The following is a 72,089-nucleotide window of genomic DNA, read 5'->3' on the forward strand; positions in this document are numbered from 1 at the left end:
GCTCAGCCAGTGAGCATGTGCTCAGAATGTCTGGGTACTTCAATCGCTTGAATCAAGTGGGAGTTAATCTTCCAGATAAGAGATTGATTGACAAAGTTCTCCAGTCGCTATCACCAAGCTACTAGAACTTCGTGATGAACTATAACATGCAGGGGATGGAGATGATCCCGGAGCAGTTCGCGGTAGGCCGTAGAAGTAGAAATGAAGAAGGAGCATCAAGTGTTGATGGTTAACAAGACCACTAGTTTCAAAGAAGGGAAAGGGCAAGTAGGGAAACTTCATGAATGGCAAGCCAGTTGCCGCTCCAATGAAGAAACCCAAGAACCCAAACCCGAGACGAAGTGCTTCTATTAGGGGAACTGTCACTGGTAGCGGAACTGCCTCAAATACTTGGTAGATAAGAAGGCTGGCAACTTCAACAAAAGTATATTTGATATATGTGTTATTGATGTGTACCTTACTAGTACTCCTAGTAGCACATGGGTATTAGATACCGGTTCAGTTGCTAAGATTGGTAACTCGAAACAAAAGCTATGGAATAAACGGAGACTAGCTAGGGGCAAGGTGACGATGCGTGTTGGAAGTGTTTCCAAGGTTGATGTGATCACCATCGCACGCTCCATCTACCTTCGAGATTAGTGTTGAACCTAGATAAATGTTGTTTGCATTGGTGTCTGCGTTGAGCATGAACATGATTAGATCATGTTTATTGCAATGCGGTTATCCATTTAAGTCAGAGAATAATGGTTATTCTGTTTACATGAATAACACCTTCTATGGTCATGCACCCCATGTGAATGGTTTATTGAATCTCGATCGTGGTGATACACATGTTCATAACATTGATGCCAAAAGATGTAGAGTTGATAATGATAGTACCACTTTTGTGGCACTGCCGCTTAAGGTCATATTGGTGTAAAGCGCATGAAGAACCTCCATGCCGATGGAGTTTTGGAGTCACTTGATTTTGAATCACTTGACACATGCAAGCCATGCCTCATTGGCAAGATGACTAAAACCCCGTTTTCTGGAACAATGGAACGGGCAAGTGACTTGTTGGAAATCATACATGCTGATGTGTGCGATCCAATGAGTGTTGACGCGTGCGGTGGATATCGTTATTTTCTCACCTTCACCAATGAATTGAGTAGATATGGGTATATTTACTTAATGAAGCATAAGTCTGAAACGTTTGAAAAGTTCAAGCAATTTCAGAGTGAAGTTGAGAATCATCATAACAAGAAGATCAAGTTCCTGCGATCTGATCAAGGGAAAAGTATCTGAGTTGTGAGTTTGGCAATCACTAAAGACAAGGTGGAATCGTTTCACAGTTGACGCCACCTGGAACACCATAGTGTAATGGTGTGTCCGAGCGTCGTAGTCGCACCCTATTGGTTATGGTGCGATCTATGATATCTCGTACCGATCTACCGCTATCGTTTTGGGGTTATGCATTAGAGACAGCTACATTCACATTAAATAGGGCACCATCTAAGTCCGTGGAGACGACACCGTATGAACTATGGTTTGGCAAGAACCCTAAGTTGTTGTTTCTTAAGGTTTGGGGCTACGATGCTTATGTCGATAGGCTTCGGCCAGAAAAGCTCGAACCCAAAGCGGAAAATTGTGTCTTCATAGAATACCCAAACAAGACGATTGGGTATACCTTCTATCTCAGATCTGAGGGCAAATTGTTTGTCGCTATGAACAGGTCCTTTGTCAAGAAAGAGTTTCTCTCGAAAGAATTGAGTGGGAGGAAGATAGAACTTGATGAGGTTGTTGAACCTTCACTTCAATCAGAGAGTAGCGCAGCACAGAAAGATGTTTCTGTGGCACTTGCCTCAGTTGAAGAGAAAGCTAATGATGATGATCATGGAGCTTCAGATCAAGTTACTATCAAACCTCGTAGGTCGACAAGGGTGTATACAACTTCTGAGTGGTCACCCTGTCTTAAAGGTCATGTTGTTGGACAATGATGAACCTATGAGCTATGGAGAAGCGATGGTGGGCCCAAATTCCAACAAATGGCTAGGAGCCATGAAATCCGAGATAGGATCCATGTATGAGAACAAAGTATGGACTTTGGTGGACTTGCCCAATGATCGGCAAGCCATTAAGAATAAATGGATCTTTAAGAAGAAGACAGACGCTGATGGTAATGTCACCATTTATGAAGCTTGACTTGTCTCAAAGAAGTTTCCGACAAGTTCAAGGAGTTGACTATGATGAGACTCTCTCAATCATAGCGATGCTAAAGTCTGTTAGAATTATGTTAGCAGTTGCTGAATTTTCATTTACGAAATCTGGCAGATGGATGTCAAAACAAAAGTTTCCTTGACGGTTTCCGTGAGGAAAGGCTGTATGTGATACAACCAGAAAGTTTTTGTCGATCCTAAGGATGCTAAAAGGTATGCAAGCTCCAGCTATCCCTCTATCGACTGGAGCAAGCATCTCGGAGTTGGAACATACGCTTTGATGAGGTGATCAAAGTTTTTGGGTTTATACAAAGTTTGCAAGAAACTTGTATTTACAAGAAAGTGAGTGGGAGCACTACAGCATTTCTGATAAGTATATGTGGATGACATATTGTTGATCGGAAATGATGTAGAATTTCTGAAAAACAAAAAGGGTTGTTTGAATGGAGTTTTTCAAAGGAAGACCTTGGTAAAACTGCTTACATATTGGGTATCAAGATCTATAGAGATAGATCAAGACGCCTGATAAGACTTTCACAGAACACATACCTTGACATGATCTTGAAGGAGTTCAAGATGGATCAGTCAAAGAAGGAGTTCTTGCCTGAGTTGTAAGGTGTGAAGTTAAGACTTAAAGCTCGACCACGGCAGAAGAAAGAGAAAGGACGAAGGTCGTCCCCTATGCCTTAGCCATAGGCTTTATACGATATGCCATGTTGTGTACCGCGATGTGCCTTGCCACGTGTCTGGCAAGGGGGTATAAGAATGATCCAGGAGTGGATCATTGGACAGCGGTCAAAATTGTCCTTGGGAATAAGGAAATGTTTTCTCGATTGTGGAGGTGATGAAGAATTCGGCGTAAAGGGTTACGTCGATGCAAGCTTTAACACCAAGCCGGATGACTCTGAGTAGCAAACCGGATAGGTATAATGGAGCAACCATTTGGAATAGCTCCAAGTGGAGCATAGTAGCAACATCTACAATATGAAATAGAGATTTGCGAAGTACACACGGATCTGAATGTTGCAGACCCGTTGACTAAAACCTCTCTCACAAGCAGAACATGATCAAACCCTAGAACTCATTGAGTCTTAATCACATGATGATGTGAACTAGATTATTGACTCTAGTAAACTCTTTGGGTGTAGTCACATGGCGATGTGGACTATGAGTGTTAATCACATGGCGATGTGAACTAGATTATTGACTCTAGTGCAAGTGGGAGACTGTTGGAAATATGCCCTAGAGGCAATAATAAAATGGTTATTATTATATTTCCTTGTTCATGATAATTGTCTGTTGTTCATGCTATAATTGTGTTATCCGGAAACCGTAATACATGTGTGAATACATAGACCACAACATGTCCCTAGTGAGCCTCTAGTTGACTAGCTCGTTGATCAATAGATGGTTACGGTTTCCTGACTATGGACATTGGATGTCATTGATAACGGGATCACATCATTAGGAGAATGATGTGATGGACAAGACCCAATCCTAAGCATAGCACAAGATCGTGTAGTTCGTCTGCTAGAGCTTTTCCAAATGTCAAGTATCATTTCCTTAGACCATGAGATTGTGCAACTCCCGGATACCATAGGAGTGCTTTGGGTGTGCCAAACGTCACAACGTAACTGGGTGGCTATAAAGGTGCACTACGGGTATCTCCGAAAGTGTCTGTTGGGTTGGCACGAATCGAGACTGGGATTTGTCACTCCGTATGACGGAGAGGTATCTCTGGGCCCACTCGGTAATGCATCATCATAATGAGCTCAATGTGACCAAGTGTTAGGTCACGGGATCATGCATTACGGTACGAGTAAAGTGACTTGCCGGTAACGAGATTAAACAAGGTATTGGGATACCGACGATCGAATCTCGGGCAAGTAACGTACCCATTGACAAAGGGAATTGTATACGGGATTGATTGAATCCTCGACATCGTGGTTCATCCGATGAGATCATCGTGGAACATGTGGAAGCCAACATGGGTATCCAGATCCCGCTGTTGGTTATTGACCGGAGAGTCGTCTCGGTCATGTCTGCATGTCTCCCGAACCCGTAGGGTCTACACACTTAAGGTTCGGTGACGCTAGAGTTGTAGAGATATTAGTATGCGGTTAACCGAAAGTTGTTCGGAGTCCCGGATGAGATCCCGGACGTCACGAGGAGTTCCGGAATGGTCCGGAGGTAAAGATTTATATATGGGAAGTCCTATTTTGGCCACCGGAAAATGTTCGGGATTTTTCGGTATTGTACCGGGAAGGTTCTAGAAGGTTCCGAAGTGGGGCCCACCTGCATGGGGGGACCCATATGAACATGGGTAGTGGGGGCAAGGCCCCACACCCCTGGTCAAGGCGCACCAAGATCCCACCTTAGAAGGAATAAGATCATATCCCGAAGGGATAAGATCAAGATCCCAAAAAAAGGGGGATAACAATCGGTGGGGAAGGGAAATGATGGGATTTCTTTCCCCCACCTTTGCCAACGCCCCAATGGACTTGGAGGGCAAGAAACCAGCCCCCTCCACCCCTATATATAGTGGGGAGGCGCATGGGAGCAGCACCCCAAGCCCTGGCGCCTCCCTCCCTCCCGTGACACCTCTTCCTCCCCGCTTGCGCTTGGCGAAGCCCTGCCGGGATCCCGCTACTTCCACCACCACGCCGTCATGCTGCTGGATCTCCATCAACTTATCCTCCCCCCTTGCTGGATCAAGAAGGAGGAGACGTCCCCGCTCCGTACGTGTGTTGAACGCGGAGGTGCCGTCCGTTCGGCGCTAGGATCATCGGTGATTTGGATCACAACGAGTACAACTCCATCAACCCCGTTCTCTTGAACGCTTCCGCGCGCGATCTACAAGGGTATGTAGATGCACTCCCCTCTCTCTCGTTGCTAGATGACTCCATAGATTGATCTTGGTGATACGTAGAAAATTTTAAATTTCTGCAACGATCTCCAACACCAACCACATGAAGAATTTGCATCGAGGCTTGGCCTTGGACTTCCAAATCATGGCGGCACAGGCGAACGGGTGGTTGGAGGCAAAGAACACGGCGTAGGCGCTCCTGACGGGGAATGTCATGTCTCCCTCGTGTATCCTGGAAGTTATTTGAGAGATTGATCTCAGAGACCATATCCCACAGCTTGACATATTGTGCAATCGCCAGCTGTGAAGACCACCCCAGATGTCACGAACCCAATTACTAGAAGCAGATACGCTCTTTACCGCATCGTTTTCTCTCTAGTGGTCGTCATCTCAATAATAGGTTCATTGGATTTGGATGCTTCACTACGTTGGTGTGGTTACTATGACATGTTTCACCGAATTTCTAATGTGGTGAACAGACATTGCACATGGTGCAAAATGACCTGAATAGAAGAAAACAAAGTTCGCTCACAGCATAAAACACAAGCTATCTCAAAGAGATCGATCATCAAAAACGCAAACTTTATATTAATTTTGTAGGAACAACACTATTTTAGAACATGTTAGACTGAAATAGTAAAGAATCCGTGCATTCCTATCCTTCCAAAATCTTCAATGCACCAGAATAGCCATCGTGTCAAAGTGCTTCCTCGATGCTTTAGGTTTCGTGCTTCATGTCGCGATCCACCGGTCCTCTGTGCTAGCAAAGCCATCATTGGGCAGGGGGAAGTCAGCAACCGCCCATTTGCACACCTTCGTCCAAACCTAAATGGAGAAATGGCAGTGGACAAACAGGTGCGTGTGCAACTCTCATGTTGCAAAATACAAAGCTGACAAGTGGCAATGCATGTCCATCCTTGACGCTCCAGGTTGTCTACAGTCGGGCGTCGTTTGTGTACTGCCAACTACATGAAGAATTTGTGTCGAGGCGGGGCCTTAGAGTTCCAAATCGTGTCGGCACAAGCGCAGCGGTGGTTGGAGGCAAAGAACACATTGTAGGTGCTCCTGACGGAGAATGTCTTGTCTCCCTTGTGTACCATACTGTTGTGCCCCGAAAGTTATTTGAGAAATTGATCTCGGAGACCATATCCCACAGCTTGAGAAATTCTGCAATCGCCAGCTGCAAAAGACTACCCGGATGTCAAGAACCCAACTACTAGAAGCAGATACGCTCTTTGCCGCATTGTATTCTCTCTAGTGGTCATCATGTAAATAATAGATTCTTTGGATTCGCATGCTTCACTACGCCGGTGTGGTTCCTATCACATGTTTCACTGAATTTCCAATGCGGTGAATAGACATAGCACATGGTGCAAAATGACATGAATAAAAGAAAAATAAGTTCGCGCACAGCATAAAATGCAAGCTATCTCAAAGAGATCGACCATCAAAAATGCAAAACTTTATATTAATTTTATAGCAAGAACACTATTGTAGCACAAGTTGACCATTTGACGTGAAAGCCCCGATCTCGATTTTATATTCTTCACCATTGTTGCTGAATGATGGACATGAAAAAGGGCACTTCAACCCTCCCCCCAGGAAGAGCTTATGGAATGTCACACTTGTTGTTCATAGATGATTGTTGTTCTTTAGGGCGAACACAACCTAGCTAGGTAGATGAGGTTGGAAACATAATTGGTACATATGAGAGTGCAACCGGCCTACTTATTACTCCGCCCAAGTGTAGCATCATGTTTGTGAATGTCTATTTGGAGCACAACCAGGAGAGTGTACATGTTGCCTTGCAGGTCCAGATGGCAAATTTTGAGGAGAAATACATATTAGGCCTGCCAACTCTGGAACAATGAGTGTCGAGAGGGAAATTCCAAAATCTCTAGGTTCGGCAAACCAAACGCGTCATTGCTTCGGGTGACACTCTTTCGCTTGCATGAAAATAAAAATGATGATTAAAGCAGTTGCACAAGCCATTCCAACCTATATTATGGGGGTCTTCAAACTTCCCATGTCAGTGTGTTGTAATCTCAATAGAACGCTTCAGAATTTTTGGTAGGGTGCATCGAAACGGAAGAGGATAACTCACTGGAAGTTGTGGTCTAGCATCATGGCGCACAAGATGAAAGGCGGTTGGGGTTCAGAGATCTCATAGTGTTTTTCAAGAAAACGTTGGTTGCTCGGCAGGCATGAATACTTTTAACCAAGCCTAATAGCCTTTGTGTGCAGGTGTTGAAAACATGATAGGACACCTTGAGGCACTGTTTACAGGCAATGCTTCAGCAACTTGGCACAACATTCAACATGACTCGAGCTACTAAAAAGGGCCTTGTTTGGCATGTTGGAAACAGCGAAAATATTCATATCTGGAGGGATAGATGGCTGCCACATGAGTCTTCTGGCAAGCCCATCACGCTGCAGGGCACTTGCAGACTTCGTCGTTGTCGGAACTCTTGATGGCCAAGAGGCATGGCGGATGGATATCCTCCACACGCACTTTCTCCCGGCAAACGTTGATCTTATTAATAGCATCTGGACATCACCTAGAGCCCCCAATGACGTCCTCGAATGGGCTCTGGAGAAGAACGACATCTTAATTGTATGTTCAGTAATCGCTTCGCCATGGACGATCACGAGCGTCCATCGGCATGCACCACGAGCACGGCAACGAATGGTCGTTGCGACATCTGGAAGACCATATGGGGGTGCCTTGCTCCCCCAAAGGTACGCATCTTCCCATGGTGGCTTGTGGTTGTCTCTCTAGCGACCTGGTAAAATAATTTTTCTCATCACTTGAAGGCCACTGACGTTTGTTCATTGTTTGGTTTGGAATGCTCGAGGATGGCTTCCGTGCAATGTGTAGGTGCACCCGTGCGGTGGAGATGGACTAGGTGCTCCCAATGATTAGCTCGTTTCGCAATAGTTGGCCTATGTGGTTGTTTGATGTGTTAGAGCCACTCTTAGATACCTCCCGTGTGGTGCTCTTGATGACGTTGTAGAGATCATGGCACGTTCGCAATGAAATTACGCATGATAAGGATCCACCCCCAACTGAAACCTCCCGCCGTTTTTCCATAGATATGTTACTTCTCTTTTGTGTATCCAGCAACATCAAAAGGACGATTTCTCGAAAGAAAAAATGGTGATTCAAGGTCCTGCTTGCCATGCTGCTGCTCCCATCTCTTCTAGGCAGGGAAAAAGGCATGAGATGGTACGCCCGCGGGAGCACTGGGGAGGCGCAACCCGAGGGATGGCTTAAGCTAAATGTTGATGGAGCTTATTTGGATAGTGCAACATACGGGGCGCCCACATTGCTCAGAGATAGTATCGGCTCCAATGTGTTCGCGTCATTCCGGCACTTGTTCACATGCAATAATGCCCCTATGGGAATTGGAAATTGCCTTTGGTCTATGAATGCTTCGTGACCGGCCAAATTGAATAAGCTAAGGCTATTTTCTCTTGCAAGGGGGGGGGGGGCTATTCTTTGAGCTCTTCACTATTGCAGCCTTGAATTTTATGGAAGCAGAGTAACAATTATATCCTCAAGGGTATTAGACCTTCTTCAACGACCTTGAAAGAGTGGACACATGAATATTTGATGTTACATTCCTATATGATATCTTAGAAGTTTTGCTCTCTCTCTCTCTATGTGTGTGTGTGTGTGTGTGTGTTGCATATGTTGTAAACACACTTTAGTTGCCTTACACCGCAAACCCGAGGGGGGGGTCACCTTCCTCTTTGTAAGTGTAAATATTATTACTTTTAATATAGCACAATAGGAGTCTCTCCAGCTATTTATAGTGCTAAAAAGTGTTCAATGGTTATGTCTATCTTTTTTCAAAGCATGTGTCATGAACAGAGACACTAAATCTTAAAGGCACCAAGTGGAAAGCAATAATCGCGAAAAATCTTATAGATAACAAAAAGATAAGGAAAGTGGGTGATCTTTCACTTTAACTAGCGTGTTAATTGCATACCGACAAATTTGGATACGCAAGACCATACTTTCATAACGGTCAATCACATATAGGGTTAGGGCAAACTAGGGCTCATCTAGCTAAGGCGAGTAAGAATTAATGAGAGTGGAGACACGGGTTTTTCTTCGCAATAGATGGAGATGGTGGGTGACTGCATAGGTAAAGATGTGCCATATTTGGACACGCGGCAAGGATGGATAAGAGGTGGGTGCATGTCATCAGCTACATGGCGATAATTGAAGCTCAGATGGCGCCGACAGGCGGTGGTTCACCAAGCAAGGGTGTTGGGATAGGGACACGATCATCGGAGAGCTAGTCATGTGTGGTCGCTTGGCTTTCGGTGTTAATTGAGAAGTAGAAGAACATAATGGTGATATTCCCCTTTTTTTTTGGGGGGGGGGGGGGGGGGGGGGGGGGATACCATATTTCCTTTAATAGGTAGCATCTTCGGTTGCTCTTCCCTTAGAGGAAATCAAGATATCACAATGGATAATTTCCAACATTTATAAATGATGTGTTTTGTACTACTGGTGAATTTTTATAATAGATCCAGATCATTTTTGTAAAAGAAAAACAGTTATTACAACAGATAAACTGTAAGAATGATACTACCATTCCAAAACTTGGCGAAAAAAGAAACGCTCAAACATCACGGACGGGCCGGCTCAAACCGCTCTGCATGCCCCCAGATTTCGTGCATGCATGCATGGGTCGAGAGTCCAGACGTGCCTCGGCAGCCTAGCCTCGCACATCTCTCCGAACACACCGCGACGATTCTTCCTGCAGTTGTGCCCCCACGGCCTTTTCGGCCCCGCATGTCAGTGAGCGTGTAACCATACCCTTGTACGTGACAAAACATTATCCGGAAAGTGGAAACTGACGTCAGGGAAGCTGCCGTGGAACGCGCGGCGCTGTCCCTTCTGCAGCGAGTCTACGGTTGACTTCTGCCCTCGATCCTTAGGATCACGCGGCGCAGGAGCGTACTGCATAAATACAAGCCGGAGATAGCACTCCAGTCCAGTTCCAGTGCTAGCTCTACCGTTTCTCTTCGGCTCGAGCATCCATGGACGCGGTGCGAGGAAGCGGTGCGACGCCGGCGGACCAGACAGTCCAGACGACAGTCTCGGCGGCCGCCGCGCTGCTCAACGCGCTTGCCAGGGAGTTCGTGCCCATGGGCGCCGCCGCCGACGTGCTGAACCCACTCGCCAAGGAGTCTTTGCCCGTGGGCGCTGCCGCCGCGCTTAACCCGCTCGCCAGGGAGTTCGTGCCGTGGTGGCGCGTTGGGGGCCGATCAAGGAGGGGGCTCTCCGCAGACGCGCCGGAGTTCGTCGTGACGCAGGGGCTCTACTTGCAGGATCCCACGGTGGTCGACTACCCTGCGCGCGGCACCGGCGTCTACATCGGCAATGCCGTCCCAACGAGGACCTGGAGAAGATCAGTAAGCTAAAGCGACAAAGTGCTAGCTACATATCTGATATCTATATCCTACAGGCGTTTTCAATTTTACTTTTGTCCCTTCCTGCGGCACTTCTTCTTCTTTCGTCCTCGATTTCCATTCTTGCTTTCATTCTGGAGCTTTCTTGTTGGGGTTTTAAGCTTTCCTTTTTGAATCAAGTGATTTATTGGATCTTAGCTTCTTCTGATTGGAAAGATCATAGTTGATGCGTTCAAGACCTTGATGATAGTTTTCTTAATTTTCCATTATTAATTGTGCTCGAGTCTGACCTATAGCTTGTTTCTTCCATGTTCTAGCCCCTGTCATGTTTACCTTTTTTCTGGCAGATCCAAAGCAGATCAATTCTTTTTCTCTTTGAGACATATTGTGTATGTATTAGCCACTTCAAACATCTCTCTCTTTTGGATTTATGAAACGTTTCGGGTCATCTCAATTATGCGCATAGTTCAGCATTGGCTACAATTTTATTTTCTTAGCCATCCTATTTATATTGTTGTTCAAATTTGACGGTGTTATCATTACTTGTTTGGAAATTTGATGGACTACACGTTTTTACAGAGGGTTAGCAACTACTCGCAACAGGGAAGGTCCAGGTATTCTTACCGGGTTCAAAGGATCCACGACAAAGAATTTGTGAGAAGAACAATTTATGTTGCCGATATTGATCACTCTGTAAGAAATAATGTTTTTTCCGTGTGCAATAAAAGCGATATTTTTGTGTAACTTGCAAATCTGAAGTAATGTGTCACTTTTGGATGTGACATTTGTTTATTTCAGGTCACCGAAGAAATGTTGGCTGGGCTCTTTGGGATATGCGGAGTCGTATGTCTAATTCCCACCCTTCTAAACATGATAAAAATATGCAATGTAGATTACTTTTTTCGCGAGAATGTAGATTACTATATTTATAATGTAGTTTTTCTTTTTGAGAATACAAGATCATGTGGATTATGCTCTCCATCGCTCAGTTCACATGCTTGACTTCCTCAGCAAAAAGTTCGCATGCTTGACAGATTGTTGGCTAATATATTGCAGTTATTTGCATCTTTATGTATTATATATCTTAGAAAAAAAACAGTGAGCAAGCCTTAGTTCAGTTTAGCAATTTAATTGTTGTAGCATATTTCTCTATGTCAATATTGTTGTAAATCATATATGGAACTCATAGCCTGTAGCTAGCTAGCTATATCTAGGCTTATATTGTGGACGAATTTGTGTGAAGGTGCACGGGAAGGATGCTTTGATTTTGTAGTGTATGCATGTGCTAGCTGAAATAGATGGGTGAACTCAACATGGCTAATTATGATTCATAGAAGAATTTTACATTCGATGTTTGGATTGCTTTTGGGGGTATGAGAATGTACTCCTGCATGGGACGTAGCTATTTAGCATAATAGTTTTTCACGCTATCGACATTTCATCTAATTAGCATGTTTAACGCCATCATCTAATTGTTTTCATCAAACTAATGGACTTTTTCATTTGATCAATTGGTTGTGGTGAGGTAACGTGTTAAGCATATTTGGGTGATGTTCTTCCTATTTTCATGCAGTTATGTGATTAACATAAATAGTTGAATAATTTGTAGTTCCCTTCTCCACCACACATGAAAATATATGTAAGTGCTATGTACCATTACATAAACAATGTGACTAAAACATTGTTTACTCTTCTCAATAGGTTGTAGATTGTCGTCTTAGTGGAGACCCCACTTCTGGATTTCGCTTTGCATTCATAGAGTTTCAGCATCAGGGTTAGTCACCATATCACATGCTCAAATATTGATGTTCCTCAAAAATCACTACAGAATGCAGTTCGTAAATAAGACCTAAAGCCAACCTTTACACATTTTCAGAGAACGCAGCTATTGCGCTACATCTTGATGGGATCATTATAGGACTTCACCCTCTGAAAGTAGCACCTTCTAGGAATGCAATCGCGCCTATCAAGCATTCATTTCTTCCTCGGGTATCTACAACATAAACATCATTTACTGTTAAGTGATTCTTAGATGGCAATACCTCATGCAAAAAAAATTGTTCAATATTATTGCAGTCTGAAGATGAAAAGGAGAGGTCTTCAAGGACAGTATATTGCACTAATATTGAACATATGGTATGTATAGCCTAAGGATTCGTTTGCACATGTTGTGTATTAGTGTTAATATTTCACTTTTAAATTTTACATATAGGTCACTGCCGCCGAGCTAAAGGACTTCTTCGAGAGATATTTTGGCTTGGTTAGCAAACTCAACAAAAAACACCATATATAATTATGTTCATTTTTTAAAAAAATCAAAAGAAAAACAAGTATAATTCATTTGTATCCTTGTTTCAATGGATTATAGGTTTCTCATGTAAGGCTTTTGGGTCATAACAACCATGCCACTCAGATAGCTTTTATTGAGTTTGTGGAGGTGATAATCTCAATCCATCATATCTTCTATTGTGTTATATATTTTACTTTGCTATAATTATATGTGTATCCATCCTCGTACTTATCATGTGGACATCGCACTTGTATGTGTGTGACCCACTCTATTTTCGTGTACATATACCTTATGTTGATAAATCTACGAGCTACCTAATGTTCACACTCTTGTATTATTTTTCTAATGTTGATAATCACAAAAATATACTGAAAACAATTTGTGATCTCAAATCTCTAGCTATTATGTCATTCTTTACAAGATATCTAATAACTGTAATGTGTTTCTCAAGAGATTTTTTTTTCCATTTTATGTTGACCACCAGAATGTTTATTTTTCATGCCGGGATTTTACTCATGATATGAAGACTAAATGTCTAAAAACATACTTTTATCTATGTGCATTACAGGTTAGTGGCGCCATTATTGCTTTGAGCTCGAGTGGCATATACATGAGAGGCCTTGCTATCAGGTTTGATAACCCGCCCCTAATTCATAATTTTTTGCACATTGAAAAGACCAAATAATTTTTACTTGTATATTTAACAGGGTGGTCCCTTCAAAGACACCAATCAGGACAACCTTCAATGATAATCGGCACCTTGATCACTAGCGTTGATATCTAATTGATGCCTCTCTGTCAGTTGTGCCTTAGAGAATGAGGTGTTTTATCTAGAGGCCAACTCGTCCAGTACTAGTTTAGGCAATCAATGAAAGTGAATGCTAGTTCAATACTATGTTGTCGATATTATACAATAAAACACAAACCGGTATGGTTCCTATGACATGTTTCACTGAATTTCTAATGCGGTGAACCGACATAGCACATGGTGCAAAATGACCTAAATAGAAGAAAACGAAGTTCTCTCACAACATAAAACACAAGCTATCTCAAAGAGATCGACCATCAAAAACGCAAAACTTTATATTAATTTTGTAGCAAGAACACTATTGTCGCACATCTTTACCATTTGACATGAAAGCCGAATAAAAAGGGCACTTCAACCCTCCCCCCCCCCCCCACCTCCCCCACAAGGTGTGGGGAAGAGCTCATGGGATGTCACACTTGTTGTTCACACATGATTGTTGTTCTTTATGGCGGACACAACCTAGGTAAATGATGTTGGAAACATAATCAGTATATCTTAGAGTGGGCCAGCTTATCAATCCGTTCAAGTGTAGCATCATGTTTGGGAAGGCCTGTTTGGAGCACAACCAGGAGAGTGTACATGTTGCCTTGCAAGTCCAGATGACATCTTTTGAGGAGAAATACTTGGGCCTGCCAACTCTAGAAGGGCGGGTGTAGAGAGGGAAATTCCAAAATCTCCAAGTGCGACTAACCAAATGCATCATTGCTTGGGGTGACACTCTTTCGCTTGCATGAAAATAAATGATGATTAAAGCAGTTGCACAAGCCATTCCAACCTATATTATGGGGTTCTTCAAACTTCCCATACCAGTATGTGGTAATCTCAATAGAATGGTTCGGAATTTTGGTGGGGTGCATCGAAAGGGAAGAGGAAAACTCACTGGAAGTTGTGGTCTAGCATCATGGCGCACAAAATGAAAGGCGGGTTGGGGTTCAGATATTTCGGAGTGTTTTTCAACCAAACATTGGTTGCTCGACAGGCGTGGAGACTTTTAACCAAGCTTAATAGTCTTTCTCTGCAAGTGTTTAAAACCTGATAGGACGCATTGAGGACACCTTTTTACAGGAAATGCTTCAGCATCCTGGCATGGCATTCAGCATGGCTTGAGCTACTAAAAAAGGGCCATGTTTGGTGTGTTGAAAATGTTCATATCTAGGGGGATAGGTGGCTGCCACAGGAGTCGTTTGGCAAGCCCATCATGCTGCAGGGCACTTGTAGACTTCACCGGATATCAGATCTCCTAGATGACCAAGAGGCATCTTTTCAAAAATGGTAGTATCCTGGCCTCTGCATCACACGATGCACATAGCCATATTATTAAGCACGGAATAATTTCAAGTCATGAGTGCTCCAAAGTAAAACAAATAAATGGAAAAACACAACCACAAGTGGTCGAACCTGAGATTACATAGCTCATCCACCTAATCTACGAGTAGCTCGCCAGCCAGACTGGTTGAACAGATCCAACGTAAGCATTTCCAGTTGGCTGCACCTAGAGTCCATAATCACCCGCGCGTCCACACGCTGTTGACCACAAACGAATTGAAGTTGTAGGTCTGTAAATAACCTGCAAGAAATTTGGAGAAGATGATCTGTTAAACACGAAATCATTCTGGCAATTCCATAGTGCCCAATGAATGTCACAAACTCCCACACGAATTTGGGCCTTCAACTTCTGACGAATGCCACCTAACCAGTTTCGAAACAGGTCTGGAATACTCGTTGGTGGTGCTAAATTTTACGCAACATGAACCATATGTCAGATCAATGTAGTAAACGGACATGACATAAATACATGATGAATTGTCTCCCCCCGGTCACAAAAACAACATTTTTTGTTGCCATGTCAATCCGTCCAAGTGTAGCATCATGTTTGGGAAGGCCTGTTTGGAGCACAACCAGGAGAGTGTACATGTTGCCTTGCACGTCCAGAGGACAACTTTTGAGGAGAAATACTTGGGCCTGCCAAATCTAGAAGGGCGAGTGTTGAGGGGGAAATTCCAAAATCTCCAAGTGCAGCTAACCAAACACATCATTGCTTCGGGTGACACTCTTTCGCTTGGATGAAAAGAAATGATGATTAAAGCAGTTGCATAAGCCATTCCAACCTATATTATGGGGGTCTTCAAACTTCCCATGCCAGTGTGTGGTAATCTCAATAGAACGGTTCAAAAAATTTGGTGAGGTGCATCGAAATGGAAGAGGAAAACTCATGGAGGTTGTGGTCTAGCATCATGGCACACAATTTGAAAGGAGGGTTGGGGTTCAGAGATTCAGAGTGTTTTCAATCAAATGTTGGTTGCTCGGCAGGCATGGAGACTTTTAACCAAGCCTAATAGTCTTTGTGTGCAGGTGTTCAAAACCTGATAGGACGCCTTGAGGACACCATTTTACAGGCAATGCTTCAGCAACCTAACACGACATTCAGCACGGCTCGAGCTACTAAAAAAGGGCCTTGTTTGGCATGTTGGAAACAGCAAAAATATTCATATTTGGAGGGATAGGTGGCTGCCACGGGAGTCGTCTGGTAAGCCCATCATGCTATAGGGCACTTGCAGACTTCGGCGTTGTCGGATCTCCTAGATAGCCAAGAGGCATGGGGGATGGATCTCCTCCGCGAGCACTTCCTCCTGGCAAACCTTGATATTATCACCAGCATGTGGACATCACCTTGAGCCCCCAACGACGTCCTCGCATGGGCTCTGGAAAAGAACGATATCTTCACTGTATGTTCAGTAATCGCTTCGCCATGGATGAGCGCAAGCGTCCGTCGGCATGGCCACGAGCAGGGCAACGGATGGTCGTTGCAACATCTGGAAGACCATATGGGGGTGCCTTGCTCACCCAAAGGTACGCGTGTCTTCCCATGGCGACTTGTGACTGTCTCTCTCGCAACTTGGTAAAATAACTTTTCTCGTCACCTGAAGGCCACTGACGTTTGTTCATTGTGTGGTTTGGAATGCTCGAGGATGGCTTCCATGCTATGTGTAGGTGCCCCCGTGCGGTGGATCTCTGGCGTGCGGTGGCGATGGACTGGGTGCTCTCGAAGAATAGCTCGTTTCGCAATACTGGGCCTAAGTGCTTGTTCGATGTGTTAGAGCCACTCTCAAATACCTCCCGTGTGGTGCTCTTGATGACGTTGTGGAGATCATGGCACGTTCTCAATGAAATTACGCATGATAAGGATCCGCCCTCAACTGAAACCTCTCGCCGTTTTTTCCACAGCTATGTTACTTCTCTTTTGTGTATCCAACAACATCAAAAGGAGGATTTCTCGAAAGCAAAAATGGTGATTCAAGATCCTGCTTGCCATGCTACTGCTCCCATCACTTCTAGGCAGGAAAAAAGGCATGAGATGGTACGCCCGCCGGAGCAATGGGAGGCGCCACCCAAGAGATGGCTTAAGCTAGATGTTGATGGAGCTTATTCGTAGAGTGCAGCAAATGGGAGAGCCCACACTGCTTAGAGATAGCAAGGGCTCCATTGTGTTCACATTATGCCAGCATTTGTTCACATGCAATAATGCCCTTATGGGAACTGGAAGCTTGCAGGGAGGGGATAGCCCTTGCGATGGAGTGGAGCACAACGCCGCTCATACTGGAGACAGATAACTCTGAAGTTGCATTGATGATCTCCCAAGCGGCCGTGGATAGGTCAGATGGGTCTCTAGTCCAGGAGATTAAAGGCCTTGTCAATGGCAATAAAAGGCCATCAAGCAAGAGAAGTAAAACTACGCCCCTTCGCTCGTACCAAAGGGCACCCAGCCGCTTAGGGCTTCTCGTGCCTCCCGCCGGAGCCGCCGCCAATCTACCTTGTATCTCGGCCCTTGCCGATGGGAGGGCTCTGTTTTTAGGTGTTTTTTTTTGTTCTGTTAGGGTTTGTGTCCTGCTTAGAGAGGCGAGACAAGGGCGGCTCTTTAAAGATGGAATGGGGTTCTCCCCGCCTGGCCGCCGCCCTGGTGGTGCATCTAGCATTATCGGAGGGCGTGTGAAGAATTGTCTTCGGCGGATCTCATGGGATTTGATCAGCGTTTGTCTTCGGTGGATCCACGTGGATCCGGTCGTTCGTCTGTGTTCGTGTCTCTACAGGTTGGTCTCTTCTGATCTACACGTCTCTTCATCAGCGACGATTGTTGTTCTGGTGCGCTAGTCCTATGGGGTCTTAGCACGACGACTTCTCGACTGTCTACTACAGCAAGGTTTATCCGGCTCCGATGAGGAAGGGGCGATAACGGTGACTCGCCTTCGGCTCGCTCCAACTCTTGTAGTCGTCGCTAGATGGTCTACGGACCTGGATGTATTTTTACTTCTAGTTTTTTTGTACTATCTTGACAATTGATGAATAGATCAAAACTTTTTCTAAAAAAAAGCAGGAGAGGAAAGGCTTAGTCATGAACTCGCCAGTTTGGCTGTGATGAGGCCCTCGAGGGGTTGTAAACCTGGATCTACCTTATCCACGTTAAGTAATATTTTCTCGCAAAATAAGCTTCCATAACGCAGCAACAACAACGTGCTCGTGAGATCTTGCCTAACTTAAAACACCTCAACAATATTTATGAAAGAAAAATATTCCTTGGTGTGTATGAACCTCACCCAACAACATTGAATCAGACGAGATTTGTGTTCAATCCTCGCACAATGCGCCCACAGTTTTTTGCATGCACGTTGATGGAGAATGGAAAAAAATGGCAAATATTAACCTTCACAATCAGAAAAAATATATCAATACCAAGCCCCTGTTCGGCAGCCCTCGGCTCCGCGGCTCAGCTCTTGGAACAGCCAGTGTGGCACCGAACGCGTTAGATTCACGCTTTTCTCAAAGCGGAGCGGCCAGCAGGCCATTTTCTTGGAGCAGCCAAAGTGACGCTCCGCGCGCTCCGCTTCTACATGGAGCTAGGAGTTGAGAAATGAGGAGCAGAGGGCTGTCGAACATGCCCCAAAGCACCTACTACTCCAAAGAAGACCTCCACGATCGAGAATAATCCATACCAAAGCACGAGTATCGAAAGAAGAGCTCAAGTCTCCATACCGAAGTACCTACTGCATAAACTTGTCGCCATGCTAGCAAGTCTTAACATCTTAGAGCATCTCCAACAGCCGCGCCAAAAGGCGCGCGCGGTAAACTTGGTTTTTAGTGTGTGCTGGACGGTTTCGCCGCTCCAGCGGTGGCTGGAAACAAGCGCGCGCGGGAAATAATTGCGCGTGCGGGAAAAAGGGCGGCAGCTCGCGCGCTACTTTTGGCGCGCCGCTTCCGGCGCGCCTATAAATTGCGGCGCTCGCCACGCGCCTATCTACACTGCCACGCGCGCCTCGTAGCTTCTTCGCCGCTCCAGCGCCTCCACCGCTTCCTCTCCTCGCCGCTCCAGCGCCCCGCCACTGCTGCGCCACCATGCCGCCGCGCCGCCGAGGAGCGTCGGGCTACCGCGGCGTCCGCCAGCGCCCCAACGGCTGGTACTCCGCCGAGATTCGGTCCGGCGACGTCCGGCTCGGCCTCGGTACGTTCCAGACCTCGCACGAGGCCGCACGCGCCTACGACGCGCCGGCGTGGCGCCTGGACAGGCCGCGCTAGCAGATGAACTTCCAGGATGTCCACACGCGCCAGCAGGCGCAGGACGTCGCCCCTCTGCCTCGTCTTATCACGGACCAGGACCGTGCGGAGCACGCTCGGCGGCAGCGCCGCCTCCTTGTCACCGAGGAGGACGAGCGGGCCATGACGGAGTGGCGCCGGCACCACCCGGAGGACGTCGCCAACGAGGAAGCCTTCTGGGCAAGGCGCCGCGCGGAGCGGTTGGACAGACATCGGCGGAAGGCCCTGGCGTTATCACAGTGTGAAATCGCTCAAAATGGTGGGCAGACGATCTTTTCATCTGATGATGACCGTTGGAAGGACATGTGGATTGATACCTCGGACCAGACCAGCGAGGATGGTGATGATGATGATGATGACAACTGGGAGTAGGTTGTAGTTGCACTATCTAGTAAATTTTTTTATATCGTTGCACCGTAGTTTTTTAATTTATCTATGCTATGGAACTATGTAAAATATCTATGTATCATTTTTATCTATGAATTTTATTTATCACTTTTATTAAAAAATGTACGCAACGTTTAGCGCGCGCTGCATTTTAGCGCGGCCGCTGGAGCTACGCGCGCTCAATTTTAGCGCGGCTGCTGGAACCAGCGCTGCCAGCCGCGTCAAACCAGACGAAGAGCGCGTGGCAAATGAGTTTTTAACGCGCGGCACGTTGCGCGGCTGTTGAAGATGCTCTTAATACGAAAGAGGCTACATCCGCCACCCTGCGAGCAATTATCAAGCGTGGACCAAGATGGGTGCTCCACAACTCCAAGAAACACAGCCGCGCACATACACTTTCCAAGGACACCCAACACCAACACAACATGCTGCTGAAGAAGACGCTGCTCAGGCCAACATCTCTACACCCATCATGTAGTTGTAACTAAGAGCATCTCCACACACACACACACCCCCCCCCCACCCCCCACAGGCCCCCCCCCCCCAAACCCCTTTTTAGCGCTGGCTCAAAAAATGGCCCAATCGCGCCCCCAGAAGCTCAGTTTTCGTCGGTTAGGGCCAAATTTTGCGCTGGCAGATTCAGGTCGAACCCGACGCACTTCGGAGCGCTCGGGGGCACCTGGGGAAACGATTTTGGCGTGAAAGGCTGATGGACCCACCGAGTCAGCGACTGGCCAACTTCGTCGTCTTCATCGTCTCGGTTTCCCGCGAGGAATCAATGCGAAGGCTGCTGCTGGCCAGCCTTCCATTGATTCCTAACGGGCGGCACAGTGAAGGCGCGCCAACGCGCATCCCGCCCCCTCCCGCCACGTGTACACATGGCTGCCGCCCGCTCGCCGCCAACCCGCCGCTATAAAAGCCGTCCCTCCCTCGCCGATGGCCACACACTCCCTCGCCACAGCCCCTTCTCCTCACGCCGACGACGCCCCTCTTGCCCTGTCCGCACCGACGCCATCTCCCCTCTCTCCCCGTCGACGCCATGGCCGAGCGCTGCCCTGGCGATGCAGCGGCGGCCAACGGCTTTGGCCGCCGCCACCTGCACGAGGACGACGCCCGCTCCTCTATGAGGCGGACTACCCAGCGCCACCGGACATGCGGGTCCGGGCTCGTGGAGGCTCAGCGCCGGTGCGGTTCCGGTGCCACCGCCGCCCTCAGGTGCTGAACGACGCGGCGAGATCGTGAGGATCCGGTCGTCGCTGCCGGAGAGCGCGCGGAACGAGCCGAGGTACACCCTGTTGGGGATCGTAACAGAAATCTAAAATTTTCTACGCATCACCAAGATAAATCTATGGAGTCATCTAGCAACGAGAGAGAGAGGAGTGCATCTACATACCCTTGTAGATCGCGAGCGGAAGCGTTCAAGAGAACGGGGTTGATGGAGTCGTACTCGTCGTGATCCAAATCACCGATGATCCTAGCGCCGAACGGACGGCACCTCCGCGTTCAACACACGTACGGAGCGGAGACGTCTCCTCCTTCTTGATCCAGCAAGGGGGAAGGAGAAGTTGATGGAGATCCAGCAGCACGACGGTGTGGTGGTGGAAGCAGCGGGATTCCAGCAGGGCTTCGCCAAGCGCTACTGGAGGAGGAAGAGGTGTCACGGGAGGGAGAGGGAGGCGCCAGGGCTTAGGGTCCGGATGCCCTCCCTCCCCTCCACTATATATAGGGGCTAGGGGGGCGCATGGCCCCCTTGGAGATCCCATCTAGAGGGGGGCGGCGGCCCCTCGGGGGGCAACGGCCCCCTTAGGGTTTTCAACCAGGGGGGCGCATGCCCCCTCGGGGGGCAACGGCCCCCTAGGGTTTTCAACCCTAGGCGCCTTGGGCCCTTGGGTGGGGCGACCCAGCCCACCAGGGGCTGGTTCCCACACCACTTCAGCCCATGGGGCCCTCCGGGATAGGTGGCCCCACCCGGTGGACCCCCGGGACCCTTCCGGTGGTCCCGGTACAATACCCGTGACCCCCGAAACTCTCCCGGTGGCCGAAACTAGACTTCCTATATATAAATCTTTACCTCCGGACCATTCCGGAACTCCTCGTGACGTCCGGGATCTCATCTGGGACTCCGAACAACTTTCGGTTAACCGCATACTAATATCTCTACAACTCTAGCGTCACCGAACCTTAAGTGTGTAGACCCTACGGGTTCGGGAACCATGCAGACATGACCGAGACCGCTCTCTAGCCAATAACCAACAGCGGGATCTGGATACCCATGTTGGCTCCCACATGTTCCACGATGATCTCATCGGATGAACCACGATGTCGAGGATTCAATCAATCCCGTATACAATTCCCTTTGTCAATCGGTACGTTACTTGCCCGACATTCGATCGTCGGTATCCCAATACCTCGTTCAATCTCGTTACCGGCAAGTCACTTTACTCGTTCCGTAATGCATGATCCCGTGACTAACTACTTAGTCACATTGAGCTCATTATGATGATGCATTACCGAGTGGGCCCAGAGATACCACTCCGTCATACGGAGTGACAAATCCCAGTCTCGATCCGTGCCAACCCAACAGACACTTTCAGAGATACCTGTAGTGCACCTTTATAGCCACCCAGTTACGTTGTGATGTTTGGTACACCCAAAGCATTCTTACGGTATCCGGGAGTTGCACGATCTCATGGTCTAAGGAGATGATACTTGACATTAGAAAAGCTTTACCAAACGAACTACACGATCTAGTGACATGCTTAGGATTGGGTCTTGTCCATCACATCATTGTCCTAATGATGTGATCCCGTTATCAATGACATCCAATGTCCATGGTCAGGAAACCGTAACCATCTATTGATCAACGAGCTAGTCAACTAGAGGCTCACTAGGGACATGTTATGGTCTATGTGTTCACACATGTATTACGATTTCCGGATAACACAATTATAGCATGAACAATAGAAAATTATCATGAACAAGGAAATATAATAATAACCATTTTATTATTGCCTCTAGTGCATATTTCCAACAGTCTCCCACTTGCACTAGAGTCAATAATCTAGTTACATTGTGATGAATCGTACACCCATAGAGTTCTGGTGTTGATCATGTTTCGCCCGTGGAAGAGGTTTAGTCAACGGATGTGCGACATTCAAATCCTTATGCACTTTACAAATATCTATGTCTCCATTTTGAACATTTTCACGAATGGAGTTGAAGCGACGCTTGATGTGCCTGGTCTTCTTGTGAAACCTGGGCTCCTTGGCAAGGGCAATAGCTCCAGTGTTGTCACAGAAGAGAGTCATCGGCCCCGATGCATTGGGAATAACTCCTGGGTCGGCAATGAACTCCTTCATCCAGATTGCTTCATGTGCTGCCTCCGAGGCTGCCATGTACTCCGCTTCACATGTAGATCCCGCCACGACGCTTTGCTTGCAACTGCACCAGCTGACTGCCCCACCATTCAAAATATACACGTATCCGGTCTGCGACTTGGAGTCATCCAGATCTATGTCGAAGCTAGCATCGACGTAACCCTTTACGACGAGCTCTTCGTCACCTCCATAAACGAGAAACATATCCTTAGTCCTTTTCAGGTACTTCGGAATGTTCTTGACCGCTGTCCAGTGTTCCATGCTGGGATTACTTTGGTACCTTCCTACCAAACTTACGCAAGGTTTACATCAGGTCTGGTACACAGCATGGCATACATAATAGACCCTATGGCCGAGGCATAGGGGATGACACTCATCTTTTCTTTATCTTCTGCCGTGGTCGGGCATTGAGCCGTGCTCAATCTCACACCTTGCAATACAGGCAAGAACCCCTTCTTGGACTGATCCATATTGAACTTCTTCAATATCTTATCAAGGTATGTGCTTTGTGAAAGACCTATGAGGCGTCTCGATCTATCTCTACAGATCTTGATGCCTAATATGTAAGCAGCTTCTCCAAGGTCCTTCATTGAAAAACACTTATTCAAGTAGGCCTTTATGCTTTCCAAGAATTCTATATCATTTCCCATCAATAGTATGTCATCCACATATAATATGAGAAATGCTACAGAGCTTCCACTCACTTTCTTGTAAACACAGGCTTCTCCATAAGTCTGTGTAAACCCAAACGCTTTGATCATCTCATCAAAGCAAATGTTCCAACTCCGAGATGCCTGCACCAGCCCATAGATTGAGCGCTGGAGCTTGCATACCTTGTCAGCATTCTTAGGATCGACAAAACCTTCCAGCTGCATTATATACAATTCTTCCTTAAGGAAGCCGTTAAGGAATGCCGTTTTGACGTCCATTTGCCATATTTCATAATCGTAGAATGCGGCAATTGCTAACATGATTCGGACGGACTTCAGCTTCGCTACGGGTGAGAAGGTCTCATCGTAGTCAACTCCTTGAACTTGTCGATAACCCTTAGCGACAAGTCGAGCTTTATAGATGGTAACATTTCCATCCGCCTCCGTCTTCTTCTTAAAGATCCATTTATTTTCGATCGCTCGCCGATCATCGGGCAAGTCTGTCAAAGTCCATACTTTGTTTTCATACATGGATCATATCTCGGATTGCATGGCTTCAAGCCATTTGTTGGAATCTGGGCCAGCCATTGCTTCTTCATAGTTTCACCGTTTTCCAACAACATGATTTCCATGATAGGGTTGCCGTACCACTCTGGTGCGGAACGTGTCCTTGTGGACCTACGAAGTTCAGTGGTAACTTTATCATGATCGTCATCACTAACTTCCTCTCTAATCGGTGCAGGCACCACAGAAACATTTTCTTGTGCTGCGCTACTTTCTGGTTCGAGAGGGGTCATCTCATCAAGTTCCACTTTCCTCCCACTTACTTCTTTCGAGAGAAAATCTTTCTCCAGAAAGGACCCGTTCTTGGCAACGAAGATCTTGCCTTCGGATCTGAGGTAGAAGGTATACCCAATGGTTTCCTTAGAGTATCCTATGAAGACGCATTTTTCTGACTTGGGATCGAGCTTTTCAGGTTGAAGTTTCTTGAAATAAGCATCGCATCCGCAAACTTTAAGAAACGACAGCTTAGGTTTCTTTCCAAACCATAATTCATACGGTGTCGTCTCAACGGATTTCGACGGAGCCCTATTTAAAGTGAATGCGGCAGTCTCTAAAGAATAACCCCAGAATGATAGCGGTAGATCAGTAAGAGACATCATAGATCGCACCATATCCAATAGAGTGCGATTACGACATTCGGACACACCATTACGCTGAGGTGTTCCAGGCGGCGTGAGTTGTGAAACAATTCCACATTTCCTTAAGTGTGTGCCAAATTCGTGACTCAACTATTCCCCTCCACGATCTGATCGTAAGAACTTTATTTTCCTGTCACGTTGATTCTCAACCTCACTCTGAAATTCCTTGAACTTTTCAAAGGTCTGACTTGTGTTTCGTTAAGTAGACATACCCATATCTACTCAAGTCATCAGTGAGGGTGAGAACATAACGATAGCCACCGCGAGCCTCAACGCTCATTGGACCGCACACATCAGTATGTATGATTTCCAATAAGTTGGTTGCTCGCTCCATTGTTTCGGAGAACGGAGTCTTGGTCATTTTGCCCATGAGGCATGGTTCGCACGTGTCAAATGATTCATAATCAAGAGACTCCAAAAGTCCATCTGCATGGAGTTTCTTCATACGTTTGACACCAATGTGACCAAGGCGGCAGTGCCACAAGTATGTAGGACTATCATTATCAACCTTACATTTCTTAGCATTCACACTATGAATATGTGTAACATCACGTTCGAGATTCATTAAGAATAAACCATTGACCAGCGGGGCATGACCATAAAACATATCTCTCATATAAATAGACCAACCATTATTCTCGGATTTAAATGAGTAGCCATCTCGCATCAAACAAGATCCTGATACAATGTTCATGCTCAAAGCTGGCACTAAATAACAATTATTGAGGTTTAAAACTAATCCCATAGGTAAATGTAGAGGTAGCGTGCCGACGGCGATCACATCGACCTTGGAACCATTCCCGACGCGCATCGTCACCTTGTCCTTCGCCAGTCTCCGCTTATTCCGCAGCTCCTGCTTTGAGTTACAAATATGAGCAACCGCACCGGTATCAAATACTCAGGAGCTACTACGAGCGCTGGTTAGGTACACATCAATAACATGTATATCGCATATACCTTTGGTATTGACGCCCTTCTTATCCGCTAAGTACTTGGGGCAGTTCCGCTTCCAGTGACCGTTTCCCTTGCAATAAAAGCACTCAGTCTCAGGCTTGGGTCCATTCTTTGTCTTCTTCCCGGCAGCTTGCTTACCGGGCGCGGCAACTCCCTTGCCGTCTTTTTTGAAGTTCTTCTTACCCTTAACTTTCTTGAACTTAGTGGTTTTATTCACCATCAACACATGATGTTCCTTTTTGATCTCCACCTCCGCTGATGTCAGCATTGAATATACCTCAGGAATGGTCTTTTCCATCCCCTGCATATTGAAGTTCATCACAAAGCTCTTGTAGCTAGGTGGGAGCGACTGAAGGATTCTGTCAACGACCGCATCATCCGGGAGATTAACTCCCAGCTGAGATAAGCGGTTGTGCAACCCAGACATTTTGAGTATGTGCTCGCTGACAGAACTATTCTCCTCCATCTTACAACTGTAGAACTTGTCGGAGACTTCATATCTCTCGACCCGGGCATGAGTTTGGAAAATCATTTTCAGCTCTTGGAACATCTCATATGCTCCGTGCTGCTCGAAACGCTTTTGGAGCCCCGGTTCTAAGCAGTAAAACATGCTGCACTGAACCAGGGAGTAATCATCAACACGTGTTTGCCAGGCGTTCATAACGTCTTGGTTTGCTGGGACGGGTGCTTCACCTAGCGGTGCTTCAAGGACATATGATTTCTTGGCAGCTATGAAGATGATCCTCAAGTTCCGGACCCAGTCCGTATAGTTGCTACCATCGTCTTTCAGCTTGGTTTTCTCTAGGAACGCGTTGAAGTTGAGGTTGACATTAGCGTGGGCCATTTGATCTACAAGACATATTGTAAAGATTTTAGACTAAGTTCATGATAATTAAGTTCATCTAATCAAATTATTAATGAACTCCCACTCAGACAGACATCCCTCTAGTCATCTAAGTGATACATGATCCGAGTCAACTAGGCCGTGTCCGATCATCACGTGAGACGGACTAGTCATCATCAGTGAACATCTTCATGTTGATCGTATCTGCTATATGACTCATGTTCGACCTTTCGGTCTCTTGTGTTCCGAGGCCATGTCTGTACATGCTAGGCTCGTCAAGTCAACCTAAGTGTATTGCGTGTGTAAATCTGGCTTACACCCATTGTATGCGAACGTTAGAACCTATCACACCCGATCATCACGTGGTGCTTCGGAACAACGAACTTTCGCAACGGTGCACAGTTAGGGGGAACACTTTCTTGAAATTTTAGCAAGGGATCATCTTATTTATGCTACCGTTGTTCTAAGCAAATAAGATGTAAAACATGATAAACATCACATGCAATCAAATAGTGACATGATATGGCCAGTATCATTTTTCTCCTTTTGATCTCCATCTTCGGGGCGCCATGTTCGTCATTGTCACCGGCATGACACCATGATCTCCATCATCATGATCTCCATCATCATGATCTCCATCATCGTGTCTTCATGAAGTTGTCTCGCCAACTATTACTTCTACTACTATGGCTAACGGTTAGCAATAAAGTAAAGTAATTACATGACGTTTCAGTTGACACGCAGGTCATAAATAAATTAAGACAACTCCTATGGCTCCTGCCGGTTGTCATACTCATCGACATGCAAGTCGTGATTCCTATTACAAGAACATGATCAATCTCATACATCACATATATCATTCGTCACATTCTTCTGGCCATATCACATCACATGACACATGCTGCAAAAACAAGTTAGACGTCCTCTAATTGTTGTTGCAAATTTTTATGTGGCTGCTATAGGTTTCTAGCAAGAACGTTTCTTACCTACGCCAAAACCACAACGTGATATGCCAATTTCTATTTACCCTTCATACGGACCCTTTTCATCGAATCCGATCCGACTAAAGTGGGAGAGACAGACACCCGCTAGCCACCTTATGCAACTAGTGCATGTCAGTCGGTGAAACCTGTCTCACGTAAGCGTACGTGTAAGGTCGGTCCGGGCCGCTTCATCCCACGATGCCGCCGAATCAAGATAAGACTAGTAACGGCAAGTAAATTGACAAAATCGACGCCCACAACAACTTGTGTTCTACTCGTGCATAGAAACTACGCATAGACCTAGCTCATGATGCCACTGTTGGGGATCATAACAGAAATTTAAAATTTTCTACGCATCACCAAGATCAATCTATGGAGTCATCTAGCAACGAGAGAGAGAGGAGTGCATCTACATACCCTTGTAGATCACGAGCGGAAGCGTTCAAGAGAACGGGGTTGATGGAGTCGTACTTGTCGTGATCCAAATCACCGATGATCCTAGCGCCGAACGGACGGCACATCCGCGTTCAACACACGTACGGAGCGGAGACGTCTCCTCCTTCTTGATCCAGCAAGGGGGAAGGAGAAGTTGATGGAGATCCAGCAGCACGACGGCGTGGTGGTGGAAGCAACGGGATTCCAGCAGGGCTTCGCCAAGCGCTACTGGAGGAGGAAGAGGTGTCACGGGAGGGAGAGGGAGGCGCTAGGGCTTAGGGTCCGGCTGCCCTCCCTCCCCTCCACTATATATAGGGGCTAGGCGGGAGCGCATACCCCCCTTGGAGATCCCATCTAGAGGGTGGCGGCGGCCCCCGGGGCGGCGGCCCCTCGGGGGGCAACGGCCCCCTTAGGGTTTCCAACCAGGGGGGCGCATGCCCCTCGGGGGGCAACGGCCCCCTAGGGTTTTCAACCTTAGGCTCCTTGGGCCCTTGGGTGGGGCGCACCAGCCCACTAGGGGCTGGTTCCCATGCCACTTCAGCCCATGGGGCCCTCCGGGATAGGTGGCCCCACCCGGTGGACCCCCGGGACCCTTCCGGTGGTCCCGGTACAATACCCGTGACCCCCGAAACTCTTTCGGTGGCCGAAACTGGACTTCCTATATATAAATATTTACCTTCGAACCATTCCGGAACTCCTCGTGACGTCCGGGATCTCATCCGGGACTCCGAACAACTTTCGGTTAACCGCATACTAATATCTCTACAACTCTAGCGTCACCGAACCTTAAGTGTGTAGACCCTACGGGTTCGGGAACCATGCAGACATGACCGAGACCGCTCTCTAGCCAATAACCAACAGCGGGATCTGGATACCCATGTTGGCTCCCACATGTTCCAGATGATCTCATCGGATGAACCACGATGTCGAGGATTCAAGCAATCCCGTATACAATTCACTTTGTCAATCGGTACGTTACTTGCCAGAGATTCGATCGTCGGTATCCCAATACCTCGTTCAATCTCGTTACCGGCAAGTCACTTTACTCGTTCCGTAATGCATGATCCCGTGACTAACTACTTAGTCACATTGAGCTCATTATGATGATGCATTACCGAGTGGGCCCAGAGATACCTCTCCGTCATACGGAGTGACAAATCCCAGTCTCGATCCGTGCCAACCCAACAGACACTTTCGGAGATACCTGTAGTGCACCTTTATAGCCACCCAGTTACGTTGTGACGTTTGGTACACCCAAAGCATTCCTACGGTATCCGGGAGTTGCACGATCTCATGGTCTAAGGAGATGATACTTGACATTAGAAAAGCTTTAGCAAACGAACTACACGATCTAGTGCCATGCTTAGGATTGGGTCTTGTCCATCACAGCATTGTCCTAATGATGTGATCCCGTTATCAATGACATCCAATGTCCATGGTCAGGAAACCGTAACCATCTATTGATCAACGAGCTAGTCAACTAGAGGCTCACTAGGGACATGTTATGGTCTATGTGTTCACACATGTATTACGATTTCCGGATAACACAATTATAGTATGAACAATAGACAATTATCATGAACAAGGAAATATTATAATAACCATTTTATTATTGCCTCTAGGGCATATTTCCAACACACCCCCGACAGCAACACGCTGTGGACGGCGTACTTTGACCGCTGCCACGCCGACCAGATCGCCGCCACGAACGGCATTGAACCCCGCGGACGCCACAACTCCGAGGGGCGGCGCCAATGGTGGGGCGTCCCCGGGCGCACGCTCGAAGTTGTCCTCGGGCACATCGAGGCCGACAACTCGCCGCGCTTGGAGTACCCGGCGCCCCCCTTCTTTTCTCGCCGCCACGGCACCTCCTGGACGCCAAGGCGAATGGAGACGGCGTCCTCGTCCTCATCGGGCTCCCGTTCCTCCGGGTCGCCAGCGCTCCTCCCCATCAAGCCGGAGCCGCGGGAGACGCCGCTCGGGTGGCGCACCCGCGGCGGCGCCCTCGTCATCAACGAGGGCGGCCGTCTCGCCTCTCCTCCCTCCTCCCGCCTCGTCAAGCCGAAGACTGAGCCAAGGCTCCTCGCCGTGAAGGAGCACGAGGCGATGGCCGCCAACGAGAAGACCGGCCTCAAATGGGCGCGGGACGACTACGTCCGGCAGGAGATGGAGCATCAGCGCCGCACCCTCGAGGAGATCGCCGCGGCCGGGACGAGGGCGGCATCGTCATCCCCCCCCCCCCCCCCCCCCCCCCCCGCATCGGCAACGTAGGTCAGGGGTGCAGCAAAAACGGCGGCATGCAAGGCGACGACGACATCGGCGACTACACCGACTTTTTTTTAGGTTTTATTGTCTTCTGTATTATGTACAAATATGAATGAAAACCGCCGAATATTAGCCGAATTCCTGTCTTTTCGTCTAAACTTAAGCCGAAGTTCAATTCAAAAAAGGCGTCTGGGGGCCGACCTGGGCCGTGGTTAGGAACCCGACCGCCCTCACGGCCAAAAAAGTGTCGGCTAGCCCTCAGGAGGCGCTATTTATGTCCCTAGGGGCACCGATCGGCTGGAGATGCTCTAATGACCATAACCATAATGCACTCAACACGATGGCGCACAGCTACTCAATGGACAAGACTGGGCAAGGAACAAGGAATGGCAACTTAGGATGGCGAAGCAAGGTAGTTCCGCGCTCTAACAAAGAGCCAGGGTTACAAGAGTACTCGAGAAAAATTGTCGCCTGTTTTCCGACATCCTACCACTCCGTTACGATGCTGGCAGCACGTCAACCGCCAATACCAATACTGATTTGCTCCACATTAACCCGTACAGTGAATCACATAAAAACTGATGTTAGTTCTAGCATTGCTCCTGGAAAACAACCCCCTAGAAAAACAAAGGAAGGAACTGACCACCGCTCTATACCACTACATCACTGAGACCAACCCAGCTCTACATATTACTCGGGGAAAAAGTAGACTACTAACCACCACATGTAGGCTTTCTTCTTTCATGTATCCGTTCCATGGTATCGCAATGTAAGAACTCTTATCTAGAAACTACTACTCCCTCTGTAAACGCTCTTATATTAGTTGCTCTTATATTAGTTTACAGAGGGAGTATCACACAACTATTCTCTCGCTCACAAATGAAGATACACACATGCAGAACGTGCAACAAATTCTCAAACACTTCATAAAAACAAACCAGGAAAGGCCAAGAAGTTAATGTAGAGCAAGAGAAGGCACACATAACTTCAGGATGTTTATTACGGTACAACACTCGACGAAATATACACGCACATGGGTCCATCGCATCCCAACTAGGGTAATAATATACATCACACTCGGTACACGCGATGCAAGGAGGAAACTTCACATTTCACTAGTTCATCAGTTGGACCTCCATTTTAAACCACTTGATAGTCGATTTCACCTCACCTTTCCAAGACTACTGAGCAATCAGTCATAGCATGCAGAGCTCATGCATCATTAGCATAGACACGGGTCCACTCTTTGGCTGCACAATATGAAACCGGCATCGCTTGAGAAAAATCTGCTATATTTTGCAGCTAGAAATGCGACAAGATTATCACCTGTTTCCACAGCTTCTGTTTCGTTGGCCTTCCAGTGCTTTGCCACATTGTCAGCAAGCGGATCGTCAGGATTTGGAGCGCTGAGGAGTGCTTGAATACTGAAAAGAAACATCAAGTGGAAAGGAATGAGATGTTCAGCTAAGATTGATTTGTTCTGCTCAACTCGTTTGAACTTTCTGGTTATATTTCAGCAAATATTTCCAAGTAAACACCAGCAGTGGTAAGGTACTGAAGGACCCACATCACATACTCCTTCTATGCATATTCTAGTTACAGCAACACATATCAGTTCTGCCACCAGTTTACTGGTGGTTGTGGTGGCAGTGCCAGCAGCTCCATTGTACTGTACATTTAGTGTCATCAACTTTATCGAAATCTTTCATTTCTTCCAGGGTCTCTGCATAATGACTGTATGCATCCCATATGATATGCCTGGCTTTTTAGTGTGAAACATTTGCAAAGTGCTACAAAAGCTATTTAATGTAGAACTAATGTCCCATTTCTAATTTCCATTTCACGAAACTATTTCAGTAACCTAAAAATGCTATTTAGTCCAGTGGAGCTGATAGATGGTTTCTATAGAAGTACCGACTTCTTTATGAACAAAACACACCAAATGCGGAGTACAACAGAATGTCATCGCATATATCAACAAAAATACTACTGTAGCAGGAACATTCACCTCAAAAGAACTGTTCGGATCTGAAGGGCAGGACTCCACTTGTCCTTTAAGATATCAAGACATATCCTCCCAAGCTGTATAATGTACATATTAAGAAAAATAGTATAACTTACTAACGTATATAAGGGGTCAGAATATAACGAACTTACCTTGTCAATGTTTGGATGGTAAATTTTTGTGAGAAAGCGAACCTGTTTACAGTGATCAAATCAAAACTTCAGTCACAAAAAAATGTACAGATTCATGTAGACCTTAAATCAATGTAACCACTCAATCTGAAATCTTAACAAAATAACGAGACAAATCTTAGTCCTCTCAACACTAAATATGATGATGAATACATCTTCCTCAAACTCATCAGGAATCATCGAGATCATTAGAAGAATCATATGATGATATCCAGCATTTATTCATATGATTCCAATATTTATTTGTTAAGCTGCGACAGAATCTTAGCTACACATATGGGCTCCATATGAATTGGGTGCACATAAGAACTTGTCTCCATGAAGCTTGGAAAAAACATCAACAAAATTACAAACCGACAAAGTCATAGCACTGAGATACTTGAAATAAAGCAACAATGAAACACCTTTGGCGGAGCCATTGGATATTCTTCAGGTAAAAACAACTCAAGTTTGAATACTCCTCCTGACAAGTAACCAAACTTACAGTTAACAAGAGAGCATATTGCATTTACATGTTTGAAATAGCCAACATCGAACATGAGTTAATCGTAATAACTTGGAGCTAGGAATGCATTAGTGGAGGTAAAGAGGATGCAGTAATCATCACATGACAAAATGAACCATATCATAAGTTTGTGTTGAGAATTGAAGTACTACTAAGATAACATGGAGCATCCAGGACATTCAAGCATTTCCACGTATGGGGAAAAACAGCGACTTAATTGCAAGCCTATTTAGGAGTCAGGAGTTGGAAAGCTATACATCTCAGGAAGATGATGCTGTCTATGTGATACCAGCAGAAAATATAACCCTCTCCAGTTTCCAGATACTTATTTCAGGAAATAAATGATGCTTCCATGAATTTTGCAGAAACAAGAGCGTTCAATAACTAAACAAAAAAATGCTGCTTGCATTGCGCCAAAATTCCTATGAATTGTGCTAAACCATGTGTGCGGGCACAGCAAGGTTATACTATATATATGCTATTTATCTTAGCTGTGGCACACAACAAATATGGCTGCTTTGTTTCTTAAATATGGCATCACTTTGCTCTAAAAAATTTAATGCTCGAATTATCCTTTATCATGTCCAACAGCTACAAATCACTATAAGAATCCACATACTGCGATAAATTTTCTTAGTGTGGTTGATTGGGTCCTAAAGTTGATCTACCATTTCAACAGACAATTAGAGCACAGCATTGCTAACTCTGCAGTTAATGCCAAAGGCAACTAAAGTACAGAACAGAAGAACAGAAGGAAAAAATTTAACACCTTCATATGGCGACTGAGTTGGGCCAAGGATCATGACATTGAAGTAGCGCATGTTCTCCTCTGATGGTGAAGCACTGATCCCAGGAGCTGCAAGAACATAACAAGGGCGGTGCCCGGGATCCTCAACAGACCATCCAACGATTGTTTTTACAAATTTAAGGAACAGCTAAAGTAGGGACCGACTCTTCACAGTTAGAGAAATAACTGAAGCTCTAGTATTAATTAACCAAAATAAACAAACAAGAGATTAGAGGATCTATTGAAGCTAACTGGAGATGCAAAAATAGGCAAAAACAAACTCCTAAAATAGCATAAACTCCTGCGTAGAGGCATCTCAGATCTCACCTGGCTCGCTGAGCAGCCGCTGCGTCTCCTGCAGGAAGCAACACCCACCGAAAATCACCAAAATTGCACGGAAAGGAGCGGGAAAACTGGGGGAAACGGAACGAGCACACGGAAGGGTGATTTACCTTGATGATACGGCGGGGGAGGTTGCTGTTGGCCATGGAGAAGATGGGTGGGGCTAGGGCTAGGGCTAGGGTTTCGTGCTCTTGGGATCGATCGCGGCGGAGGGGAAGGGAGGAGAGGAAGGACCAAAGGAGGCGGCGTCAGCGAACAATGATCCTTCGGGGTATGCAGTTTAGTCCCTGTTGTTTGCGGTTTTTATGAGGCTAGTGCGGAGAGATAGGATTTAAGGCTGTATTATTTTATTTTATTTTTGAGAATGTTTTAGGCTGTTTTTCTTTTTTTTTTAACTGATTTGCAACCTAAATTAGTAATGCTGATTTTTTTAAGCTTAATGCTGATGTTTTCACAAACGGTTTTTAGCGATGTCAAATCTTGACACTTGCAACCAACAGTCAAACTAGCAAGACCACTAGAAAAAGTGATGAAATATATAGTACATTTTCTTTCGTAGATATCTAGCAAACTGATTCATCCAAAATATAGACAGTCTTCAAGACGCAACTTTGACACTAGTCTTGATATGAATATAAAATGATGATTTTCAAAATTATGAATGTTTCTCATGGAAATTTGATAATATTGTTTTAATTAACAAAGCTTACTAATCTTTATATACACTGATAGTACTAAGTTAGGAGGACATTTTTTTTTATTTCAGACCTTCCAGCGTTGTGCGTTCTCGAGGGGTGCTCACAGGGTTAGCGTGTGCGTGTGTGCATTCATAGGGGTGAGTGTGTGTGCATATGTATGAGCGCATGTGTATGTATTGTTTAAAAAAAGTGCTAAGTTAAGATATATTTTTTGCTAGGATACTAAATTAAGAGTTTGGCTACACGTCTTTTATATGTTGTTTAATTTAGAGTTGATGTAGCAAATTTATAGAACTATGTTTGATGTTATGCTAAATATTAATACAATAAAAACTGAATTTGAAGATAACACGCTTCTCCATGTTTGAAATGTGCTTTTTCATGGCTCAACCAGAAAAATCATGTAGAGCCCATTCGGGATTGGGTTTTTACTCCTCTTGCTTGGAGTGAAGCTATAGATTGATTTTTCCTTCATAAGATGAGAATAATCGATTCATAAAGTTGAAGATACTTCCTCCGTTCCATAATGTAGTGCATATAGATTTTGAAAAGTCAAACCTCATAAACGTTGACCAAATTTGTAGAGAAAAATATTTATATCCAGAATGCCGAACATATATCATTAGCTTCATCATAAGATGTAGTTTCATATTATATATATATTTGGTATTGTAGATATAAATAGTTTTTTATTATTTTTTATATGAATATAAAATGATGATTTTTAAAATTATGAATATTCCTCATTTGATAATATTATTTTAATTAACAAACCTTACTAATCTCTATATACATTGATAGTACTAAGTTAAAGAGTTCTTTTTTTGCAAGGATAACTAGACTTCTTTTACCATGTTGTTTACTTTAGAGTAGATGTAGCAAATCTATAAAATTATGTTTGATGTGATGCTAAATATTAGGACAATAGAAATTGAATTTGAAGATAACATGCTTCTCCATGTTTGAAAGGTGCTTTTTCATTGCTCAGCCTGAAAAATCATGTAGAGCCAATTCGGGACTGGGTTTTTACTCTATCGGATTTTTTTGATAAGATTCATTGCCATTCCAACAGATGTTACACCCAACGTGTGAGCATACTGATTTCATTAACAAAACCAAGAACAAAAACAAAACGTATGATCTTAGTGGCATGACATAGGCATGCAACATCTAATCAATCAACTTCCAAAATATGGCAAAAGAACAACATAGCTCCAGCGATCAACCAACATCATGGTTGTCTTCAATGTATTGGTGGGATGGTGATCCACCTCTGTTTTTGCTTACATGTGTACCGAATGATGTAACTCTGTGGGTTTCGCAACAAAGTGCTAAGAGGCTTTTCAGAGGAGCTCTTGTGGGTGGAGCGGTGGACAGCACAAAGGTTGCTGTCGCCGGCCCGGGTTCGTGTCTCCTCATTCTCCTATAAGAATAAGACGGGGACTTCTTTCCCTCTGTTCTCATTCTTTTTTTTTAAGAGGCTTTTTCCTCGAAGAAGAAGAAGAAGAAACGCATCATTGTTATCCTTTCAGCTAACTTCACTGTGATGCCCTGTTGTTGCCCGTCCTCGAGGTCGATTAAACACCTCGCCGGCCACCAAGAGTGCCCCATACCCTTTGCCCACAGAGCCTCCATCTCCTCTTCCCTCTGCAATCCAGCTCATTCAACAACCGATTAAATGCACCTTTATTGCATGCCTTCTAAATAGAAGACATAAAAGCTGTGATTTCAATGTAGAAAACATAAGAGCTGGGATTTCAACCGCAACAAGCAAGCAGTGCTATACACTGATTCAAGCAAAGGCACCACAAGCAAGAATTAATTCTAATATTCAGCGCACTGGAAACAGTTCACTGCATAAACACCCAATCCAGTACATTGTTAAGTGTTCCAAGTACGACTGACAAACAGATTAGAAATTATCATTGTTTGCCTTTATTTATAAATGTTATACTACTTGCGAAATGACATTATTCCTCACTGGGTAGAGGGGCAGATGCAGCAACATCCGCTGAGATACAAGCAAGGCCCACAGCCCTCGATAGAAGGAAAAATATCTCATCAAGGTACAAAAAGAAGATAATCCGGCATCTCCCCTTGCCCTAACCGGTGTTCTGCAGACCGGCAGCAATGCCCTTCATGGTCAAGATGAGGGTATCCTCCAGCCCCGGCGCGTACTCACTCGCCGGATTCAGCGTCACGAGCTCAGCAGCCGGCTTGCTCGTGTCCATCACCTCCTTGGACAGATGGGGGCGCAGCGCAACATGGTAGTCTGGGTCACGGATCCTCTTCAATGTGTATGCTTGGCAGACATTCATGGTGGTGATGTACGCGTCACGGAGGCGGAGCCGCTGCTTCAGGTAGGGATCACCTTCAAGAAGATCCTTGTGTCCAGCAACCTGAAATCAAGAACATCCAGTTTTCTTGTTAATATTTTAACAACTGGTCTAGAAGATCAATGCTGGCAGTGTTGTTGAACGAAGTACAGGAGTTGTGCGTTTTAGTAACACAAACCTGAAGAAGCAGCTTCTGGGTCTCCTCATAGTTGGCCCTCAGCTTCTCACCCAGTGGCTGCAGCCCCTCTGAAACTAGGAGCCTGTCATACAGGGCAGCAATGCCAGGATTACCCTTGGCGAACACCATCTCAACAAGATCGATGGTGACCCTGAAGAATGGCCACTCGTTGTACATCTCCTGGAGCATGTGGAAGTTCCTGATGTCCTTCTTGAGGATATGCTTGAAGGCGCCACCAAAGCCCAGCCAGACCGGGAGGTGGAACCGTGTCTGCGTCCATGCAAAGATCCATGGGATTGCACGGAGTGATTCAATGCCACCACTTGGCTTTCTCTTGGATGGCCTGCTTCCTATGTTCATCCTGCCATACTCTGTCTCCGGTGTTGCCTGTCAAACACAAGCATCAGAAAGAAATTATTTGACTGAAGGTTCAACCTGAATGGCACCAAGGTTTGTTTTTGCTTTGTTTAAATCTTACTGCAATAACCTGAGCTGCCAATATAACATTGGCGAGGGTTTGTACTGTCACAGAAATTACAGTTGCAAAAGAAGGCACCCTAAGTGCTATCACAATTCATTATTTTGAAATTATTTTCATGATATAGGTTTCCACCGTAAATCATTGCATGAATTCCATCTCACTGGAAGGTTCAGGTTTGCAACATATTGAAAAGTCAATTCAAGCAGTTAATATGTTTCCTAGCCTGCTGGTCGATGAGAGCAAGGACTTACAAGGCGGAAATACTCGACGAAGCGTGGTTCTTGGAAGACAATTGACCGATATTCTTCAGTTGCCACCACAGCCATCTCATCGAGAAGAGCTCGCCACTCTGGCTTTGGTGAAATGGGTGGACGCATCCCATGCTCAAGAGTAGCAGCTGTGAAACGCTGGAGCGTCCTGAAGCACAAGTGTTCCTCCCCAAAGCTCTGCTCGATAACTTCACCCTGAACAGTGACCCGGAGTGATCCATTGATCGTGTCCGGTGGCTGAGACAAGATGGCAAGATGAGTGGGGCCACCACCCCTTCCAACAGTCCCACCTCGTCCATGGAACATCGTCAATTTCACTCCAAATTGCTTAGCGACCTTGACGAGGTCCTCCTGAGCCTTGTACATCTGCCAAGCTGCTGAGAGACGGCCTGCGTCCTTGCCTGAGTCTGAATACCCAATCATGACCTCCTGCTTGCCATTGATCCTCTCTCTGTACCAATCTATTGAGAAGAGTCTGGCCAGTGCTGCTGGGGCAGCCTCAAGATCAGCCAACTTCTCAAACAGGGGGACAACTCTAAGTGGTGTCTTGATATGGCACTCACGTTGGAGGAGCTCCACAGCAAGAACATCTGAAGGAGATGTTGCCATTGATATGACATATGCTCCAAAATTGTCACCAGGCAGCTCAGCAATAACCTGGAACGCGCCCATAACATCAGCAACTTCCTCTGTCATGGGAAGGTCTGCACCAAATAATGGGCGCTTCCCATTGAGTTCAGACAACAGCCATTCTTGACGGCGTTCCTCAGACCACTCACGATAAGATCCTATTCCCAGGTATGAGGTGATAGCATCAAGAGCATCAGTGTGCCTGTCAGACTCTTGCCTGATGTCAAGCTTCACAAGGGAAAGTCCAAAGGTAGAGACTTGGCGCAAGAAATCAAGAAGGGTTCCATCAGCAATAACACGGTCACCACAAGCACACAGCGACCTGTAACAGAGCTCCAAGGGCTCCAACAGCTGCAAGAGAAGACTGGCATATATTAACGACCATTTCTCTACCAAACATATTACCATTGAAGAAAAAATGTATAGCTCCAATTATATTTGTAGACACTAGATATTACTCAACCTGCTCAAGATTTGTCAGAGTAGCTTCCTCAGGTATGTCGGAATGTCCACTGGATAACAACTCACGTGATCGCTCACGCGTGTTGTAAAGATTATCCCTAACATCACCCAGTATTACCCGATATGGCTCATTTGGAGGAACCTTCTTCCAGAACTCTATATCAGAGATGAACATCACGAATTAATAAGTATAATAAAAAAAAGGCATATGTTATAAGAAATTTCTTGCCTAGAAACTGTTACTGCCTTTTTATAGCTCTTGAAGGGGTCTGGCCTACTATTTTACATAAAAAAAACTGTTACTGATATGTACCTATGTAATGCTTAGCGTCCTTCTTAGAAGAGCGGTGCAGCTCATCAGCTCGCGAGCGTAGCTCATCGCTGCATCGCCACATAGACAACTGAAACAGTTTGAAGTTTTATCAACTTTAATGATCAAATATATGTGAACTTAGTTAAAAGTAATCAAGCAATTTCTACCTCAAACATGAGATCCTCAATCTGTGCACAATACAAATTAGCTGCCATCATTCTGGCAAGCAAGCAGACGTCCCTTGTAACCTCTGGTGTCACTCTTGGATTTCCTGTATTTGTAAAGGCACTAGAAGTTTAGATACAAAAAATAGTTGCCATATCCATAGTTCTACGTAGTACCATGATATGACCAGGTACAGAAAATGTAGCACCTAACAGACTGTAAATATTTCATAGATGTACACTGCACAGTATCACGAGGCACAGAGATTCCACTCACCATCACGATCTCCACCCATCCAAGAAGAGAACTGGATAAGAGGAGCATTATAAGGAACACGCTCATTGATCCCAATGTTCTTCAATGCCGTATCAACACGGCGCAAAAACTTTGGAACACCCTTCCATATTGTCTCATGGAAGTAGCTCATACCAGCACGCATCTCATCTTGGGGAGTGGGCTGAGTCCTTCGGATCTCATCAGTTCTAAAGGCAGCTTGGATCTAAAAAGGAGGATTTTAGGTTAAGTGTAAGAAAGTGATCTCAACGGTAATGATGTTGTAAGGCTACTGTGACTGCATTGCCACGTTAACAATGTGCCTTAGCAGCAGCATGAAAATCAACATAAGGATAGCAGTAAGCACCTCTCTCTGGAGAGCCTCATCAAGCTCCTGCTTGTCATCTGGAGTGATATCCTTTGAGTATAACTGAACCAAACAGTTCCGGATCCTGATATAAAGTCATTGAAATCAGGATTAATACATAGAAATTGTATCATGACAACTATCATCACAATGTCTGGCTAACTAACCTCGAATGCTTCTGAAGCAGTGACCTCCTTACAGATTGTGTTGGATGTGCAGTCAAAACCAGATCAACAGTCTGATTCTTGAGGGCATCAAAGACCTCAGCAGGGGACTTCTTCATGTCAAAAACAAGCCTCTTAAGAGTTTCCTCGATGTCAGATTCTGTGATTGCTGAATTTTCATCAGCAAAGTCTCCCTTCTTGAGCTTGACCCTCCTCCTGTATGCGATCTGCACTTCCTCAGCCAAGTTGGCCAAGTTAAGCATGTGTGAAAAAGCTTTGGCGATCACAATAGAATCGCCAGGATCCAAACTTGTTATCATCTCTCCGAGTTCATCAAGCTTTTCCAGGTCATGCTTTGTTTCATATTCAGCAGCCACCTCATAGCATTCTTGAACCTGTTTAGTGAAAATAATAATTCAATTATGCCTGTCCATCAATCAAAGGGATGTCTTCTTAATCAATTGGCAAGCAAGGGAACAAAAAAGAATCAAGCCAGCCAGCAACCTAATTGTTTATATGCCTACGTAACAGTTTGTGAGGCCACAAAGTCAACAAAAGTCAAGACGTAGTCGTTTCAAGAACCTTTTTTTCCCCTAGTTTGGTTCTCTGGAAACGTCATATCTTGTGTGGACTCAGGCTTTGTTTAGGTAACGTAAACAAGATGGAAGAACAGTCTCCTACAAGCAATGGACAATGTCACTTGGAAACTACACTTCCACACATGTAAATATGATCAGCACTTCCATGCCGGTTCTCCTAAGAAGTCAGCTATCCGTTGTCTCGACAGTTTAACCCAACTAGTATATTCCTAGACTAAGAGATAACACTGTCATCTATTTTTCATAATTTCAGTAGATCCAAGTCAGTTAACATGATTTACTTTAGTTAACACAACTACTAAGTCAGTTATTTGGTCTCCCGTATGTGACCAACACAAGATCCAGCACTCATGATAGCAAGGCAAGTTCCACGGACGAAGTCAGGCTTGACTGACACGATTTGAGATTCAATTAGTAACCCAGCTCGACTAATTAAAGCAGTGCTCCCAAAATCAAGACCACAATGGAATATAGATTAGCTGCGAAAAAAAATTGTTTGTGGCAGGAAAACTGAGCAGCTGGGCAATCGTCCAAACTCCCACTTAACAACACCAGATTACGCACAAATCTACCGACATCGAGACTTAACCGAAAGTCAACCCCGCTCCGTAAACACTGAGCTGAAAACTCCACTCGAACCCCGAAGCGCCACATGTAAAGTTCAGAGGAATCAATGGGAACAGCGCAGCAGTAGCACATGGGTGATGGGACAGCTCGGATCCGGTGCGAGATCGAACAGTGTAAAAGAAAAAAAAAGTTACCATCTCCCTGAGATCGTCGCCGTGGAGGCCCTGCAGGACGTCGAGGAAGCGGTCGAGGAGGAGCGCGTCGTACTCAATGAGCTTGTCGTCCTCGGACACCTTGGCCGGGACGAGCAGGCGCAGCTGCGCGTCGATCGACGACAGCCGCTCGATCTTCCCGCTGCCGCCGCCCGGCGCCGACGACGCCATCGCCGCCTGGCTTTGACCGGACCCGACCCGACTGCTCGCGCTCGCCGCGCCGCCTCGTAGGGACCAGCGTGGTAGGGAGGGAGGGAGCGAGATTGGGGGGAGGATGTGGTTGTGGCCGGGACTGAGGAGGTCGTGACTCCAGTTGCTGCCTATTTATAGAAGGCGGATGGCAGGGGACGGAGTGCCGCCGCGGTTCACCGGGACTCGAGAGATCTCTGTAAATCAAATTAATTTCTGTCCAAGTGGTGGTGTTCGTGATTTGGATTTCGATCGGGACTGGGATTAGTTTACGGATTATGGTGGGAGCATCCACATGTCCACGTGGACGGTCCTGATTCCACCGTCCTCAGCCCTCAAGATCATGAGATAATTATTATTTTATATATGAAAATAATATCTCATCACTAAATTCCAATACAGTTTTTCTAAGTCTTAATCGATCCTACATTAAGATCCGTGCAAAATCTTCTTTTCTGTTTTTCCTTTTTCTCTCTTGCATGATATATCACTTGATTAAATCTCAGTGACTGAGACCTAGCAACACTTGTTTTAATATGAATCGGATGGAGTACATTTGTTTGATCCGCTCCAGTTGAAGGTTTAGATACCAAGGTCACCAAAAGATGTACTCTCCCTGTACACAAATGTAGGAAAAAAATTACAGAGGGAGTACTATTTAGAACCCATATGTTAATTTTTTATTCATAGTATATGTATTCTTAAAATTTTGTATATGGTCTCTTCACATTTTTACGGAGGGAGTACTATTACAATAGATCCAAGTCTCTTCATAATTGTATCTGTTTTTCATCTATATATGTTGTACTTGCAACCCGCACAAGTGCCATATGTGTTGACATCATATATCTTATGAAAAATGTACTCAATAATCGAGAGGAGGCCCCCGTGAGCGAAACATGGAGAATATAATTCGAAACATATAAACAAGATGTAATTGGTGATATTAGGTAATACAATTAATTAAGAAAATACCAACTAGGGTTAATAATTTCTTGGTTAACCAACTTTTTTTCAATCCGACCTTTACATTTAACTTCATGGACATGGATAGTTCAGTCAAGTAATAACTCATACTTTTGCAACCAACTAGCAAGGTGCCCCGCCACGGAATCACATGAAACAAGATGGAAATTGATTTACTCGAGAGCCTTGCACGCTAACTTAGATGAGTTTTGGCAGTTGATCAAAATGTTGTTAGTGGTGGAAGACGACACGAAAAGGTGATCGGGTGATGGGGAAACACACAATGGTGGGGGGGCACAAGGTGTTTTTTGTTTGTTGGTTTTCATGCATTAACGTGTAAAAGTTTGGAGAAGAAAGAGTGAGAGATGAGTGAAGGGATAACTAGTGACTCCAATCTTTATGAGTAGATAAATATAGTAATGTCATATCAATCTATAAACTTTTTGAGGCAAACATGGAGATAAAAAATATAATATAAGCAAGACAAAAGCAACTAAGGTTAACAATTTATTAGTTAACCAACAATTTTTCAAGGTGACCTTTACATTTAATTTGATGGACATGGTTAGTTGCGTCAAGTAATAACTCATATTTTTGCCACTAACTAGCAAGGTGCCCCGCCACGGAATCACATGAAACAAGGTGGAATTTGATTTACTCGAGAGCCTTGCACACTAACTTAGATGAGTTTTGGCAGTTGGTCTGAATGTTGTTAGTGGTGGAAGACAGCACGAAAAGGTGATCGGAGACGGAGAAACGCACAATGGGGGTGGGGCACGAGGGGTTTGTTGGTTTTCGTGCATTTACGTGTCAGAGTTTGGAGAAGAAAGACTAAGAGATGAGTGAAGGGATAACTACCGACTCCAATCTTTATGAGCAGACAAATATACTAATGTCATATCAATCTATAAATGTTTTGAGGCAAACATGGAGATTAAAAATTCAAACATAGAAACAAGATGTAATATGCGATATTAGGTAAAATAATCAAGAAAAAAGCAACCAAGGCTAATAAATTATTAGTTAACCAACAATTTTTCAAGGCAACCTTTACATTTAATTTGATGGACATGGTTAGTTGCATCAAGTAATAACCCGTACTTTTGCAACTAGCTAGCATGGTGCCCCGCCACAGAACCATGCGAAATAAGGTGAAATTTGATTTACTCAAGAACCTTGCGCGCTAGCTTAGGTGAGTTTTAGTAGTTGGTCTGAATGATGTTAGTGGAGAAAGTCGACAAGAAAATACTGAGAGATGAGTGAAGGCATAACTACCAACTCCAATCTTTATAAGTAGACAAATATATTAATGTTGTATTAAACTACAATTTTTTAGGGAACATGGAGATTAAAATTTGGTACATAGAAACGAGATGTAATGGGTGATATTAGGTAATGTAATTAAGACAAAAGCGACTCAGGTTAATAATTCATTTGTTAACCAATATTTTTTCAAGGCAACCTTTATATTTAATTTTATGAACATGGTTAGTTGCGTTAAGTAACTACTCGCACTTCTACAACTAATTAGCAAGGTGCCCCGCCACGGAACCACATAAAACAAGGTGGAATTTGATCTACTGAAGAACCCTGCACGCTAGCTTAGATGATTTTTGGTAGTTGGTCCGGATGATGTTAGTGGTGGAAGATGGCACGAGATGGTGATCAGGTGACAGAGGAACACACAATGGGGGGGGGTCACGAGGGGTCTATTGTTTGTTGGTTTTCATGCATTCGTGTGTCGGAATTTGGAGAAGAAAGGATGGGAGATGTGTGAAGGATGGTTAACGACTCCAATCTTTATGAGCAGATAAAAAGTATACTAATGTTATATCAAACTATAAACTTTTTGATATATGATCATTTCTTGGTGGACCCCTCGTGACCACAACCCACAACCCTAGCTATGTCACCCTTCGCCCTTGCCGTCGTCGGTCGTCTCCTTGCACCACGCCTTGGTTGGTAGGGGTGGCATGCTACTCTTGTAGAAGTTGTTGGATTTCCCCGAAGAGGAACAGTGATGTAGCACAACAGCAAAAATTATTTCCCTCGGTTAAGAACCAAGATTTAATCGAACCAGTGGGAGTCTACAAGCTAGCAAGATAAACAACACATGTACACAAACAAAAGAAATGCTTGCACCCAACTTGGCAAGGGGGTTGTCAATCAACTCGCCTTGCTAGTTGCAAGGTTAAAAGCAAATAGTGAGATAGTGGTATAGCAAAACGGCAAAATAGTAGAAGACCAATAGAGCAACACAAGTATTAATAGAGAATGGACCCGGGGCCATAGGTTCACTAGTGACTTCGCTTTCGAAAGCAGGTAACGGCATGGTAAACAAATTACTGTTGGGCAATTGACATATAAGCAACATTCATAACTATGATCATTCATGGCATAATCTCGTATAAGCATCACGCCTATGTCAAGTAGACCGTAATCCAACTGCATCTACTACTATTACTCCACCCCGAAACCGCTATCCAGCATGCATCTCAAGGTATTATGTTTTATGAAAAACAGAGTAACACAATAAGCAAGATGTCATGATGTAGACAGAAAGAAACTTAGCAATAAGATCAATCCCCGTCGTTTTATCCTTAGTAGCAACAACACACCACGTGCCTTCTCCTCGTTCTGTCACCGAGGTATAGATCACGGTGAGTTTGAACCCACTACTATGCACCACTCCTCTCTAAAGAACTACCCATCTATCTTGGCCAGAGAAGACAAATAACTCAGGAAGCATACATAGCTACTCAATCATACAACAAAGAAAATTCAAACTATTCAAGTATATTCAATGAACAATATGATCACAAATCCACAAATCATCGGATCCCAACAAACACACCATAAGAATCACATCGGATTGATCTCAGAGGAGATCATTGTATTGAAGATCCAAGAGAGAGAGAGAGAGATGAAGCTGTCTAGCTACTACTATGGACTCCTAGGTCCTAAAGGAACTACTCACACATCATCATGGAGGCAACAAGGTTGATGAAGAGGCTTCCAGTGGTGGCTACCCCCTCTGGCAGAGCACCGGAACAGGGCTCCAGATGGGATCGCTTCGGAAAAAAGGCTTGCAGCGGTGATAAAATTCTCTTGTCTCTCTATGAGGGTTTCGGGAATTATCGAATTTATAGGCGGAGGAATTAGGTCAAACGGAGCAGCCAGGGGCCAACAAGCCCAGGGGCGTGGCCACCCCCTGTCCGCACCACCTGCGCTTGTAGCTAGTTGTTGGGTCATCTCCTGGTATCCCAAAGCTACTAGGGTCTTTTATACTCCAGAAAAACAAGCAAAAGATAGGAACTATCACTGGGCACTAAATTAATAAGTTAGTCCAAAAAATTAATACAAAATGATATAAAAAGCATACAAAAATGATAATATAATAGCATTTAATAAAAAATTATAGGTATGTTTGAGACGTATCAGCATCCCCAAGCTTATTTCTTGCTCGTCTTTGAGTAGATAAATGACAAACAAAAGAATTTCGATGTTGAATGCTACCCAACATGTTCTTGGTCAAATTATGTAATCATGGTATGAAATTGAGATACGAATGATTCAAGGCAATAGTCTATCAATTTGACATGAAAATAACAATACATAAGCATGCAAGTAAACAGTTGTGATCTCTACACACTTAATCAAGATAAGCATGGCATGCATAGTCTTCCTTGCATAAAGATATCTAGTCATGAACAACCACGATGCCAAACTAAGAAATTAAATCATACTTTTCTCGCTTAAACTTTTTCAACTCTCATGCAATACTTGAGCATGAGCCATGGTCTTAGCACTTTGGATGGTATAGAGAATGATGATAGGGGTTTATTTCGGAAGACAAAAAGATATAAGAAAGTCTCACATCAATGTGGCTTGATCGTTAGGCAATGGAGAGGCCTTACGTACAGTCGATGTTAATGTGAGGAGTAGGAATTGCCATACAACGGATGCACTAGAGCTACAAGTGTATGAAAGATCTCTATATGCAGCTAAGTGGGTGTGCAGCCAACTTATTTGTTCATGAAGACCTCGAGCATTTTGAGAAAGCTCGTCATCGGAATATGTGCGTCAAGTTCTAATAATGTGAAAATCCCACTAGCATATGAAAATGAAAATCATGAAGACTCTCTATATGAAATACACGGCGCTACTTTGAAGCACAAGTGTGGTGAAGGATAGTAGTGCGCCCCCTCTCTCTTTTTCTCTCATTTTTTGGTGGGCTCTTTTTGGCCTCTCTTTTTTATCCTCACAGGTAGGAAAGAACCTAATAATGCATCACACTTTATTTTACTTACAACGCCAATATGAATAATGATGACTACATATGAATGCCTCTGGCAGTGTACCATGATGTGTAATGATCTAGCATACCATGTATCACAATGATGAATGGTGTCTTTTCCACAAATATTATGTCAGCTCTATATTATCATGCAAGAAAAATGACAATGAATTCTCAAGTCATATGATGAATAGTTACAATGGAAGTTGCATGATAATATATCTCGGAATGGCTATGGAAATACCATAATACTACCTCCGTACTGGTTTATTGGTCCCCTTTGTATTTTGTGCCAAATTTTGACAATAGATTTGACTAGCCAAATGTTAATGCATGTCACAAAAAATTATGTTGTTAGATTCGTATTGAATGTACTTTTCAATGATATTATTTTTGTTACATATAACTTACATCTTGTTAGTCAAATCTTTGGTCAAAATTTGGCACAAAATACAATGAGGACCAATAAATCAGGACGGAGGTAGTAGGTAGGTATGGTGGTTGTTTTGAGGAAGGATAAAATTAAAATGAGGCTTATGTGTGAGAGATCGTATCATCCCACGGAGTTGGATGCACCAACAAAGTTTGCACCATGTCTCGAGGTGAGAGTGGGTAGTACACGGTACCAAAGAGGCTAGCAAAATATGGATAGGTGGGAAGTGCTTATAGACCAAAGACTCACATTAATCATAAAGAACTCAAATACTTATTACAAAAGTTTTAATAGCCCTTGAAGCAAAGCATAACTTGCATGACCCTGGGGGGGGGGGGAGGTTGGTAGGAGTTAACCATCGTGCACCCCCAATCCGAACGCACACGGATTGTCAATCTAAGACAACTCATACTCTGACTTCCTCGCTAATGCCAGCGGCTACCACTTTCATGCATAAGGACTCACAAACCTTAACACCAATATTCATACTAAGCTTTTAATTATTTACCAACACAACCACATATTACTACCTTAATATCGCAAAACTATTGCAAGGAATCAAACTTATCATACTCAATGATCTACCAATTCATGCAAGTTTTTTTATTATACCACCGTTATATATCTATTATTTATGGACCAACCGTATAATCATGCAAATTACCACTTCCTATTTAGAGATATAATTTTGAATCAAGAGAGAACTAATATTTTCTCTAACATATCACCATGATCAATCAAAAATAAGTGAAGTATAAGAGCAATTGCCTCAGCACAAATAGATATAAGTGAAAAACAAATGAGCATTCTATAAAATAAGATGAATGTGTGTCTTTCATAATAGGTATGATCAGGAATCAATGAATGTAAAGACAAGCAAACAAAACGAAAGTAAATAATATTACGCTCCAAGCAAACACATATCATGTGAAGAATTAAAATATAGCTCTAAGTAAGATGTACTGGTAGTTTTGAAGATGAAAGAGGGGATGCCATCCGGGGCATCCCCAAGCTTAGGCTCTTGCCGCTCCTTATTCTTCTCATACCTCAAACTCACCCAAAACATGAAAACTTCATTCACTCAAAACTTAACAGAAACTCGTGAGATAGGTTAGTATAACATAATCAAATCATTCACTTGTGTACTATCAAATATAAGATCCATAATGATTTCCAATTAATGTCTATTGTATTCTATCATTTCCACAATTTATATTCCCCAATATATGCCATGGAAACTTTAAAACAAGCAAACAAAGAAAACAAAATAGTATATGTGAAAAATAGAACAATGCGTAAAGATATAATTTATTACCATACTTATGTAACTCTGGAAATTCTGAAAATGAAGTCACTACAGACAATTTGTAGTTCAATACTGTGTAGAAATTTCAGCACTTGATCACGTTCCAGTACAGAATGAAAATTCATACACTGGACACAAAAGTTTATGTTTCTGCACAGAACCTAATAAACAAGCATTTGCAACATCCAATGTAATCATTTTACGTGGTGTGTTTCTTGGGATCCGATGAATTGTGGGTTTATGATCAGATTATTCATTGAAAGTAATTGAGTTATATTCTGAACTTTATTATGTGTGATTGTTATAGCTATGTAATGCTTTTTGATATATGAGTTATCTTTGGCCAAGTTAATGATTAGATCTTCAGCGGAAGTGGTGCATAATAGTAGGTTCGATCTTGTGGTGTCCTCACCTCATGACAGAAGGGGCCACAAGGCACATATTTGTATTGTTGCTACTAAGGATAGAATGACGGGGTTCAATCATATTAGTTGATCTTATTTTGTCTGCATTGTGTCATCATGATCCAAGCATTACTCTGTTTGTTATGAACTTAATACCTTAAGATGCATGCTGGATAGCGATCGAGGGATGGAGTAATAGTAGTAGATGCAGATGGATGTCGGTCTACTTGTCATGAACGTAATGCCTATGTAATGACCATGCCATGAATGACATCATAACTATGCACTATTCTATCAATTGCCCAACCATAATTTGTTCACCTACCGTCTCGTTATGCTTATGAGGGAGATGCCTCTAGTGAAAGCTATGCCCCCAGGTTCATTCAAATCATATTGCTAAAAACCCTAAATACCTTGCTGCAATTTGTTTACTTTGCAAGTTATATATCTCCTACAATTAACGAGGACAAGGGGATTGACAACCCTCTTGCCCGCGTTGGGTGCAAGTATTTGCTCTTGTGTGTGTAGGTACTGCTAAAGGTCATTAATGTGAATCCCCTATTGGTTTGATAAACCTTGGTTCTTTATTGAGGGGAATACTTTCTGCTACTATACTACTTCATCCTTCCTCTTCAGGGAAATCCCAACGCATTTCACAAGTAGCAAGAAGAATTTCTATTGTCGTTGCCGGGAGATTTCAGCAAACAACTCAAGGTCCCTTCATACACATTATCATTTACTTGTTATAATTTTTACTTGCTTTTATTTTGCCTTTATTAGTCTCGTTAAAAAAATATAAAATACCAAAAATATCTTGTATGCTATCTTGCTTGAAGTTGCTATCATGCATAAATTTATTATCGTTGGAAGTGGTAGTAAGAATAGTCCTAGCAAGACTTATGAGGAAGAACCTAAGTTGCTTGACCTTGATAATGATCCTCCTGATAATGAATTGCAAAATGATGAGCCTCACGTAATTTGGAAAACAAAACATTTTCTCTTTGGTAGTGGAAAGATTATTGGAAAAAATGTTATCCTAGATTTTTTTACTTGTATTGAAACTTTGCCATCAAGTGAAGGGCCTATCCTTAAAAGATAAATTGTTATGTTGTTGCTATTGTTATGCTAGTACGTAAGCTTGAGAGGAAGTTCGCTCATACCCATCCTAGTTTGCAATGTCCTTGGAAGCCTAAGAAAAGGGGTAACTACTCGTAGACAATTAACAAACTTTTGTGAGCATCACGCGTTTGTTTCTTGTATTGAACCCCAAAAGGTACATGAGGCGCTCGAGGACTCGGATTGTCTATAAGCCATGCATGATGAAGTCAAAAACTTTGAGCTCAACAAGGTGTGGCTATTGGTGCCAAGGCCAAAGGAGAACCATAATGTCATCGGAACCAAAATGGATATTAAAAAACAAGTAAGATGCAAATGGTGTTGTCATTCAAAATAAGGCAAGATTGGTAGCTCAAGGCTACTCCCAAGTTGAGGGTATCGACTATGGTGAAACCTTTCCTCCCGTTGCTCGCCTTGAATCTATTCACATGTTGCTTGCATATGCATCTCATCATAACTTCAAGTTGCGACAAATGGATGTGAAGAGTGCATTTCTTAATGGTCCTCTTAATGAGTTGGTATATGTCAAACAACCTCCAGGGTTCGAGGATCCCAAGTTCCCAAATCATGTATACAAGCTCGATAAGGCACTCTATGGCCTTAAAGAAGCCCCACGTGTGTGGTATGAGCACCTTACCAAGTTGTTGCAAGATTGTGGGTTTCAAATTGGGAAAATCGACCACACTCTTTTACTAAGAGGGATAAAGGGGTTTTGTTCATATGCCAACTATATGTTGATGATATTATCTTTGGTTCTCCTAACAAAGCTTTCGGTGATGAATTTGCCGCAGTAATGACCAAGGAGTTTGAGATGTCTATGATGGGAGAGTTAAAGTTCTTTCACGGGTTCGAAGTCAAGCAAAGAAGAGAAGGAACCTTCACCAACCAAGCCAAATATACCCAAGACATGCTCAAGAGATTCAAGTTGGATGATGTCAAGCCGACGAAAACTCCAATGCCAACCAAGTGCCAACTCAGCATTGATCCCAATAGTAAAGCAGTGGATCAAAAGGTATATCATTCCATGATTGGATCTTTGCTTTACCTTTGTGCATCTAGACCGGATATCATGTTGAGTGTGGGAAATGTATGCACGGTTTCAAGCCGCACATAAGGAAAGCCACTATGTAGCAGTCAAGCGAATCTTTCGATATTTGGCTCATACCCCAAACTTTGGCTTATGGTACCCCAAAGGAGCAAGCTTTGATCTCATGGGATATTCGGACTCGGATTGGGTGGCAGACCGTGTGGATAGGAAGTCAACTTCCGGAGGGCGCCAATTCCTTGGTCACTCTTTGGTGAGTTGGTCTTCGAAGAAGCAAAATTGTGTATCTCTATCCACCACCAAGGCCGAGTAAGTTGTCGCCGCAAGTTGTTGTTGGGAATCGTAGCATAATTTTAAAATTTTCCTACGCTCACCAAGATGCATCTATGGAGTCTACTAGCAACGAGGGGAAGGGAGTGCATCTACATACCCTTGTAGATCGCGAGCGGAAGCGTTCCAATGAACGTGGATGACGGAGTCGTACTCGCCGTGATCCAAATCACCGATGACCGAGTGCCGAACGGACGGCACCTCCGCGTTCAACACACGTACGGTGCAGCGACATCTCCTCCTTCTTGATCCAGCAAGGGGGAAGGAGAGGTTGATGGAGATCCAACAGCACGACGGCATGGTGGTGGATGTAGCGGGTCTCCGGCAGGGCTTCGCCAAGCTTCTGCGAGAGAGAGAGAGAGGTGTTGCAGGGGAGGAGGGAGGCGCCCAAGGCTATAGGTTGCTGCCCTCCCTCCCCCCTTTATATAGGCCCCCTTGGGGGGGGCGGCCAAAACCCATCTAGGGTTGGGGGGGCGGCGACCAAGGGGTGGAAAGGGGTGCCTTGCCCCCCAAGGCAAGGGGGAAGCTCCCCCCTAGGGTTCCCAACCCTAGGCGCATGGGGGGAGGCCCAAGGGGGGCGCCCCAGCCCACTAAGGGCTGGTTCCCTTCCACTTTCAGCCCACGGGGCCCTCCGGGACAGGTGGCCCCACCCGGTGGACCCCCGGGACCCTTCCGGTGGTCCCGGTACAATACCGGTAACCCCCAAAACTTTCCCGGTGGCCGAAACTTGACTTCCTATATATAATTCTTCACCTCCGGACCATTCCGGAACCTCTCGTGACGTCCGGGATCTCATCCGGGACTCCGAACAACTTTCGGGTTTCCGCATACATATATCTCTACAACCCTAGCGTCACCGGACCTTAAGTGTGTAGACCCTACGGGTTCGGGAGACATGCAGACATGACCGAGACGCCTCTCCGGTCAATAACCAACAGCTGGATCTGGATACCCATGTTGGCTCCCACATGCTCCACGATGATCTCATCGGATGAACCACGGTGTCGAGGATTCAATCAATCTGTATGCAATTCCCTTTGTCAAACGGTATGTTACTTGCCCGAGATTCGATCGTCGGTATCCCAATACCTAGTTCAATCTCGTTACCGGCAAGTCTCTTTACTCGTACCGCAATGCATGATCCCGTGACTAACGCCTTAGTCACATTGAGCTCATTATGATGATGCATTACCGAGTGGGCCCAGAGATACCTCTCCGTCACACGGAGTGACAAATCCCAGTCTCGATCCGTGCCAACCCAACAGACACTTTCGGAGATACCCGTAATGCACCTTTATAGTCACCCAGTTACGTTGTGACGTTTGGCACACCCAAAGCACTCCTACGGTATCCGGGAGTTGCATGATCTCATGGTCTAAGGAAAAGATACTTGACATTGGAAAAGCTCTAGCAAACGAAACTACACGATCTTTTATGCTATGCTTAGGATTGGGTCTTGTCCATCACATCATTCTCCTAATGATGTGATCCCGTTATCAAAGACATCCAATGTCCATAGTCAGGAAACCATGACTATCAGTTGATCAACGAGCTAGTCAACTAGAGGCTTACTAGGGACAGGTTGTGGTCTATGTATTCACACATGTATTACGATTTCCGGACAATACAATTATAGCATGAATAATAGACAATTACCATGAACAAAGAAATATAATAATAACCATTTATTATTGCCTCTAGGGCATATTTCCAACAGTCTCCCACTTGCACTAGAGTCAATAATCTAGTTCACATTACCATGTGATTAACATTCACTGGTCACATCACCATGTGACCAACATCTAAAGAGTTTACTAGAGTTAACAATCTAGTTCACATCACTATGTGATTATCACTCAATGTGTTCTGGCTTGGTCATGTTATGCTTGTGAGAGAGGTTATTAGTCAACGGGTCTGAACCTTTCAGAACCGTGTGCTTTACGAATATCTATGTCATCTTGTGGATGCTACCACGCGCTATTTGGAGCCATTTCAAATAATTGCTCTACTATACGAATCCGGTTTACTACTCAGAGTCATCCGGATTAGTGTCAAAGTTCGCATCGACGTAACCCTTTACGACGAACTCCTTTCCACCTCCATAATCGAGAAAATTCCTTAATCGACTAGGTACTAAGGATAAGTTCGACCGCTGTCATGAGATCCTTTCCCGGATCACCATTGTACCCTCTTGACCAACTCATGGCAAGGCACACTACATGTGCGGTACACAGCATAGCATACTATAGAGCCTACGTCTAAAGCATAGGGGACGACCTTCGTCCTTTCTCTATCTTCTGTTGTGGTCAGGTCTTGAGTCTCACTCAATACTCACACCTTGTAACACAGCCAAGAACTCCTTCTTTGCTGATCTATTTTGAAATCTTTCAAAATCATGTCAAGGTGTGCTGTCTTTTGAAAGTATCATCAGGCGTCTTGATCTATCTCTATGGATCTTGATGCCCAATATGTAAGTAGCTTTATCTAGGTCTTCCTTTGAAAAACTCCTTTCAAACAACCCTTTATGCTTTCCAGAAATTTTACATCATTTCGGATCAACAATATGTCATTCACATATACTTATCAGAAATTTTGTAGCGCTCCCACTCACTTTATTGTAAATACAAGTTTCTAACAAACTTCGTATAAACCCAAAAACTTTGATCACCCCATCAAAGCATATATTCTGACTCCGAGATGCTTGCTCTAATCCATGGAAGGATTGCTGGAGCTAGCATACCTTTTAGCATCCTTAGGATCGACAAAACCTTTCTGATTGTATCACATACAACCTTTCCTCACGAAAAACTGGTAAGGAAACTTGTTTTGACATCCATCTGCCAGATTTCATAAATGTAGCTAATGCTAACATGATTCCGACGGACCTAAGCATCGCTACGGATGAGAAAAACTCATCGTAGTCAACTAACTTGTGAAAATACTCTTTGCCACAAGTCGAGCTTCATAGATGGTAACATTACCTTCCATGTCCGTCTTCTTCTTAAAGATCCATTTATCTCAATGGCTTGCCGATCATCGGGCAAGTTCACCAAAGTCCATGCTTTGTTCTGATACATGGATTCTATCTCGGATTTCATGGCCTCGAGCCATTCGTCGGAATATGGGCCCACCATCGCTTCTCCATAGCTCGTAGGTTCATTGTTGTCTAGCAACATGACTTCCAAGGCAGGATCACGCATTACTCTGAAGTAGTGCGCATCCTCATCGTCCTACGAGGTTTGGTAGTGACTTGATCCGAAGTTTCATGATCACCATCATAAGCTTCCACTTCAATTGGTGTAGGTGCCACAGGAACAACTTCCTGTGCCTTGCTACATACTAGTTGAAGCGACGGTTCAATAACCTTATCAAGTCTCCACCATCCTCCCACTCAATTCTTTCGAAAGAAACTTTTCCTCGAGAAAGGACTTGTTTCTAGAAGCAATTACTTTTGCTTCCAGATCTGAAATAGGAGGTATACCCAACTGTTTTTGGGTATTCTATGAAGATGCATTTATCCGCTTTGGGTTTGAGCTTATCAGCCTGAAACTTTTTCACATAAGCATCGCAGCCCCAAACTTTTAAGAAACGACAACTTAGGTTTCTATAAACGGTGTCGTCTCAACGGAATTGCGTGGTGCCCCTTTTAAAGTGAATGCGGTTGTCTCTAATGCCTAACCCATAAACGATAGTGGTAATTTGATAAGAAACATCATGGTATGCACCATATCCAATAGGGTGCAGTTATGATGTTCGGACACACCATCACACTATGGTGTTCCAGGCGATATTAATTGTGAAACACTTTCCACAATGTCTCAATTGTGTGCCAAACTCGTATCTCAGATACTCATCTCTATGATCATATCACAGACATTTTATCCTCTTGTTACGACGATCTTCAACTTCACTCTGAAATTACTTGAACTTTTCAATAATTCAGACTTGTGTTTCATCAAGTAAATACACTCAGCATGTACTCAAATCATCTGTGAAGTAAGAACACAACGATATCCACTGCATGTCTCAGCACTCATTGGACTGCATACATCAAAATGTATTACTTCCAATAAGTTGCTCTCTTTTTCCATCTTACTGAAAACGAGGCCTTTCAGTCATCTTGCCCATGTGGTATGATTTGCATGTCTCAAGTGATTCAAAATCAAGTGAGTCCAAACGATCCATTTGCATGCAGTTTCTTCATGCATATGTACCAATAGACATGGTTCGCATGTCTCAATCTTTTCAAAAATGAGTGAGTCCAAAGATCCATCCACATGGAGCTTCTTCATGCGTTCTATACCAATATGACTCAAATGGCAGTGCCACAAGTATGTGGAACTATCATTACTATTTTATATCTTTTGGCACGAACATGTGTATCACTACGATCGAGATTCATTTTAGGTGCAAGACCATTGAAGGTTTTATTCAAATAAACAGAGTAACCATTATTCTCCTTAAATGAATAACCGTTTTGCGGTAAACATAATCCAATCATGTTCAACGCAAACACCAAATCTCGATGGTAGAGGGAGCATGCGATGCTTGATCACATCAACCTTGGAAACACTTCCAACACATATCGTCATCTCACCTTTAGCTAGTCTCCGTTTATTCCGCAGCATTTATTTCGAGTTACTAACACTTAGCAACCGAACCAGTATCTAATACCCTGGCGCTGCTGGGAGTACTAGTAAAGTACACATTCATATAACGTATATCCAATATACTTCTGTCGACCTTGCCTGCCTTCTCATCTACCAAGTATCTAGGGTAGTACTGCTTCAGTGACCGTTCCTCTCATTACAGAGGCACTTAGTCTCGTGTTTGGGTTCAACCTTGGGATTCTTCACTAGAGCAGCAAACGACTTGTTGTTTCATGAAGTATCCCTTTTGCCCTTGCCCTTCTTAAACTAGTGGTTTTACTAACCATCAACAATTGATGCTCCTTCTTGATTTCTACTCTCGCGGTGTCAAACATCGCGAATAGCTCAAGGATCATCATAATTATCCTTGATATGTTATAGTTGATCACGAAGCTCTACTAGCTTGGTGGCAGTGACTATGGAGAACTATCACTATCTCATCTGGGAGATTAACTCCCACTCGATTCAAGCGATTGTGGCACTCAGACAATCTGAGCACACGCTCAACGATTGAGCTTTTCTCCCTTAGTTTGCAGGCTTAAGAAACTTGTCGGAGGTCTCATACCTCTTGACGTGGGCACTAGTCTGAAATCCCAATTTCAGTCTTCGGAACATCTCACATGTTCTGCGACGTTTCAAAAACGTCTTTGGTGCCACAATTCTAAACCGCACTGAACTATCACGTATTCATCAAAACGTGTATGTCAGATGTTTCGTAACATCTACAGACGACGCTGAGGTTCAGCACACCGAGCGGTGCATTAAGGACATAAGCCTTCTGTGCAGCAATGAGGACAATCCTCAGTTTATGGACCCAGTCCGCATAATTGCTACTACCAACTTTCAACTAAATTTTCTCTAGGAACATATCTTAACTAGTAGAACTAAAGCGCAAGCTATGACATAATTTGCAAATACCTATTTGACTATGTTCATGATAATGAAGTTCATCTGATTATGAACTCCCACTCAGATAGACATCCCTCTAGTCATCTAAGTGAAACATGATCCGAGTTCAACTAGGCCGTGTCCGATCATCACGTGAGACGGACTAGTCAAGATCGGTGAACATCTCCATGTTGATCGTATCTTCTATACGACTCATGCTCGACCTTTCGGTCCTCCGTGTTCCGAGGCCATGTCTGTACATGCTAGCTCGTCAAGTCAACCTAAGTGTATTGCGTGTGTTCCGAGGCCATGTCTGTACATGCTAGGCTCGTCAACACCCGTTGTATTCGAACGTAAGAATCTATCACACCCGATCATCACGTGGTGCTTCGAAACGACGAACCTTCGCAACGGTGCACAGTTAGGGTGAACACTTTCTTGAAATTATTATAAAGGGATCATCCTACTTGCTACCGTCGTCCTAAGCAAATAAGATGCAAAAACATGATAAACATCACATGCAATCAAATAGTGACATGATATGGCCAATATCATCATGCTCCTTTGATCTCCATCTTTGGGGCACCATGATCATCTTTGTCACCGGCATGACACCATGATCTCCATCATCATGATCTCCATCATTGTGTCTTCATGAAGTCGTCACGCCAACGATTACTTCTACTTCTATGGCTAACTCGTTTAGCAACAAAGTAAAGTAATTTACATGGCGTTATTCAATGACACGCAGGTCATGCAAAATAATAAAGACAACTCCTATGGCTCCTGCCGGTTGTCATAATCATCGACATGCAAGTCGTGATTCCTATTACAAGAATATGATCAATCTCATACATCACATATATCATTCATCACATCTTCTGGCCATATCAGATCACATAGCACTTGCTGCAAAAACAAGTTAGACGTCCTCTAATTGTTGTTGCAAGTTTTTACGTGGTTTGTAGGTTTCTAGCAAGAACGTTTCTTACCTACGTATGACCACAACGTGATTTGCCAATTTCTATTTACCCTTCATAAGGACCCTTTTCATCGAATCCGTTCCGACTAAAGTAGGAGAGACAGACACCCGCTAGCCACCTTATGCATCTAGTGCATGTCAGTCGGTGGAACCTGTCTCACGTAAGAGTACGTGTAAGGTTGGTCCGGGCCGCTTCATCCTACAATGCCGCCGAAACAAGAAAAGACTAGTAGCGGCAAGAAGAATTGGCAAACTCAACGCCCACAACTTCTTTGTGTTCTACTCGTGCATAGTAACTACGCATAGACCTGGCTCATGATGCCACTATTGGGAATCGTAGCATAATTTTAAAATTTTCCTACGCTCACCAAGATGCATCTATGGAGTCTACTAGCAACGAGGGGAAGGGAGTGCATCTACATACCCTTGTAGATCGCGAGCGGAAGCGTTCCAATGAACGTGGATGACGGAGTCGTACTCGCCGTGATCCAAATCACCGATGACCGAGTGCCGAACGGACGGCACCTCCGCGTTCAACACACGTACGGTGCAGCGACATCTCCTCCTTCTTGATCCAGCAAGGGGGAAGGAGAGGTTGATGGAGATCCAACAGCACGACGACGTGGTGGTGGATGTAGCGGGTCTCCGGCAGGGCTTCGCCAAGCTTCTGCGAGAGAGAGAGAGAGGTGTTGCAGGGGAGGAGGGAGGCGCCCAAGGCTGTAGGTTGCTGCCCTCCCTCCCCCTTTATATAGGCCCCCTTGGGAGGGGGGGCGGCCAAAACCCATCTAGGGTTGGGGGGGCGGCGGCCAAGGGGTGGAAAGGGGTGCCTTGCCCCCCAAGGCAAGGGGGAAGCTCCCCCTAGGGTTCCCAACCCTAGGCGCATGGGGGGAGGCCCAAGGGGGGCGCCCCAGCCCACTAAGGGCTGGTTCCCTTCCACTTTCAGCCCACGGGGCCCTCCGGGACAGGTGGCCCCACCCGGTGGATCCCCGGGACCCTTCCGGTGGTCCCGGTACAATACCGGTAACCCCCGAAACTTTCCCGGTGGCCGAAACTTGACTTCCTATATATAATTCTTCACCTCCGGACCATTCCGGAACCTCTCGTGACGTCCGGGATCTCATCCGGGACTCCGAACAACTTTCGGGTTTCCGCATACATATATCTCTACAACCCTAGCGTCACCGGACCTTAAGTGTGTAGACCCTACGGGTTCGGGAGATATGCAGACATGACCGAGACGCCTCTCCGGTCAATAACCAACAGCGGGATCTGGATACCCATGTTGGCTCCCACATGCTCCACGATGATCTCATCGGATGAACCACGGTGTCGAGGATTCAATCAATCCGTATGCAATTCCCTTTGTCAAACGGTATGTTACTTGCCCGAGATTCGATCGTCGGTATCCCAATACCTAGTTCAATCTCGTTACCGGCAAGTCTCTTTACTCGTACCGCAATGCATGATCCTGTGACTAACGCCTTAGTCACATTGAGCTCATTATGATGATGCATTACCGAGTGGGCCCAGAGATACCTCTCCGTCACACGGAGTGACAAATCCCAGTCTCGATCCGTGCCAACCCAACAGACACTTTCGGAGATACCCGTAATGCACCTTTATAGTCACCCAGTTACGTTGTGACGTTTGGCACACCCAAAGCACTCCTGCGGTATCCGGGAGTTGCACGATCTCATGGTCTAAGGAAAAGATACTTGACATTGGAAAAGCTCTAGCAAACGAAACTACACGATCTTTTATGCTATGCTTAGGATTGGGTCTTGTCCATCACATCATTCTCCTAATGATGTGATCCCGTTATCAAAGACATCCAATGTCCATAGTCAGGAAACCATGACTATCAGTTGATCAACGAGCTAGTCAACTAGAGGCTTACTAGGGACAGGTTGTGGTCTATGTATTCACACATGTATTACGATTTCCGGACAATACAATTATAGCATGAATAATAGACAATTACCATGAACAAAGAAATATAATAATAACCATTTATTATTGCCTCTAGGGCATATTTCCAACAGTTGTTGTGCACAATTGCTATGGACGAGGCAAACTTTAAAGGATTACGATGTCACTTGTGAAAAAGTGCCTCTTCTATGTGACAATGGAAGTGCCATCAAGATCTCCTACAACCCCATGCAACATAACAAGACAAAGCACATTGAGATTCATCATCACTTCATCCGGGATCACATCAAGCAAGGGGATATCGATCTTATATTCGTAGGGGCTCAAGAGCAACTTGCGGACATATTCATGAAGCCATTTGCATGAAGCAAGATTTCGCGAGTTAAGGCATGAGCTAAATATCGTTGATTTCAGCAATGTGGCTTGAGGCAATGCACATCCCACTGCACTCATCATTTTATCTTGTTCTAGATGTAGGCATGGACATAGGGGGAGTGTTGTTTCTTTCATGAACTCACACTCTTCTTATTATGCATAAATAGAATCAATCTTTCACATTAGCCATTTTTATGGTACTTGTGCTTCAAATATGAGTTTTGGTCATGGACCCAAGGTTAAAATCTTCGTGGTGCCATACTAATTGACTCAAACATAGGTGGCTACGAGCACCGATCCTCTTTTCTTGGAAGAGGTTTGGTTCCCGGTTCTTGGTTGTGTTTTGGTTCACTCCAAGGTCGCTCTTGTGTTTGTTGTCTTTTGAACTTGGAGTGTTCCTTCCCATTTGCCGTGTTTCGAGTCTCCAACCCAAGCTATCTCATCTACAACCTCTAAGATTTGCTTAAGGCACCTTTCCAACTTATTGATCTTGGCACTTTTCTCACCTGCAAGCGGCACTACCGCTGGACTTGGGATGGTACTATTAGGCCTCCTATCGTGCAGTAGTAACGAGGCGGTACTACCGCTCCTTAGAGCAGTACTACTGCTTGGGGGGCCACAGGAAGGGTTATGAGTCGGGCAGGGGGAGTTCTAACAATCCCATACCCAGTCACCTCTCTCTCTCTCTCTCCCCCCACACTCTCCCCTCCTGCCTCGGCCGCCACCCCCGGCAGGCTGATTCCATGTCGTCTTCCACAATTTCGTCCGGTGGGATCGATCCCCACCACCTCCTCTCGCCATGGAACCCGGTATTTCCCCTGTTTGTCTCTCCTACGGTTCTATTTCTTGAATCTAGGGTTCTCAGGGCAATGCGTGGTAGTTCATTGTTTTTTGGCTAAATTGAAGCATGAGTAGGATGTCGAATGACTGCTAGATATGAGGGTAGGAATCTTTTGCATTTTTTTGAAAGTTGGGGTCTCCCATACTACCGAATCTCAGCTACGGATGTGCGCTTGTGACGCAAGTGGTACTACCATTGGTTCTCAACGATACTACTGCTCCGGATCCACATTACTACTTCCTGAATCCCAGGCGGTACTACCGCTGATGCTCCGGTACTACCGCTTTTGTGCTCCCAGTTTCTGAAATGTTGCAATGTTGTTCCTCTCTCACTTTTGATTCCTTTTGTCTTATGCAATGCTTTTACACCTGCTTTTCGCTCGTGCTTATGTTTGGTGATGGGTAACGTTGCATGAAAATAAAATAAATTCCTACGTAACACCCAAGATCTAATCTAGGAGATGCATAGAAATGATAGGGAAGTGTGTCTACGTACCCTTGTAGACTGAAAGCGTTAGCATACGTAACGTGGTTGATGTAGTCGTACTCTTCACGATCCAATCACGATCTAGTGCCGAACGGACGACGCCTCCGAGATTGCACACATTCAGCTCGATGGAGTCCTCTCCTGCTTGATCCAGCAAGCAAGGGACTGGAGGTAGATGAGATCGGGACCATCCCAACAGCATGGTGGTGGTGGTGGTAGCGGAATTCCGACAGGGCTTTGCCAAGCGCGTACGAGGGAAATGTGGGAGGAGTTGGGAGAGGCAATGGGAAAGGATCAAGGGGTGGCTGCCGCCATGTGACTCCCCTCTTTATATAGGCTAGGGGGCAGGGGAGGGCATCCAAAACCCTCCTAGGGCCTACCACAAGGGAGAAATCCCTTTAAACTTGATAACATCTTATCTCTAGATTCAACCCTTTAATTTTAGAGATAAGACCTTATCTCTAGATTTAAACGTCATGTGCCTTGGGGAATGGTGAGGCCAGCCCATGTGGGCTATAGTCCCAACCCTCGGTTCACATGGGCCCTTCCCAGGTCATTGGGCCCCACGGTGGAACTACCGGAACCTTCTAGAACTTTCCTAGTACTCTACCAAAAATTCCCAAACTTTTTCGGAACCCTGAATATGACTTCCCATATATAAATATTTACCTTTGGACCATTCCAGAGCTCCTCATGATGCCCCAGATCCCATTCAGGACTCCAAACTAATTTTGGACTTTTCACTACTAATATTTCAACATTACCCTAGCGCTACTGAATGTTAAGCGTGCGACCCTACGGGTACGGGAATGTAGACATGTCCGAGACACCTCTCCGGTCAATAACCAATAACGGGACCTAGATGCCCATATTGATTCCTACATTGTCCACAAAGATCTTTATCAGTTGAACCATAGTATCGGGTATTCAGTTAACCCCGTATACAATTCCCTTTGTCTAGCGATATGTTACTTGCCCGAGATTCGATCGTCGGTATGTCCATACCTAGTTCAATATCGTTACCGACAAGTCTCTTTACTCGTTCCGTAATACAAGATCCCGTGACTAAACTCATTAGTCACATGCTTGCAAGCTTCTTGTGATGTTGTATTACCGATTGGGCCCAGAGATATCTTTCCTCACACGGAGTGACAAATTCCAGTTTCGGTCCATGCAACCTAATAAATACTTTCAGAGATACCTGTAGAGCATCTTTATGATCACCTAGTTATGAAGTGACATTTGATAGCACAAAAAGTATTCCTCCAGTATCCGAGAGTGGCATGATCTCATGGTTTAAGGAACATATACTTGACGTGAAGAAAGTTGTAGCAAATAAACTTAGTGATACAATCTAATGCTAAGCTTATGGTTGGTATCTCTATCACATAATTCTCCTAATGATGTGATCCTATTATCAAATGACAACTCATGTTTATGGTTAGGAAACCTCAACATCTTTGATCAATGAGGTAGTCTAGTAGAGGCTCACTAGGGACATGGTGTTGTTTATTTATCTACACATGTATTTAAGTTTCTGGTTAATACAATTCTAGCATGAATAATAAACATCTATCATGAACAAGGAAATATGATAATAACCATTTTATTATTGCCTCTAGGGCATATTTTCAATAGTCGCCCACTTGCACTAGAGTCAATAATCTAGTTTACATTGTAATGAATCTAACACCCATAGAGTTTTGGTGATGATCATGTTTTTTTGAGGAAGAGGTTTAGTCAATGGGTGTGCCACATTCAGATCCATATGTACTTTGTAAAGTTCTATGTCTCCCTCCTTGATGTAATCACAGATGGAGTTGAAGCAACATTTTATGTGCTTGGTCTTCTTGTGAAACTCGGGCTCCTTGGCAATGGCACCAGTGTTTTCACAAAAGATAGTCATTGGATCCGATGCACTAGGTATTACTCCTAGATCGGATATGAACTCCTTCATCCAGAATCCTTGTTGCGCTGCTTCCGAAGCAGCTATATATTCTGCTTCACATGTAGATCCTACTACGACACTCTACTTGGAACTACACCAACTGACCGCTCCTCCATTCAAAATAAATACGTATACGGTTTGAGACTCCGAGTCATCCGGATCAGTGTCAAAGCTAGCACTGATGTAACCCTTTACGACGAGCTCTTCTTCACCTCCATAAATGAGAAACATGTCATTAGTCCTCTTTAGGTACTTAAGGATATTTTTGACCGTTGTCCAGTGATCTACTCCTAGATCACTTTGGTACCTACCTGCCAAACTTATGGCGAGGCACACATCAGGTTTGGTACACAACATGGCATACATTATAGAGCCTATGGCTGAGGCATAGGGGACGACTTTCATCCTTTCTCTTTCTTCTGCTATGGTCGGGCTTCGAGTCTTAATCATCTTCACACCTTGCAAGCAAGAACCCCTTCTTTGACTGGTCCATTTTGAACTTCTTCAAAATCTTGTCAAGTTATGTGCTCTGTGAAAGTCCTATCAGACGTCTTGATCTATCTCTATAGATGTTAATGCCCAATGTGTAAGAAGCTTCACGCAGGTCTTTCATTGAAAATTTCTTATTCAAATAACCTTTTATGCTTTCCAGAAATTCTATATCATTTCCAATCAATAATATGTCATCCAGATATAGTATTAGAAGTGCTACAGAGCTCCCACTCACTTTCCTGTAAATACAGGCTTCTCCGTAAGTTTGTATAAAACCAAAAGCTTTGATCAGCTCATAAAGTATATTTCCAACTCCGAGATGCTTGCACCAGTCCATAGATGGATCGCTAGAGTTTGCATACCTTATTAGCATCCTTAGGATCGAAAAAACCTCCCGGTTGCATCATATACAACTCTTCCTTAAGAAAACCGTTAAGGAACAATGTTTTGACGTCCATCTGCCAGATTTCATAATCGAAATATGCGGCAATTGCTAACATAATTATAATAGACTTCAACATCGCTACAGGTGAGAAAGTCTCATCGTTGTCAACCCCTTGAACTTGTCGAAAACCCTTTGCAACAAATCAAGCTTTAGACGGTGACATTACCATCAGCGTTTGTCTTCTTCTTAAAGATCCATTTGTTCTCAATGGCCTGCCGGTCCTCGGGTAAGTCTACCATAGTCCGTACTTGGTTTTCATACATGGATCCTATCTCGGATTTCATGGCCTCAAGCCATTTGTCGTAATCCGGTCTCATCATTGCTTCTTCATAGTTTGTAGGCTCGCCATTGTGTAACAACATGACTTCCAAGACAGGATTACCATACCACTCTGGTGTGGAACATGTTCTGGTCGACCAGCGAAGTTCAGTAATGGCTTGATCCAATGTTTCATTATCATAATCATTAGCTTCCTCTTTGGATGGTGTAGGCATGACAAGAACTTCTTTCTGTGATGTGCTACTTTCCAATTCGAGAGAAGGTATGGTTATCTCATCAAGCTCTACTTTCCTCCCACTCACTTCTATCGAGAGAAACTCCTTCTCTAGAAAGGACCCATTCTTGGCAACAAAGATCTTGCCCTCGGATCTATGATAGAAGGTATACCCAATGGTCTCTTTAGGGTATCCTATGAAGACACACTTCTCCTCTTTGGGTTCGAGCTTATCATGCTAAAGCCTCTTGACATAAGAGTCGCATCCCGAAACTTTGAGAAATGATAGCTTAGGTTTCTTGCCAAACCATAATTCATACGGTGTTGTCTCAACAGATTTAGATGGTGCCCTATTTAAAGTAAATGCGGCTGTAGCTAATGCATAACCTCAAGACGATAGTGGAAAGTCGGCAAGAGACATCATAGAACGCACCATATCCATGACGTTCGGACACACCATTACTGTTGGGGATCATAGCAGAATTTTAAAATTTCCTATGCATCACCAAGATCCATCTATGGAGTGTACTAGCAACAAGGGAAAAAGAGTGCATCTACATACCCTTGTAGATCGCAAGCGGAAGCGTTCCAATGAACGGGGTTGATGGAGTCGTACTCGCCGTGATCCAAATCACCGATGACCGAGTGCCGAACGGACGGCACCTCCGCGTTCAACACACGTACGGAGCAGCGACGTCTCCTCCTTGATCCAGCAAGGGGGAAGGAGAGGTTGATGGAGATCCAGCAGCACGACGGCGTGGTGGTGGAAGTAGCGGGGATCTCGGCAGGGCTTCGCCAAGCTTCTGCGAGAGGGAGAGGTGTTGCAGGGGGAGAGGGAGGCGCCAGGGGCTGTGGTGCTGCTGCCCTCCCTCCCCCCCACTATATATAGGGACCCCTGGGGGGGGCGCCGGCCCTGGGAGATCAGATCTCCAAGGGGGGGCGGCGGCCAAGGGAAAAAGGGGGGTGGCTTCCCTCCCAAGCCAAGTGGGGCGCCCCCCACCCCTAGGGTTTCCAACCCTAGGCGCAGGGGGAGGCCCAAGGGGGGGCGCCCCAGCCCACTAAGGGCTGGTTCCCTTCCCACTTCAGCCCATGGGGCCCTCCAGGATAGGTGGCCCCACCCGGTGGACCCCCGGGACCCTTCCGGTGGTCCCGGTACAATACCGATAACCCCCGAAACTTTCCCGGTGGCCGAAACTGGACTTCCTATATATAATTCTTCACCTCCGGACCATTCCGGAACTCCTCGTGACATCCGGGATCTCATCCGGGACTCCGAACAATTTTCAGGTTTCCGCATACTAATATCTCTACAACCCTAGCGTCACCGAACCTTAAGTGTGTAGACCCTACGGGTTCGGGAGACATGCAGACATGACCGAGACGCCTCTCCGGTCAATAACCAACAGCGGGATCTGGATACCCATGTTGGCTCCCACATGTTCCACGATGATCTCATCGGATGAATCACGATGTCGAGGATTCAATCAATCCCGTATACAATTCCCTTTGTCAATCGGTACGTTACTTGCCCGAGATTCGATCGTCGGCATCCCAATACCTTGTTCAATCTCGTTACCGGCAAGTCACTTTACTCGTACCGTAATGCATGATCCCGTGGCTAAATCCTTAGTCACATTGAGCTCATTATGATGATGCATTACCAAGTGGGCCCAGAGACACCTCTCCGTCATACGGAGTGACAAATCCTAGTCTCGATCCGTGCCAACCCAACAGACACTTTCGGAGATACCCGTAGTGCACCTTTATAGTCACCCAGTTACGTTGTGACGTTTGGTACACCCAAAGCACTCCTACGGTATCCGGGAGTTGCACGATCTCATGGTCTAAGGAAATGATACTTGACATTGGAAAAGCTCTAGCAAACGAACTACATGATCTTTTATGCTATGCTTAGGATTGGGTCTTGTCCATCACATCATTCTCCTAATGATGTGATCCCGTTATCAACGACATCCAATGTCCATGGTCAGGAAACCATAACCATCTATTGATCAACGAGCTAGTCAACTAGAGGCTTACTAGGGACATGGTGTTGTCTATGTATCCACACATGTATCTGAGTTTCCTATCAATACAATTCTAGCATGGATAATAAACGATTATCATGAACAAGGAAATATAATAATAACCAATTTATTATTGCCTCTAGGGCATATTGTCAACAGTCTCCCACTTGCACTAGAGTCAATAATCTAGTTCACATCACCATGTGATTAACACTCACAGGTCACATCACCATGTGACCAACATCCAAAGAGTTTACTAGAGTCAACAATCTAGTTCACATCACTATGTGATTACCACTCAATGAGTTCTGGTTTGATCATGTTATGCTTGTGAGAGAGGTTATTAGTCAACGGGTCTGAACCTTTCAGATCCGTGTGTGCTTTTCGAATATCTATGTCATCTTGTGGATGCTACCACGCGCTACTTGGAGCCATTTCAAATAACTGCTCTACTATACGAATCCGGTCTACTACTCAGAGTCATCCGGATTAGTGTCAAAGTTCGCATCGACATAACCCTTTACGATGAACTCCTTTTCACCTCCATAATCAAGAAAATTCCTTAGTCCACTAGATACTAAGGATAAGTTCGACCGCTGTCATGTGATCCATTCCCGGATCACTATTGTACCCCTTGACCAACTCATGGCAAGGCACACTTCATGTGCGGTACACAGCATAGCATACTGTAGAGCCTACGTCTAAAGCATAGGGGATGACCTTCGTCCTTTCTCTCTCTTCTGCTGTGGTCAGGTCTTGAGTCTTACTCAATACTCACACCTTGTAACACAGCCAAGAACTCCTTCTTTGCTGATCTATTTTGAACTCTTTCAAAATCATGTCAAGGTGTGCGTTCTTTGAAAGTATCATCAGGCGTCTTGATCTATCTCTATATATCTTGATGCCCAATACGTAAGAACCTTTATCCAGGTCTTCCTTTGAAAAACTCCTTTCAAACAACCCTTTATGCTTTCCAGAAATTTTACATCATTTCGGATCAACAATATGTCATTCACATATACTTATCAGAAATGTTGTAGTGCTCCCACTCACTTTATTGTAAATACAAGTTTCTAACAAACTTTGTATAAACCCAAAAACTTTGATCACTCCATCAAAGTGTATATTCTGACTCCGAGATGCTTGCTCTAATCCATGGAAGGATCGCTGGAGCTAGCATACCTTTTAGCATCCTTAGGGTGGACAAAACCTTTCTGATTGTATCACATACAACCTTTCCTTACGAAAACTGGTAAGGAAACTTGTTTTGACATCCATCTGCCAGATTTCATAAATGCAGCTAATGCTAACATGATTCCGACGGACTTAAGCATCGCTACAGATGAGAAAATCTCATCGTAGTCAACTCCTTGAACTTGTGAAAATACTCTTTGCCACAAGTCGAGCTTCATAGACGGTAACATTACCGTCCATGTCCGTGTTCTTCTTAAAGATCCATTTATCTCAATGGCTTGCCGATCATCGGGTAAGTTCACCAAAGTCCATGCTTTGTTCTGATACATGGATCCTATCTCGGATTTCATGGCTTCTAACCATTTGTCGGAATATGGGCCCACCATCGCTTCCCCATAGCTCGTAGGTTCATTGTTGTCTAGCAACATGACTTCCAAGACAGGATCACGCATTACTCTGAAGTAGTACGCATCCTCGTCGTCCTACGAGGTTTGGTAGTGACTTGATCCGAAGTTTCATGATCACTATCATAAGCTTCCACTTCAATCGGTGTAGGTGCCACAGGAACAACTTCCCGTGCCCTGCTACACACTAGTTGAAGTGACGGTTCAATAACCTTCTCAAGTCTCCACCATCCTCCCACTCAATTCTTTCGAGAGAAACTTTTCCTCGAGAAAGGACTCGTTTCTAGAAGCAATTACTTTTGCTTCCAGATCTGAAATAGGAGGTATACCCAACTGTTCTGGGTATTCTATGAAGATGCATTTATCCGCTTTGGGTTCGAGCTTATCAGCCTGAAACTTTTTCACATAAGCATCGCACCCCCAAACTTTTAAGAAATGACAACTTAGGTTTCTCTAAACGGTGTCGTCTCAACGGAATTGCGTGGTGCCCCTTTTAAAGTGAATGCGGTTATCTCTAATGCCTAACCCATAAATGATAGTGGTAATTCGATAAGAGACATCATGGTATGCACCATATCCAATAGGGTGCAGTTATGATGTCCGGACACACCATCACACTGTGGTGTTCCAGGCGGTATTAATTGTGAAACACTTTCCACAATGTCTTAATTGTGTGCCAAATTCGTAACTCAGATACTCATCTCTATGATCATATCACAAACATTTTATCCTCTTGTCACGACGATCTTCAACTTCACTCTGAAATTACTTGAACCTTTCAATGATTCAGACTTGTGTTTCATCAAGTAAATACACTCAGCATCTACTCAAATCATCTGTGAAGTAAGAACATGACGATATCCACTGCATGCCTCAGCACTCATTGGACTGCATACATTAAAATGTATTACTTCCAATAAGTTGCTCTCTTGTTCCATCTTACTGAAAATGAGGCCTTTCAGTCATCTTGCCCATGTGGTATGATTTGCATGTCTCAAGTGATTCAAAATCAAGTGAGTCCAAACGATCCATCTGCATGGAGTTTCTTCATGCATATATACCAATAGACATGGTTCGCATGTCTCAATCTTTTCAAAAACAACTGAGTCCAAAGATCCATCTACATGGAGCTTCTTCATGCGTTCTATACCAATATGACTCAAATGGCAGTGCCACAAGTATGTGGTACTATCATTACTATTTTATATCTTTTGGCACGAACATGTGTATCACTGCGATCGAGATTCATTTTAGGTGCAAGACCATTGAAGGTATTATTCAAATAAACAGAGTAACCATTATTCTCCTTAAATGAATAACCGTATTGCGAGAAACATAATCCAATCATGCTCAATGCAAACACCAAATCTCGATGGTAGAGGGAGCATTCGATGCTTGATCACATCAAACTTGGAAACATCACATCAACCTTGGAAACACTTCCAACACATATCGTCATCTCACCTTTAGCTAGTCTCCGTTTATTCCGCAGCTTTTATTTCGAGTTACTAACACTTAGCAACCGAACCGGTATCTAATACCCTGGTGCTGCTAGGAGTACTAGTAAAGTACACGTTCATATAATGTATATCTAATATACTTTTGTCGACCTTGCCTGCCTTCTTATCTACCAAGTATCTAGGGTAGTTCTGCTTCAGTGACCGTTCCCCTCATTACAGGAGCACTTAGTCTCGGGTTTGGGTTTAACCTTGGGATTCTTTGCTAGAGCAGCAAATGATTTGCTGTTTCATGAAGTATCCCTTCTTGCCCTTGCCCTTCTAGAAACTAGTGGTTTTACTAACCATCAACAATTGATGCTCCTTCTTGATTTCTACTTTCGCGGTGTCAAACATCGCGAGTTGCTCAAGGATCATCATCTATCCCTGATATGTTATAGTTCATCACGAAGCTCTAATAGCTTGGTGGCAGTGACTATGGAGAACCATCACTATCTCATCTGGAAGATTAACTCCCACTCGATTCAAGCGATTGCAGTGCTCAGACAATCTGTGCACATGCTCAACGATTGAGCTTTTCTCCCTTAGTCTGTAGGCTTAAGAAACTTGTCAGAGGTCTCATACCTCTTGACGTGAGCACTAGTCTGAAATCCCAATTTCAGTCTTCGAACATCTCATATGTTCTGCGACGTTTCAAAACGTCTTTGGTGCCACAATTCTAAACCGTTAGCATTACGCACTGAACTATCACGTAGTCATCAAAACGTGTATGTGAGATGTTTCGCAACATCTACAGACGAGGCTGAGGTTCAGCACACCGAGCGGTGCATTAAGGACATAAGCCTTCTGTGCAGCAATGAGGACAATCCTCAGTTTACGGACCCAGTCCGCATAATTGCTACTACCAACTTTCAACTAAATTTTCTCTAGGAACATATCTTAAATAGTAGAACTAAAGCGTAAGCTATGACATAATTTGCAAAGACCTTTTGACTATGTTCATGATAATGAAGTTCATCTGATTAATTAATGAACTCCCACTCAGATAGACATCCCTCTAGTCATCTAAGTGATACATGATCCGAGTCAAACTAGGCCGTGTCCGATCATCATGTGAGACGGACTAGTCATCATCGGTGAACATCTCCATGTTGATCGTATCTGCTATACGACTCATGTTCGACCTTTCGGTCTCTTGTGTTCTGAGGCCATGTCTGTACATGCTAGGCTCGTCAAGTGAACCTAAGTGTTTCGCATGTGTTCCGAGGCCATGTCTGTACATGCTAGGCTCGTCAACACCCGTTGTATTCGAACGTTAGAATCTATCACACCCGATCATCACGTGGTGCTTCGAAACAACGAACCTTCGCAACGGTGCACAGCTAGGGGGAACACGTCTCTTGAAATTTTAGTGAGGGATCATCTTATTTACTACCGTCGTTCTAAGCAAATAAGATGCAAAACATGATAAACATCACATGCAATCAAATAGTGACATGATATGGCCATTATCATTTTGTTCCTTTGATCTCCATCTTCGGGGCACCATGATCATCTTCGTCACCGGCATGACACCATGA

At 44.5% G+C, this 72,089-nt stretch overlaps 4 protein-coding genes across 5 annotated transcripts; 2 read left to right on the forward strand and 2 right to left on the reverse strand.

Moving 5' to 3' along the window:
* The first annotated feature begins 10,087 nt into the window (after positions 1 to 10,087).
* On the forward strand, positions 10,088 to 13,723 carry LOC109787254 (polyadenylate-binding protein-interacting protein 8-like). Its single transcript, XM_040389643.3, has 10 exons — positions 10,088 to 10,491; positions 11,068 to 11,181; positions 11,287 to 11,331; positions 12,190 to 12,262; positions 12,365 to 12,477; positions 12,565 to 12,624; positions 12,701 to 12,748; positions 12,857 to 12,925; positions 13,347 to 13,408; positions 13,486 to 13,723. The coding sequence occupies exons 1-10, from the start codon at positions 10,117 to 10,119 to the stop codon at positions 13,547 to 13,549; spliced, it is 1,023 nt and encodes a 340-aa protein (XP_040245577.1). The 5' UTR covers positions 10,088 to 10,116; the 3' UTR covers positions 13,550 to 13,723.
* A 5,434-nt stretch (positions 13,724 to 19,157) lies between these two features.
* LOC109787255 (uncharacterized) lies at positions 19,158 to 19,544 on the forward strand. Its single transcript, XM_020345812.1, has one exon. It carries the CDS (start codon positions 19,158 to 19,160, stop codon positions 19,542 to 19,544), a length of 387 nt encoding a protein of 128 aa, XP_020201401.1.
* An 11,628-nt stretch (positions 19,545 to 31,172) lies between these two features.
* On the reverse strand, positions 31,173 to 34,397 carry LOC109787298 (ubiquitin-conjugating enzyme E2 36). 2 transcript variants are annotated; one of them, XM_020345855.3, is made up of 8 exons: positions 34,210 to 34,397; positions 34,085 to 34,112; positions 33,740 to 33,826; positions 32,870 to 32,928; positions 32,427 to 32,468; positions 32,278 to 32,351; positions 31,596 to 31,693; positions 31,173 to 31,519 (listed from the first exon to the last, which is right to left on the reverse strand). In XM_020345855.3, the coding sequence occupies exons 1-8, from the start codon at positions 34,243 to 34,245 to the stop codon at positions 31,482 to 31,484; spliced, it is 462 nt and encodes a 153-aa protein (XP_020201444.1). In that variant the 5' UTR covers positions 34,246 to 34,397; the 3' UTR covers positions 31,173 to 31,481. The 2 variants fall into 2 exon arrangements, with proteins under 2 accessions (XP_020201444.1, XP_020201443.1); XM_020345854.4 differs by having other exon boundaries at positions 32,278 to 32,468; positions 34,210 to 34,393.
* A 2,312-nt stretch (positions 34,398 to 36,709) lies between these two features.
* Positions 36,710 to 42,223, reverse strand: LOC109787299 (phosphoenolpyruvate carboxylase 2). Its single transcript, XM_020345856.4, has 10 exons — positions 41,796 to 42,223; positions 40,439 to 40,830; positions 40,272 to 40,356; positions 39,908 to 40,130; positions 39,634 to 39,737; positions 39,467 to 39,554; positions 39,155 to 39,309; positions 38,044 to 39,042; positions 37,312 to 37,698; positions 36,710 to 37,196 (listed from the first exon to the last, which is right to left on the reverse strand). The coding sequence occupies exons 1-10, from the start codon at positions 41,982 to 41,984 to the stop codon at positions 36,900 to 36,902; spliced, it is 2,919 nt and encodes a 972-aa protein (XP_020201445.1). The 5' UTR covers positions 41,985 to 42,223; the 3' UTR covers positions 36,710 to 36,899.
* Positions 42,224 to 72,089: the final 29,866 nt, after the last annotated feature.

The sequence above is a fragment of the Aegilops tauschii genome, chromosome 5 (genome assembly GCF_002575655.3).
Source record: "Aegilops tauschii subsp. strangulata cultivar AL8/78 chromosome 5, Aet v6.0, whole genome shotgun sequence".
Classification (NCBI taxonomy): domain Eukaryota; kingdom Viridiplantae; phylum Streptophyta; class Magnoliopsida; order Poales; family Poaceae; genus Aegilops; species Aegilops tauschii.

What these genes read in the sequence shown, in the direction of transcription:
- LOC109787254 (XM_040389643.3), top strand. Translation starts at nt 10,117, where the DNA reads ATGGACGCGGTGCGAGGAAGCGGTGCGACGCCGGCGGACCAGACAGTC. An exon ending in CTTTTATTGAGTTTGTGGAG is followed by an intron (nt 12,926 to 13,346) that starts GTGATAATCTCA and finishes TGTGCATTACAG; the next exon opens with GTTAGTGGCGCCATTATTGC. An exon ending in ATGAGAGGCCTTGCTATCAG is followed by an intron (nt 13,409 to 13,485) that starts GTTTGATAACCC and finishes TATATTTAACAG; the next exon opens with GGTGGTCCCTTCAAAGACAC.
- LOC109787255 (XM_020345812.1), top strand. Translation starts at nt 19,158, where the DNA reads ATGAACTTCCAGGATGTCCACACGCGCCAGCAGGCGCAGGACGTCGCC.
- LOC109787298 (XM_020345854.4), bottom strand. Translation starts at nt 34,245, where the DNA reads ATGGCCAACAGCAACCTCCCCCGCCGTATCATCAAG. An exon ending in TCCCCCGCCGTATCATCAAG is followed by an intron (nt 34,113 to 34,209) that starts GTAAATCACCCT and finishes TGCTTCCTGCAG; the next exon opens with GAGACGCAGCGGCTGCTCAG. An exon ending in ATCCAATGGCTCCGCCAAAG is followed by an intron (nt 32,469 to 32,869) that starts GTGTTTCATTGT and finishes CACTGTAAACAG; the next exon opens with GTTCGCTTTCTCACAAAAAT.
- LOC109787299 (XM_020345856.4), bottom strand. Translation starts at nt 41,984, where the DNA reads ATGGCGTCGTCGGCGCCGGGCGGCGGCAGCGGGAAGATCGAGCGGCTG. An exon ending in GATGGGTGGAGATCGTGATG is followed by an intron (nt 39,738 to 39,907) that starts GTGAGTGGAATC and finishes TTACAAATACAG; the next exon opens with GAAATCCAAGAGTGACACCA. An exon ending in TTGAGGATCTCATGTTTGAG is followed by an intron (nt 39,555 to 39,633) that starts GTAGAAATTGCT and finishes AAACTGTTTCAG; the next exon opens with TTGTCTATGTGGCGATGCAG.